General features: G+C 42.7%; 1 protein-coding gene and 1 long non-coding RNA gene across 4 annotated transcripts; one reads left to right on the top strand and one right to left on the bottom strand.

Moving 5' to 3' along the window:
* Positions 1 to 31,461: 31,461 nt before the first annotated feature.
* Positions 31,462 to 44,322, bottom strand: LOC133482669 (uncharacterized). Its single transcript, XR_009789870.1, has 2 exons — positions 44,167 to 44,322; positions 31,462 to 32,740 (listed from the first exon to the last, which is right to left on the bottom strand). It is a non-coding gene; the product is annotated as an uncharacterized LOC133482669 (long non-coding RNA).
* Positions 44,323 to 44,481: 159 nt separating this feature from the next.
* Positions 44,482 to 63,510, top strand: lhx1a (LIM homeobox 1a). Of its 3 annotated transcripts, XM_061783057.1 has the most exons (6): positions 44,484 to 45,221; positions 46,671 to 46,894; positions 47,609 to 47,892; positions 49,280 to 49,445; positions 52,917 to 53,051; positions 63,349 to 63,510. In XM_061783057.1, the coding sequence occupies exons 1-6, from the start codon at positions 45,052 to 45,054 to the stop codon at positions 63,357 to 63,359; spliced, it is 990 nt and encodes a 329-aa protein (XP_061639041.1). In that variant the 5' UTR covers positions 44,484 to 45,051; the 3' UTR covers positions 63,360 to 63,510. The 3 variants fall into 3 exon arrangements, with proteins under 3 accessions (XP_061639040.1, XP_061639041.1, XP_061639039.1); XM_061783056.1 differs by lacking the exon at positions 63,349 to 63,510 and having other exon boundaries at positions 44,482 to 45,221; positions 53,028 to 54,472; XM_061783055.1 differs by lacking the exon at positions 63,349 to 63,510 and having other exon boundaries at positions 44,488 to 45,221; positions 52,917 to 54,472.
* Positions 63,511 to 72,089: the final 8,579 nt, after the last annotated feature.

Genomic DNA, 72,089 nt, shown 5'->3' with positions numbered 1-72,089 from the left:
AAGACCAGAAGGGACAGTTTAACATGCGGGACTCATTGCACAGGCACTTTTGTTTTGAAAACAATTGTCATTGTCCCAGACGTTAGCGCAGATAGCGCCACATGTCTGATTAATTAAATGTACAAATCTGCAATGGATGTGTAAATCTACACTTGCTTTTAGCAAGTTATTTTGAATAACAGCTGTCTTGGCAGTTACACCCCTGCTAAACTGATTTGATTTTCTCGGAAGGCTGTGTGCAGATGTTGGCATGGTAGCAACTGGTTAGCACATCTGCCTAACAGTTCTGAGGACCTGGTTTCAAATCCGATCTCGCCTGTGTGGTGTTAGCGTCTTCTCCCCGTGCCTGCGTGGGTTTTCTCTGGGTACTCCGGTTTCCTCCCACATCCCAAAAACGTGTATGGTAGGTTAATTGAAGACTCTAAATTGCCCGTAGTTGTGGATGTGAGTGCAAATGGTTGTCTGTTTTTATGTGCCCTGCGATTGGCTGGCGACCAGTTCAGGGTGTACCCCGCCTCTCGCTCAGAGTCAGCTGGGATAGGCTCCAGTGCACCCGCGACCCTAGTGAAGATAAGCGGTATGAAAAATGGATGGATAGATGATCTGTGTGAAGAGACTTGAGACTGCATTCAACAGAGCTTGTCTGGAGAGAATGGACCCCTCCTACCACCTACCACCTCCACCTGGGCGGCTGTGGCTCAGTAGGTAGACCAGGTCGTCCAATGACCAAAAGGTAACTGGTTCGAATCTCGGCTATGACTATCCGCATGTCGAAGTGTCCTTAAGCAAGACACTGAACCCAATTTGCTCCCAGTGGGCCTGGCAGCGCCTTGCATGGCAGCAGTCGCACCATTGGTGTATGAATGTGTGTGTGACTGGGTGAATGTGAGGCTTTGTGAAGCGCTTTGGGTGCTGTGACGGTGTAGATAAAGTGCTATATAAGTGCAGTACATTTACCATTTACCATCATTACCAACACAACACCCAAGAAAAAGGAGAGAAAGAGAGGCAGAGAGATGTGGTGTTATCATGTGATCATAGCCACAGCCTTGACTATTTCTTGAATACAAAATGTGGCAGAGGACCAGAAAGTGAGATGTCTTTGTTGTGTCAAGTGCACCATGACAAAATGCTGGGGAGACTACCCAGCCCCTCACCCATTCTTCAATGACACTCCCCTCCCAATCACTCCCCAATCACTTTAAACACACACATCTCAAAGTAGTTGGTCCTCACGGGAACGTATCTTGCAACTTGAAGCTCTGGTGTTGCCATGGGAATGGCTCATCCTATGACCATAATGTACACGTTTGTCTGCAAAGAAAACTTGAAATGCAATTGCAAATACCCATCTTCAATCTTAAGATATACATTCTATCGTGAAATAGGTGAGTTGGAAAATATATGTTTCATACTGTATATATCACATATTACTTCTATTAGTTTTATACAACCTTCACATGTATTATTGTTCCATGGCTCTTAGTCAGCACAGTACTAATGTGTGTCTCGGCCATGTTGTGACTACTAGCTGTTTTTCTCAGTCTCTGCATGTACCTGGTCCGATAAAGATAAGTTTGAGTGCAGCTGGACAAAGATAATTGTTTTCATTCCTTTTCTTCTGACTCTCACTTCTATATAACGAAGGGGTTTCTTTGCTTGCTCTTGAGTAAGGGTTAAAAACTTGTCACGACTTGTCCCTTTTCCTCTCTTTGCAAAGATTTCTTCTTTTTTGTAATAAAAACCCACAAAGACAAGATTGCTGCCTTACTTATTCTGTCAGAAAAAGATTTGCCAAAACAGTTGGTGTCAGAAGTGGGATTCTAGGATTGCTCGCCGATCCAGGCGACCCCGGGAGTGATTGATCATCCAGGACCAAGGCACGAGTTCTGCCTCCACCCAAAGAATTAGGATGGGGGGACCTGTTGACCCGTTGTCCTCCAAACAAAGAATTACAGTTAAGAGAATTTTTATTCTTTCAAAATTGGACCATTTCATATGATGTACTGTATTTTGAAACAATCTTGCCTTTTTAATAAGTGGTATTAGTAATTGCTCTCCCCACATTCCATTGTTAAGGTCTGAGTTTTTACATTCGGGTTAAAATCAAGGCTAAGATCTGGATTAAAGTCCTTAAATTCGAGTCCGGTTAAAGTCTAGGTTACAGTTCCCCGGTTGGAGGTGGGGGGTTAGGGGTTCAGGTCAGTGTTAGGTTTGAGTCCGACGAGTCGGGCAGTTAGGGGTTTAGGTACTCCGGTTAGAGTCTGACAATCAGGGCTGAGGGTCCCCAACAATTTCAAAAATGTTCGAATATTGTAAAAAAGAGAAGTGCTTCTAATATGTACTGGAAATGGGAAGTTGGAAGAGCAAAAAAGAATTACTGGTCACTTGGATTGTTTGGGGAAGAACAAAAATATAAGTTAAGGATTTAAAAGAAATTGAGAAAAAGGCCAAATGTCTGGATATGTGTTGACTATTAGATTTAGATGCGAAGAGGGACAGAAGCTTTCTGACAAAACTATGTGTCGGGCAAATTACTGATAACTGTGTATCGCCTGTGGTCTAACCTGTCCAAGTTGGCGAAGGGGAGGATGTCAGGTTGTGGTCGCGAGCTGGGTTCCAGAGTGGCCTCACCCTATGACAAAGATCTAGGAGAATGCAATCTGAAAGAAGACCAACAACACAACCATCTCCTGCAACCCACAGCACGGCCCTCCACACGCAGCACTTTTGCCACACCCCCCTTCTCACACAGCCTGCTGCAGTGTCACAACAAAAGAAGCTGCCTCCCTCCTACACCACCAGGCCTCGCGGGATGGACTTGATGATGGCCTCATGGACAGCAAGCATCGCTGAATCAGAATTGAGGAGGTTGAGGCCGAATACTGGACGAGTGAAAATTTTAAATAAACCAAGGTTTATTCTATTTTGGTTCTTTTTGGGAAATCAAAATTCTGGTTCAACTCATGGTTAATTCCACTGATATAAAGGATTAACACAAATATGAAAATCAAAATGTTAACTACTTACTGTGAGAGTGAGAATATCAGTTTTGTGAAAATTTTCAACACTGAGTTCAAAATCACGATTTGTTTGCACTCACAGAGTTAACAGTTTTGTTTGAAACAATGTTTCTTTCTAATGCTGTCATATGATCAAAGCAAATTTATTTATATAGCACCTTCTTATACAATCCCAATTCCAATGAAGTTGGGACATGAATAAAAACAGAATACAATGATTTGCAAATCATGTTCAACCTATATTTAATTGAATACACTACAAAGACAAGATATTTAATGTTCAAACTGATAAACTTGATTGTTTCTAGCAAATTATCATTAACTTGGAATTTTATGGCTCCAAAAAAGGTGGGACAGGGTCATGTTTAGCACTGTGTTACATCACCTTTTCTTTTAACAACATTCAATAAACGTTTGGGAACTGAGGACACTAATTGTTGAAGCTTTAGAGGTGGAATTCTTTCCCATTCTTGCTTGACAGGTATGGACTGCAGGCAGGCCCGTCTAGTGCCCGCACTCTTTTACTACAAAGCCACGTTGTTGTAACACATGCAGAATGTGGTTTGGCATTGCCTTGCTGAAATAAGCAGGGGTGTCCATGAAATATATATATAGCATATGTTTCTCCAAAACCTGTATGTATCTTTCAGCATTAATGGTGCCTTCAGATGTGAAAGTTACATACCATTGGCACTAACTCAGCCCCAAACCATCACAGATGCTGGCTTTTGAACTTTGCGTCCATAACAGTCCAGATGGTTCATTTCCTCTTTGGCCCGGAGGACACGACGTCCACAATTTCCAAAAACAATTTGAAATGTAGACTCTTCGGACCACAAAACACTTTTCCACTTTGCATCAGTAGATCTTAGATGAGCTCGGGCCCAGAGAAGCCACCAGCATTTCTGGGTGTTTTTGATAAATGGCTTTTGCTTTGCATAGTAGAATTTTAAATTGCACTTACGAGTGTAGCACCAAACTGTATTTACTGACATTTGTTTTCTGAAGTATCCCTGAGCCCATGTGGTGATATCCTTTACACATTGATGTCGGTTTTTGATGCATTGCCGCCTGAGGGATTGAAGGTCACGGGCATTCAATGTTGGTTTTCAGCCTTGCCGGTTACATGCAGTGATTTCTCCAGGTTCTCTGAAACTTTTGATGATATTATGGACCGTCGATGATGAAATCCCTAAATTCCTTGCAATTGTACGTTGAGGAACATTGTCCTTAAACTGTTCGACTATTTTATCACGCACTTGTTCACAAAGAGGTGTACCTCGCCCCATCTTTGCTTGTGAATGACTGAGCAATTCAGGGAAGCTCCTTTCCTACCCAATAATGGCACCCACCTGTTCCCAATTAGCCGGTTCACCTGTGGGATGTTCCAAACAGGTGTTTGATGAGCATTTCTCAACTTTCTCAGTCTCAGCCAGAGGGCTTAGGGCGCAGGTGGAGACAGGCTTCAGCAAAGAGGCGTGGAATGTGGGATGAATTTTCAGGGACTGTGGAAGCTTCAATTGGACGGAAGTGGGATTGATGATCTTGGTAATGGGGAAGGGACCAAAGAAACGCTGAGTGAGTTTCCGGGACTTGATCTGAAGCGGGAGGTCGTGAGAAGAAAGCCAGACAGATTGGCCCACCTTGTATTCAGGCGTCGGGGAGCGATGGCGGTCCGTGAGCTGTTTATTGCGTGCGGCGGACCGGATAAACGCCGCTCGGACGTCTGCCTGGATTCTCCAGAGATGATCCTTGATGGCGGGGACTGCCACTGCCTGCTCCTGTTCTTTGAATAATGGGGGTTGGTAACCATAGCAAGCCATGAATGGGGACATACCGGTAGCGGAACTGGTGAAGGAGTTGTGGGCGTACTCAATCCACGGGAGGAATGAGCTCCAGGAGGAGGGGTTGTGTGCGGCAACACAACGGAGGGCTGATTCAAGGGATTGGTTTGCCCGCTGCATCTGGCCGTTGGTCTGCAGATGATATCCTGATGACAAGCTGGCTGCTGCGCCCACCGCTTTACAGAATTCTTTCCATACCAGGGATGAGAACTGAGGACCTCTGTTAGAGACAATATCGATGGGAATACCGTGGAGTCTAAAGACATGCTGGACAAGGAGGTTAGCAGTATCGAAGGCGGATGGTAGTTTGGGGAGGGGTACGTAATGGACGGATTTGGAAAAGCGATCGACAATATAGAATGGAATGATAGAGTTACCTTTAGAAGGAGGTAGACCAGTAACAAATTCCAGAGCGATATGGGACCAAGGGCGGCTAGGGATAGGCAATGGACGCAGCAGACCAGCTGGGGGCAGGTGTGAAAACTTCCCTCGGGCACAGACGGAGCAGGCTTGGACGAACTCCCGGGTGTCTTGAACAAGGCTGGGTCACCAGAAATGCTGCCGGATGAACTGAATGGTGTGGGTGATGCCAGGATGACAGGAGAGTTTGGAGTTATGAGTTGTGACGTCAGAGCGTGCAGAATCGGGTACGAATAGGCGGTTTGGAGGCCCGGTCTTGAGATCCGGGTGAGTCTTTTGGGCTACCTGAACCACCTGTTTGATCTGCCAAGTGGCTGCTCTAACGAAGCACGATGAAGGAAGGATGGGTTCCGGTTCGTCAGGGCTGGAGGGGGGTGAGTAAAGTCGAGACAGGGCATCTGTTTTGCTGTTTTTGGAGCCAGGACAGAAGAGAGACTGAAATTAAACCTGCTTAAAAAGAGAGCCCAGCGAGCGTGTCTAGGGTTAAGGCGTTTGGCGGAACGGAGGTAAGAGAGATTCTTGTGGTCTGTCCAAATGATGAATGGTAGTTCAATTTGAAAAAAATCCCCCCAAGCGCCGTGTCATCCCACCCACATTCACCTGCCAATATCCGGAACTCAATGGAATATTCCGCTGCTGATTTAGCGCCCTGCATGAACGTGAGGAGGCGACGGGTGGCTTCTTTGCCCTGAACTGGGTGATCAAATACTTTGCGGAGTTCGGCGGAAAAAGAATCGAATGAATGAAGTACCGGAGAGGAATTTTGCCATAATGAAGTGGACCATTTTGCTACTTTGCCGCGGAGGAGGTTCGTGACATATGCTACTTTGGAACGTTCGGTGGGATAACTGTGCGGTTGGAGATTGAATACGAGTGAGCAATTAAGAATAAACTGGCTACATGCCCCTATGTCCCCGGAGTAGGGCTCGGCGGAGAGACATGAGGTTCTTTGTAGAGGAAGCGGGGTGGCTCTGAGGCTGCGGGCTCCGGAAGAGTACTTACAGGGGGTTGAATGGATTGCATCTGCTGGGAAAGGAGGGAGACATGTTGCAAAAGGGAGTGGATCGTTTCGGTTAATTCTTGCAGGTTTTTGTCCTGTCGTCCAATGTGGGCGCCTTAGAGGGTTAGTGCGTTCTTCAGAGCCTCCAGAGTTGCTGGGTCCATAGTGGCCTAAGTATTCTGAGTTTTGTCTGATTTTCAAGCCAATTGAACAGGCTGCAAACACAGCACCAATGTTGGTATAAGAATCAGAATCAGAATAATTTTGCCAAGTATGTCCAAAAACACACCAGGAATTTGTCTCCAGTAGTTGGAGCCACTATTGTACGAAAACAGACAGTCAATTGACAGAGAATACTTTTGAGACATAAAGACATTGAGAAAAAAACACTGAGCAATAAAATGTTACTAGTAATCTAGTAATGCCGGTAAAAAAAATGTTGACAATTGTGCAAAAAGATGCATATCCTCTAGCAATTAGAGCAGTTTGAAGGACTAATATAGCAATAGTCCGGTACAATGACCATTGTGCAAAGGGCGCCGAGACTTCAAGGAATGTATGCAGTTTAAAGTCACTAGTAGTGCGATAATCTGGGACAATGTTGATTGTGCAAATGTTGCAGATACTACTCAGTCAATGTGCAAGTGCTGCAGATGCTACTCTGGCATGAGTGGCCAGTATTGGTCAACAACAACAGATATGCAAATAGTGCAGCGTGGCGAGACTACCACAGTGAGTGCACGAGTAATGTAGAATTGGCCCGACAGAAATGTGACAACAAACTCAAGACAAAGAATTGGCGGCATGTTGCAACGGAATTGTAAGTTAGCTGTTTAAGAAGTTGATGGCAAGGGGTAAGAAGCTGTTGGAATGTTTGCTAGTTTTAGTTTGCATTCTTCGGTTGCGCCTACCTGAGGGAAGGAGCTGGAAGAGCTGGTAACCAGGATGTGGAGGATCCAAGAGGATTTTGCACGCTCTTGTCTTAGTTCTGGCAGCGTGCAAGTCCTCAAGAGACCCATCTTCAAACAACAAAAGATTAACAAAGCGGCAGGCCCAGACTATGTGTCCCCATCCTGCCTCAAAGTCTGAGCGGACCAGCTCGCGCCAGTCTTCACTCAGATCTTCAATAGATCTCTGGAACTGTGCGAAGTCCCATCCTGTTTCAAACGCTCCACCATCATTCCAGTCCCCAAGAAACCTGCAATCTCGGGTCTAAATGACTACAGGCCTGTCGCCTTGACATCTGTGGTCATGAAGTCCTTTGAACTTCTCGTGCTGGACCACCTCAAGAGCGAACAGGTCTGCGGATGATGCAGTCAACATGGGGCTGCGCTTCATCCTTGAACACCTTGACAGTGCAGGGACCTACGTGACGATCCTGTTCGTGGACTTCAGCTCAGCGTTCAACACCATCATCCCTGAACTCCTTTCCTCCAAGCTTCTCCAGCTCAGCGTCTCACCTGCCATCTGCCAGTGGATTTACATCTTCCTGACGGGCAGGACACAGCAGGTGAGGCTAGGAGAGACCACCTCATCCATACGCAGCATCAGCACTGGGGCACCCCAAGGTTGTGTCCTCTCTCCGCTGCTCTTCTCTCTCTACACGAACGACTGCACCTCAGCGCACCCGGCTGTCAAACTCCTCAAGTTTGCAGATGACACCACTGTCATCGGCCTCATCAAGGACGGTGACAAGTCTGCATATCGACAGGAAGTGGAGCGGCTGGAGCTGTGGTGCGGCCGACACAACATGGAGCTGAACACGCTCAAGACTGTAGAGATGATCGTGGACTTCAGGGGCATCCTTCACCACAGCTGCCCCTCACGTTGTCCAGCTGCCTTGTGTCAACCGTCGAGACCTTCAAGTTCCTGGGAATTACAGTCTCTCAGGACCTGAAGTGGGCGACCAACATCAACTCCGTCCTCAAAAAGGCCTAGCAGAGGATGGACTTCCTGCGGCTTCTGAGAAATCACGGCCTGCCACAGGAGCTGCTGAGGCAGTTCTACACAGCGGTCATTGAATCAGTCCTGTGTTCTTCCATCACAGTCTGGTTTGGTGCTGCTACAAAAAAGGACAAACTCCGACTGCAACGGACAGGATTAGTGAAAGGATTGTGGTGGAAATTCAGCTACTGTGGGTCGAAGACGAACAAGAGGTGGAAAGCGGGTTCTTTGGCAGAAAGAGAAGAGGAAAACACAGAGCCTATAACTGAATGTGGGGACTTTGAATGTTGGGACTATGACAGGAAAATCTCGGGAGTTGGTTGACATGATGATTAGGAGAAAGGTTGATATATTGTGTGTCCAGGAGACCAGGTAGAAAGGCAGTAAGGCTAGAAGTTTAGGGACAGGGTTTAAATTATTTTATCATGGTGTAGATGGGAAGAGAAATGGAGTCGGGGTTATTTTAAAAGAAGAGTGGACTAAGAGTGTCTTGGAGGTGAAAAGAGTATCAGATCGAGTGATGAGGCTGAAACTTGAACTTGAGGGTGTTATGTATAATGTGATTAGTGGCTATGCCCCACAGGTAGGATGTGACCTAGAGGTGAAAGAGAAATTCTGGAAGAAGCTAGACGAAGTAGTTCTGAGCATCCCAGACAGAGAGAGAGTCGTGATTGGTGCAGAATGTAATGGACATGTTGGTGAAGGAAACAGGGGTGATGAAGAAGTGATGGGTAAGTTCGGCATCCAGGAAAGGAACTTGGAGGGACAGATGGTGGTAGACTTTGCAAAAAGGATGGAAATGGCTGTAGTGAACACCTTTTTCCAGAAGAGGCACGAACATAGGGTGACCTACAAGAGCAGAGGTAGAACCACGCATTTGGATTACATCTTGTGCAGACGTATTCTGAAGGAGGTTACTAACTGTAAGGTAATGGTAGGGGAGAGTGTGGCTAGACAGCATAGGATGGTGGTGTATAAGATGACTCTGGTGGTGGGAAGGAAGATTAGGAAGACAAAGGCAGAGCAGAGAACCATGTTGTGGAAGCTGAGACAGGATGAGTGTTGTACAGCTTTTTGTGAAGAGGTGAAACAGGCTCTCGGTGGACAGGAGGAGTTTCCAGAAGACTGGACCACTATAGCCAAGGTGATCAGAGAGGCAGGCAGCAGAGTACTTGGTATATCCTCTGGCAGGAAAGGAGAGAAGGAGACTTGGTGGTGGAACCTCACAGTACAGGAAATCATACAAGGAAAAATGTTAGCTAAGAAGAAGTGGCACACTGAGAGGACCAAGGAGAGGTGAAAGGAATACATTGAGATGTGACGTAGGGAAAAGGTAGAGATGGCAAAGGCCAACCAAGAGGCAATAATGACATATATGCCAGGTTGGACACTAAAGAAGGAGAAAATGATCTATACAGGTTGGCCAGACAGAGAGATAGAGATGGGAAGGATGTGCAGCAGGTTAGGGTGATTAAGGATAGAGATGGAAATATGTTGACTGGTGCCAGTAGTGTGCTAGATAGATGGCTAGAATACTATGAGGAGTTGATGAATGAGGAAAATGAGAGAGAAGGGAGAGTAGAAGCGGCAAGTGTGGTGGACCAGGAAGTGGCAAAGATTAGTCAGAGGGAAGTAAGAAAGGCATTAAAGAGGATGAAAACTGGAAAGGCAGTGGGTCCTGATGACATTCCTGTGGAGGTATGGAAGCATCTAGGAGAGGTGGCTGTGGAGTGTTTGACCAGCTTGTTCAATAGAACTCTAGCAGGTGAGAAGATGCCTGAGGAATGGAGGAAAAGTGTGGTGGTGCCCATTTTTAAGAACAAGGGTGATGTGCAGAGCTGTGGGAACTATAGAGGAATGAAGTTGATGAGCCACACAATGAAGTTATGGGAAAGAGTAGTGGAGGCTAGACCCAGGACAGAACTGAGTATTTGTGAGCAAAAGCATGGTTTCATGCCTAGAAAGAGTACCACAGATGCATTATTTGCCTTGAGGATGTTGATGGAAAAGTACAGAGAAGGTCAGAAGGTCATTTTGTCTTTGTAGATCTAGAGAAAGCCATTGACAGAGTACCCAGAGATGAACTGTGGCAGTCTGGAATGGCAGATAAGTATGTTAGAATAATACAGCACATGTACAAGGGCAGCAGAACAGTGCTGAGATGTGCTGTAGATGTGACAGACGAATTTAAGGTAGAGGTGGGACTGCATCAGGGATCAGCCCTTAGCCGCTTCCTGTTTGCAGTGGTGATGGATAGGCTGACAAATGACGTTAGACTGGAATCCCCGTGGACCATGATGTTTGCAGATGACATTGTGATCTGCAGTGAAAGCAGGGAGCAGGTGGAGGAACAGTTAGAAAGATGGAGGCATGCACTGGAAAGCAGAGGAATGAAGATTAGGCGAAGTAAGACAGAATATATGTCCATGAATGAGAGGGGTGGTGGGTGAAGAGTGAGGCTACAGGGTGAAGAGGTAGCAAGGGTGGAGGACTTTAAATACTTGGGGTCAACCATCCAGAACAATGGTGAGTGTGGTTAGGACGTGAAGAAGCAGGTCCGAGCAGGTTGGAACGGGTGGAGGAAGGTGTCAGGTGTGTTATGTGACAGAAGAGTCTCTGCTCGGATGAAGGGCAAAGTTTATAAAACAGTGGTGAGGCCAGCCATGATGTACGGATTAGAGACAGTGGCACTGAAGAGACAACAGGAAGCAGATCTGGAGGTGGTGGAAATGAAGATGTTGAGGTTCGCTCTCGGAGTGACCAGCTTGGATAAAATTAGAAATGAACTCATCAGAGGGACAACAAAGGTTCAATGTTTTGGAGACAAAGTTAGAGAGAGCAGACTTCGATGGGTTGGACACGTCCAGAGGAGAGATAGTGAGTGTATTGGTAGAAGGGTGATGAGGATGGAGCTGCCAGGCAAGAGAGCTAGAGGAAGACCAAAGAGAAGGTTGATGGATGTTGTGAGGGACATGAGGGCAGTTGGTGTTCGAGAGGAGGATCCAGGAGATAGGCTTACATGAAAAAGGATGACGCGCTGTAATCAGTAATTATACATAACTGACTGTGTCATTGCCATCCCTTGGACAAAAAATGCGGAGGCAGATTTTATCCAACGGAAGAAAGTCCTTCCATTGCCAGACTACTCAAAACCCTTCATTTTTATTTTCATGACCTCTTGATGACAGACAGTCTTTTGGGGGAAAGGAAAAGTACCTAGCTGGAGCTTTTATTCCACCCAAATTTTTGTTATGCATCTTAGAACACTTTTGATGTATTTAGATTTAGACATTTATGTAAATGTAATGGGTCGGACCATATTAACGCTGTACTGATAATGTGTATAATGAAATAATGATCGATGCGCTTACGAAACACTGTCTAGATATGGTAGACATGTTAAAGTAAGAATTTAAGTAAGTGGTGGTAGTACAATTGACCAAAATTATTTTTAGAATTTTATTACAATTCTTGGAAAGCTTTTCTCTGACAACAGCTTTCTGACAGATTACAATTTGACCTCAGAACACATGATAGCTACCACCTGCAAATAAATGCTGGAAAGTCAATTAAATTAGGTCAAGTATATATGAGGATGGGTGTGCCCCCTATCCCTTTTTGAGATTGTTTTTGCAGGCACTCCATTGGACCAGATCCATTCGGGTCTACCAAAGCCAGATCTGCCGATGGGCTTACAAATCGTTCAGGTATTGCACATTATCGATGAATCAAGTCCAATCAGCACTCCCAAGGGCGGCTGACGGACCCCTGCATGTCATCAAATCTGGCAACTTTGTGCTTATTAAGAACTTCCACTGGAAAATGTGGAGTCATCAGCGCTGGCTGCAGCCTTTCCAAGTCCTCCTTGTGACCCACACTGCAGTGGAAGTTGCTGAAAGAGCTACGTGGGTTCACATGTCACACTGTAAGACGGTCCCAGCACCTCCTATGGTCCCAGCTCCTCCCTTCACTTCTACATCAGATGGATGTAATGTTTAGCCTGATAAGGCTAAATAAATCATCTCTCAAAAGAGGATTCACTCTTAGCATTTACTTTTAGCTACAATCAGTGCTGGTAACTGATTGCATGTCAATAGGTCATAGAGAAGCAGAAGATAGGTCATCAAAGCCGAGCAACGACCAGTCATCTGATGTCTGAACTGGCTTTGGTGACATCATGTTTATACTAGACTTCCAAACTTCAGGTCTGCCGAATCTGACCAATCTTGAAGCTTCACATGTAGAAACTAATGCAATTTGTGAAGTAGCTCTCCAAAACCATTCTTAGACCTAAAATGTGAATTTCTAGATCATTCTCAGGTTGTTTTTGTAAACACGTTATACTGTTATATCGATTTGATTGCTCCATGCTATTTTAGTGAATTTTGGTTACTTAGTGATTAGTAATGTTAAGTAATTTTCCTTTTATATGTGATTAATAGTAGATTGTGTTATTATCAAAAGGGGGGAGCTGAGTTGGAAAATGTATGTTTCATACCACATATTACTTATATTCTATTATACAACCTTCACATATATTATTGATTTATATCTCTTAGTTAGCACAGTGTGTGTGTCCCGGCCATGTTGTGACTACTAGCTTTTTTTCTCAGTCTCTGCATGTACCCTTTCCGATAAAGATAAGTTCGAGTGCAGCTGGACAAAGATAGTTTTCTTTCCTTTTCTTCTCTGACTCTCTCACTTCTATATAACAAAAGTGTTTCTTTACTTGCTCTTGAGTAAGGGGTAACAACTCGTGACGACTTGTACCTTTTGTTATCTTTGCAAAGATTTCTTCTTTTTTGTAATAAAAACCCACAAAGACACGATCGCTTCCTTACTTATTCTGTCAGAAAAATGCCAAAACAAAGGCATAAAGCACCATAGCTAGCACTGTCATGGCTACTTTCTTCTTCATTTCCTTTTCTACACCCCACATCTAGTCATGCCTTTTCTGTAGTGCCCCTAGTGGTTGGACGAGACACCACAGTATGTGTGTGTGTTGTTTTTAAAGCACTTTTATTGACGTTTAAGACATCTGTTTGTGTGGTGGATGACAGATGAGGAGGAGGTGTGAGAAATTACTATTAAGGATGTGTGCGTGTGTGTGTATGAGACTCTTGGAAAAATTTCCGTGTACTTTGAAGCCTTTCAAGCTGGTTAGTGTTGTCGTATTAGTATTGTTCAAAATGAACCAATATCATCCTTAAATTGAATTGGCAATCACGCAATCATGATACGAATCGAATCATTGCTAAAGCGAACAGTATAGGGGTGTATAGTCATGGCGTCATTGAAACATCAAGTGACATCACTGACTGTTGTCGTTTTGTGTTAGCTGCATGATTAATCGTGTAAAACATATTGTGTACATATTATACATACATATATACACATACATATTTGTTTATAAAATTGAGTGGTCTTCCATACTGGAACATGCCTCTGAATATCCAACTAAAATAAGCACAAATTGTGCTGAACTCATTTTTAATGAATTGCTTTTGCCTGCCAATCAACTTCTGATACAACGTTACATTGACTACTGGATATTCAGAATCAGAATCAGATTTATTTGCCAAGTATGTCAAAAACACACAAGGAATTTGTCTCCGGTAGTTGCAGCTGCTCCCTCACCAGTCCCCTCTTCCCAAAATTCATCGTCCTTCTACCTCTCTCAGCAGTAAGCCTTCTAATCTCTCCTGTTCAATCGCCTGGAAGACACATGCCCTCTGTCTGCTGAGCCAGCATGGATGCTTCCTGTGCAGGTGCACCACAGAGTATGCACAATAGGTACAGCGAGCAAGGTGAGATGGGTAGCTTTCTTTGGATCAGCATGACCTGTCAAGTTTGCCATACTCAGTTAAATATAGCCCATGTGATGAATACGGCTGGACACTGGATATGTAAAACAACTAACTTTGAGTAAGACGAAGCTGGTTGCATGGCATCAATGGAAACAGCAGCAGGTACAATGTGTACAGACTGGGCCTGGCAGATGGTGGGCACAGTGGGAAGGTTACAAGGCAGACGTTTTGGGTACAGTGATCATGGTCAGACTGGTAGCCATGATGGGGGTCACAGTCACACACACAAGCAAACAAGTACTTACAAACTTGTGACTGCCTCTGGCTAATAGGGCCTCATGGGTCAAAAAATCCAAATTAAGATATTCATTATATATATATATATATATATATATATATATATATATATATATATATATATATATATATATATATATATATCATTCTGTTTAAAATTATATCTAGTACATGGAAGTACCTAAAATATTCAGGAAGTAACAGCAATTTTAATGTTGCCAAGTTGGAATTCCTAGTTTTGAGAAAATGGTGTTTAAAGTTTTGGTACATACATCTTTCAAAGGTCCATAGCAAACAGTACCTTATGAAAAAGATATTGACCCCAAACCTTTAGGAACTGTTTAAAGACTGCTAGAAACTAAATTCTCAATAGCACGTAAGGACATCATCAGAGATTTTAACCCTTTAACAGTTTGACCTCTCAACAATTGAAATGGGCCCAAAATGGTGATTCAGCCGCAACCAAAAAGTAACTTTGAAATGCTAAAACTACACATTATTCACCTTACTATACAGCACTACTGAGGGTCTAGAACACCAATCACTAATCACCCAAAAAATCTTTTCTATAGAGCAAGTACACGTGTTACAATTCTGGGACATTTTCTGAATTTATAGTTGACAAACCCCCCTCAAAAACTTCTTCCTCAGTAAGATAATTTTTAAAATCCACATGATAATATCATGTATTATGTGTTTTTATATGTTTCTAATAAATGTGATGTAGAGTGATCAATTGGCACAGACATTTTATGGAGCCTCTGCTTTCCAGGTCACTTATGCTGTTACTCTGACCTGCCATGATGGTTCACATTTTCCATCACTTCCAACACCAATTGCATGAATATCTTCAATTACAAGTGCCTCTTAACTATACAGTATATTTATTCCTGCCTGTGTATTTTAACAATTTATGGAATGTTTGTTCATTCTCGAGTTTTAATTTTCTTTTTTTTCTATGCATGTTTGAGTGCCAATCACACATTACTTGACTGCCATCTGCTAACTCTGTTTGGCTCTTGACCATTCTTTTATAAACATGGGCCCTTGCCTTTCTATAATTACTCAATTGTATGTTATCTGTTCCTGTATTTAGCAAGCTTTCCAACAATACTAGCCTTTTGAAAACAGGATAAAGATTAAAAAAAGTTGTGAACCTTTGAAACCTTGTTCTTTTGGCTTTCTTGCCGTCCACACATGGAATCCGCTGACGGCATTGACCTCCCTAGCTTAGCGTCACCATAGGCACACAGCTACTTATTCATAACTGTTCTGCAGCGGCAGCAGCTGATTTATTTAATTGTTTATTCATTTTCATGGGATTATTCAGTAGATGCACCCTCTCAATGAAAGCATTTTTTCAAGGCACTAAGGTAAGAAATTCAAATTAATTCAAACTTATTTATTTCTCTGTCATTGTTTACTAATCAGCCGGCACGGTGGACAACTGGTTAGAACATCTGCCTCACGGTTCTGCAGACCAGGGTTCAAATCCCGGCCCCGCCTGTGTGGAGTTTTCATGTTCTCCCCGTGCCTAGCACTCCGGTTTCCTCCCACATCCCAGAAACATGTGTGGTAGGTTGATTGAAGACTCTAAATTGCCCGTAGGTGTGAATGTGAGTGCAAATGGTTGTTTGTTTCTATGTGCGATTGGCTGGCGACTGGTTCAGAGTGCCTGAAGATAGCTGCGATAGGCTTCAGCAGCCCGCGACCTAGGGAGGATAAGCGGTAAAGAAGATTGATGGATCTTTACTAATCACTTATTTTCATACACTCAGGCTACAATTTTACATTTGGGCTGCTGGGACATGAAATTAGAGACCTTAAGGAAGGTATTTTTGGCGAAATCTCAGAATCAAAAATATTCACCATCTGCTCTAATTTTGCCAATTACGTGAAACTATACCTTGGAACATTCAGACTCTTTCGCCAGAGCGGGTCACATATCTCCAAACATTACCACACTTTCATTTTGGTAACTGAACATAGCATGTGTTAATGAATGATACTTACTTCAAAGTAAAAGTTACTTTAAAGAGTAGGTCACAGGGAGTTGCTGTTCATCTAATTAGAACCAATTAGCTGTCATTAACATAGGTAATTGAGACAGCACTGAGTCCAAAATACAAAAAGTTTTTTCAGGTGGTGCTACAGTTTCCCTTGTAAAGTGTTCATATTTTTTATGCATGCATGTTTGCAGTCATTCTCCAATCTTAATCATTTTGTGGGATTTGGGGTTTGTGTGTTATAATAAACTCAAAGCCTCCACTTTTGGGGATTGTGCCCTCAGGGTATTTTCCATTTATAGACAATGTTTGCTGAGCTAATTTTTTTTTTACAAACCTGAAGTGAAGAAAATCCTGGTTGTATATTAATTAACATTCAATCATTTACTGTGATAGTACACGTGTTTTCCCTCCAATTATTGGAGGCATGATGGCCCCTAACCGTGTGGTCGCCTCGGTTACGTGCTCTCTAATATTGTCTAGGTTTTGTGTTTTTTGTTCGTCTTCTGAGACATAACGTGACTCACTTACATAAGGGAAGACTTGATAAACATGAGGGAGTCTACCCCGGACTTTCTTTCACAAACTTTCGCAAATCTGCTCAGTTTTTTCTCTGAGTTACTCTCCGGTGGGGCGGCCGCGGTGTACGATGCATGGAGGCGAAGGCGATGAAGGGGAAGCGCGCCGGAGTGCAGGTGAAGTTCCGTAAGAGAGGATTCCGATTGCCGTTTCTGTCGATTCACCTTACAAATCTACGCTCCCTACCCAACAAAATGGATGCGCTTCATCTTCTCACAAAGACCAGTAAAGACTTTGGACGTTCCGCCGCCCTGTGCTTTACGGAGACATGACCTTTGCGAACACATACCCGATGGTGCCGTAATGCTTCCGGGCTTCCAACTTCACCGGGCAGACCACGTCACGGAATTATCAGGGAAATCAAAAGGCAGCGGGATATGCTTGTATATCAACGAAAAATGGTGGACCGACATCACGGCGCTCAGCACACACTGCACCTCGGACTTGGAGTTGCTGTTTTTGAACTGTAAATCATTCTACTCGCCGCATGAGTTTCCATCTTTCATACTTGTGGGTGTTTACATTCCTCCTCAAGCTAACACGTACGTCGTACTGCTAACGCTCGCTGAACAAGTAAACGAAATTGAAAAAAAGCAGCAAGAATCACCCCTCATTATTATTGGGGACTTTAACAAAGCTAAACTCAACCACAAACCCCCTAATTACAAGCAGCACATCCACTGTCCTACCAGGGAAAATAAAATGTTTAGACTACTGCGATACTACGCTAAATAACGTATGCTATCCCCTGTGCAGCTCTGGGCTAATCTGATCACTGCTTCATCCACTTAATAGAAACATACAGGCAAAAACTTAAATGCGCGAAGCCTACGGTGAAAACAGTGAAGAAGTGGACCAATGAAGCAAAGCTAGAACTTCAAAGCTGTTGAGACAGGACAGATTGGAGTGTCTTTGAAAATTCAACTGGCAGCCTGGATGAATATACGGACACTGTTACATCCTATATCAGTTTCTGTGAAGAGGTGTGTGTACCAACAAAGTCATTTCGCATGTTCAATAACAAGAAGCCGTGATTCACTGCCAATTTTAAGCAACTTCGCCAGGCTAAAGAGGACGCATATCTAAGTGGGGATAGAGCCCTGTATAATTGCGCTAGAAGCCAGCTGGCCAAAGAAATTAACATTGCAAAGAGAAATTATGCAGTATAGCTAGAAAAACAGTTTACTGCTAACGACTCTAAATCAGTCTGGTGAGGATTACAATCTATAAGCAATTATAAGGGACCATCCACCCAAGCTGAGAACAATAAAGGACAAGCCGACGACTTGAACACATTCTATTGTAGATTTGAAAAGGACACTTTCACACCCTAGGCCCACCCAGCCGCACCACCGGCCACCGCCACACCTCTGACTAACCCTCCTCTTCCATGAACCGGATGAGACGTATCTTCAAACAACAGAAGATAAAAAAAGCAGCCATCCTCCCACAATGTCTGCGTGGACCAGCTCACTCCAGTCTTCACACATATCTTCAATAGATCTCTGTAATTGTGCGAGGTACCATCCTGTTTCAAATGCTCCATCATCATCCCAGTCCCCAAGAAACCTGCACTCTCGGGTCTGAATGACTACAGGCCTGTCGCCCTGACATCTGTGGTCATGAAGTCCTTTGAACACCTTGTGCTGGACAATCTCAAGAGCGTCACAGGTCCCCTGCTGGACCCCCTGTAGTTTGGCGACTGAGCAAACAGGTCTGTGGACGACCCAGTCAACATGGGACTGTACTTCTTCCTAGAACACCTCGACAGTGTGGGGACCTACGCAAGGATCCTGTTCGTGGACTTCAGTTCTGCATTCAACACCATCATCCATGAACTCCTCCCCTCCAAGCTCCTCCAGCTCAGCATCTCCCCTACCATCTCATCTGCCAGTGGATTTATAGTTTCCTGACGAGCAGGACACAGCAAGTGAGTCTGGGCGGCACTTCCTCATCTACACGCACCACCAGCACTGGGGCGGCCCAAGGATGTGTCCTCTCTCCGCTGCTCTTCTAACTCTACACGAATGACTGCACCTCAACGCAACCAGCTATCAAACTCCTAAAGTTTACAGACGACACCACAGTCATTGGCCTCATCAAAGACGGCGACGAGTCTATGTATCGACAGAAAGTGAAGCCGCTGGACATCAACATCAACTCCGTCCTCAAAAACTCCCAGCAGAGGATGTACTTCCTGCGGCTTCTGAGGAAGCACGGCCTGCCACAGGAGCTGTTGAGGCAGTTCTACACAGCAGTTAATCCTGTGTTCATCCATCAGTCTGGTTTGGTGCTGCCACAAAAAAGAACATACTCCGACCGCAACGGACAATAAAAACTGCTGAAAAAATTGCCAGTTCCCCCCTGCCCACCGTTGAGGACTTGCACGCTGCCAGAACTAAGAAGAGCATGCAAATCCTCTTGGACCCTCCACATCCTGATCACCACCTCTTCCAGGTCCTTCCCTCAGGTAGGCGCTATCGACCAATGCAAACTAAAACAAGCAGAAATTCCAACAGCTTCTTCCCTTTTGCCATTAACTTCTTAAACATTTAACTTACAATTCCATTCTAACATGCTGCCAATTTTGTCTTGAGATTGTAGTCGCATCTCTGTTGGGCCAATCATACATTACTCGTGCACTCACTGTAGTAGTCTTGCCACTATTGTTGACCAATGCTGGCCACTCAAGTGCTTGAGAAGTGTCTGCACCATTTGCACAATTGACAGTTTCAGATTATCCCACTACTAGTCACTTCAAACTGCATACATTTCTTGAAGTCCCTGTGCTATTTGCACAATGGTCACTGTATCAGACTATTGTTCTATAAGTCATTTCAAACTGCTCTAAATTGCAAGAGTACTGCATCATTTTGCACAATTAAAAAAAAAAAAAAGAAATATATCGGCATTACCACATTACTGGGAACCTTGTATTCCTCAGTGACTGTGTTTTTAACTTTTTTTTGTCTCAAAAGTATTCTCTGTCAATTGACTCGTCGTACTAGAGCAGCACCAACTCCCGGAGACAAATTCCGTGTGTTTTTTACATACTTGGCAAATAAAGATGATTCTGAGTCTAATTCTGATTCTTCAATTATCACACAATTGATACATGATTATAATTTAATTATAATTGGCAAATCATAGTGAGTTACTCTGTGATTACTATTCCTAATGGTGAAGCAACATCATTTATTAGTATTTATCTGTCCCACTTTCCACCCACTTTGTGTCATGCTTATCCGCTTTAGGTTAATTAGATTTGAGTCTAACCTGACTTTTACTGGTCGCCAGTCCTACGGCATATGCATGAAATTTGTGAACACCAATTGCTTACTTTGTTTAAAGTGAACCCCTTTTTATTATAGCAGATATGTTCCAGACCTAGCCAAGATATGGAGACCAAAGTTTCTTTTTAACTTTTAGATTTTTACCGCACATACTTTAAACAGGCGGCACGGTGGCCGACTGGTTAGAGCGTCAGCCTCACAGTTCTGAGGACCCGGGTTCAATCCCCGGCCCCGCCTGTGTGGAGTTTGCATGTTCTACCCGTGCCTGCGTGGGTTTTCTCTGGGCACTCCGGTTTCCTCCCACATCCCAAAAACATGCGTTAATTGGAGACTCTAAATTGCCCGTAGGTGTGACTGTGAGTGTGAATGGTTGTTCGTTTGTATGTGCCCTGCTATTGGCTGGCAACCAGTTCAGGGTGTACCCCGCCTCCTGCCCGATGATAGCTGGGATAGGCTCCAGCACGCCCGCGACCCTAGTGAGGAGAAGTGGCTCAGAAAATGGATGGATGGATACTTTAAACACATTTAAATTTATTAAAAGACACTTGCAAATTTTTTGCCAATCCCAGTAGAAGCTTACTGTAAAATTGACACATAAAACAGGTGAATTAACCGTTGCATTGTATATTTAAACACAAACATTTTCAAGGCGGCACGGTGATCAACTGGTTAGCATGTTGATCAACTGGTTAGCACGTCTGCCTCACAGTTCTGAGGACCCGGGTTCCAATCCGGCCTCAGCTGTGTGGAGTTTGCATTCTCTCCCTGTGCCTGCGTTGGAGACGACAACAGCCGCCTCACATTGAAGACAGGGCCCCCATCCACGAACCGGGGGAGGCGGGGGCCTGGAAGGCGGGACCAGAGGGGACGCCCGGGCTGGCTTGAACAGGCTGAGGTGAAAAGCAGGGTGGACCCGCATTGACCTTGGGAGCCTAAGCTTCATGGTGACCGGGTTGATGATCTTTGTGATGGGGAAGGGCCCCACAAACCTGGGAGCGAGCTTCCTGGACTCCTGGAGTGGAATATGTTTGGTAGAGAGCGAAACTCGCTGACCCACTTTGTAGCTCGGGGCCGGTGTCCTCCTACGGTCAGCTACGGTTTTGTAGGACCGTCCCTGGCGCAGCAGCATCTGGCGGGCTCGCTCCCAGGTCCTCCTGCAGCGTCTCACCAAGGTAAATGCAGCTGGAACCGTGGACTCTGGGGCTATGACAGGAAACAGAGATGGTTGGTAACCATGCACAACATGAAAAGGCGATAGACCAGTGGATGCAGAGGGGAGGAATTGTGAGAAAACTCGACCCAAACCAGTTTCTGAGACCAGGATTGTGGCTCCTGTGCAGCAAGACATCGGAGCCCAGTCTTCAGGTCCTGGTTCAGCCTATCGGTTTGTCCGTTGGTTTCAGTGTGAAACCCAGATGACAGACTGATGGTAGCAACTATGAGACTGCAAAACTCCTTCCAAAATCGGGAAATGAATTAGGGACCCCTATCAGATTCCAAATTTTTGGGGAAACCATGAAATTTGAATACCTGGTGTATCATTAACTCAGAAGTGTCTTTAGCTTAGGGGAGTTGCGGAAGTGCAATGAAGTGTGCCATCTTAGAGAACCTGTCCATGACTGTGAGAATGGTGGTACTCCCTTTAGAGGATCCCATCACAATGTCAACGGAGATGTCTGACCAAGGACGTTGTGGTATTGGCAGGGGTCGCAACTCCCCAGAAGTACGTTTACGAGAGGGCTTGTTACCAGCACAGACCTGGCAAGCATTGACATAGTTGGAAATAAATGTCTTTAATGTCCTGGTAACAAATGGGCACTTGAGATAAATCAGGATCCCCTGATGGGGTCTGTGGATTTTCATTTGAAACATATCCCTGAACATCACATGGAGGCTTGAAACAGTTCTGTGCGCAATTGCTGCCCCATGACATAACATGCCCAGAGGACCAGTCAATGTTGGGGTTATGTAATTTCAACCATGGGTTCCCTAGAATAAGGTCATGATTCATGGCGTCAAAAACATTAAAACTAATGCGTTCCGAGTGAGAATCAGGAAATGTCAATGTGAGTGTTTGGGTGCGGTGAGTGATCTTGCCCATAAAACCGCCGTCTGCAGCATAGGTGTTGTGGTGGCGTTTTATTTGAAAGGTTCTAAGGTGCATCCGTCTAACGAGGAGGGAGTTGAGTAAGTTTGCATCAGAACCAGAGTCAATTAATACAGGTGTTTTCTTGATCAGGAGAGCATAGTGTCACTTTAGGAAGAACCCAGCCAGGGTCTTCCTTAATGAAATTCAGACTCACCTCTCCCATACCCTTGCTTCTGGCACCAGCAACCTTGACGTGACAGCTGCTCACGGAATGACCCAACTGCCCGAAGTAGAAGCACCGCCTTTCCCTCCGCTGGCGTTGACGTTCCTCAGGGGAGAGATGGAACTTGCCCACTTGCATGGGTTCTTCCATGGTGACGCTAGCCAGTGGGTTGAGAACAGGGGATCAGGGGATCTGCCTTGGCTTGGCTGGTCACCGAGGCTCGTCCTCCAAGTGCGCGGTGACGCAGCCCTCTGCCGAACTCCATCCAGCTCGTGATCCAAAAGCCTTTTGTCGATTTTTACGGCGAGAGCGATGAGAGTGACCAAACGGTCCTTGATGGCGGGGGATAGTCCTTGAAAAAATGCAGGTCAATTGACGACTCTACATTTCCCGTAGGTGTGAATGTGAGTGTGAATCGTTGTTTGTTTGTATGTGCCCTGCGATTGGCTGGCGATCAGTTCAGGGTGTACCCCACCTCTCGCCCGATGATAGCTGGGATAGGCTCCAGCACGCCCGCGACCCTAGTGAGGAAAAGCGGTACAGAAATGGATGGATGGTTGGATGGATGTTTTTGTTGTTTATATCTGTGCGTACCAGTACCACATGCCCCACAGCCCGGTACCGGTCCACAGCTCAGTGGTTGGGACCACTGCTGCAACAAACAGAGGGAGGATGAATGTCACATCACATGCGAACAGCACTGGTGGCATGGGGAATGCCTGATGACGGAGGAATTATCGACTGTTAGAAAACTGCAGTTGTTTGTTGATATTGAAACTCAATTTGATGCAAACGTGAGTCACGTCATGCATGCTGTGTTTGTGAGACTACAATTTCAGTCTCCCAGCCATACACTGGTACATCTACAATATGACCCCGGTGCCCTCATACTGGTCATTGGAGACTTCAATGTTGTTCCTCAGTCTCACCGACTAATCGCTTCACAAAACATGTGCAATAAGATGGAACAAAACTCTATACCTCCTTTATGCTAAATACAAATCTAAATTGAGCTTTTGTATATTTTAACTAGAAAAATTATTAGCAGAACGGAAGATGAATGAATGGATGAAGTAGTTATTTATTATTGTATAGCTATTATTCTAATTATTGGCTGATGTTTTATATACTGGACTTTACAGCTGTGGTTGTTGTTAAAGTGTGTTAAAATTGAGGTGTGTTGACAAATCATTTTAAACATTAAACAGCTGCTAAACTAGATTTGTTCATATTTTCTTTTTTAGGTACTCCTCTTGATAACTTTATTTTGTCATGTTCTATGTCTTCATACAATTTCCAATTTTCTTTTCATTGTTATAATCATCCAAAAAGATTGCAAACTGTGAGATCCAACCCCAATCCTGAATCCCCACCACAAACTAACCATCCCTATTATCCTCACACACAGTGGCAAGCAACTGAGGCGTTCACTGCCTGATGACTCCAATAATCCCAGTTCAAATACATTTCCATTATCACAGGATTTAAATTACACTATGCGGAAATAATATTCTAGGAACGAAACTTCCCCCAGATTTAAACCTTATCATGTGAGCTTTTCTCATCGCTTGTGAGCCCCCAAATCAAAATCTGCATTACACCTTATTCTGCTTCCCGTTTTGTTCATTCGACCTGAATACAGTCTAAGGTCTTCGTCAACAACACAATATATAAACTACAATGCACAGTAACCTTAACATGCTACGTATTCCCAGTGATTACTCCCAGGTGAAATGGTACTGTTTCTGATTCATAGCTATTCATTCCACTGTGTAACATAAATTCACAGGAGGAGCGTATCCTTCTTCTGAATGTATTGTGCTTATTTGTATGAGGTGGAAATTATCAGGTGAAATCACATAAAATCTGATGGCACTATTCCCATCTATTTTTGCTGTTTGATTTTTGTTTTTCAGTTCCCTTTGTTCTTGAGTAGCATCCTGCTATTTATTTATTTCATTTATTTTTACCAGGTTGTTTCTTTCAGGCTTTACAGTAAATGCTAAATGAACTGTACTTATATAGCGCTTTATCTGCACCATAACAGTACCCAAAGCGCTTTACAAAGCTTCTCAATCACCCATTCACGCACCAATGGGTGACTGCTGCCATGCAAGGACAACCCGCTCTACCTACTGAGCCACAGCCACCCCAGTATGTTCAGCTGTTGGTTCCGGTCAGATGTTTTTTACAACCTGTGTTGGACTTGTAATGAGACTTTTACTAGTCCCTTACTTGAAAGAGAAAACTGCAAAAGCCACCAATTCTTCTTTATGCTTTGATGAGCCATTTTCACAGCAGTCATAAAACAATAAACCCAGAAGAAAGGGCTGAACAGAATCAATTAATGTTGGTTGATCTTCGACTTGTTTATATTTTATAATTTTTCCCATAGGAATAGGCATAATGCATGGGGTCCACAGGGGGGACATTTCTATCTTGGTCTCATCAGACCAGAGAATCTTATTTCTCACCATCTTGGAGTCCTTCAGAAGTGTTTTTTTTTAGCAAAATCCATGCAGGCTTTCATGTGTCTTGCACTGAGGAGAGGCTTCCGTCGAGCTACTCTGCCATAAAGCCCCGACTGGTGGAGGGCTGCAGTGATGGTTGACTTTCTAGAACTTTCTCCCATCTCCCGACTGCATCTCTCAGCCACAGCCTCTTTGGTTTCTTCTTTAATTCTCTCACCAAGGCTCTTCTCCCCCAATTACTCAGTTTGGCCAGACAGCCAGCTCTAGTAAGGGTTCCAGTCGTCCCAAACGGCTTCCATTTAAGGATTATGGAGGCCACTGTGCTCTTAGGAACCTTAAGTGCAGCAGATTTATTTTTGTAACCTTGGCCAGATCTGTGCCTTGCCACAATTCTGTCTCTGAGCTCTTCAGGGAGTTCCTTTGACCTCATGATTCACATGCACTGTGAGCTGTAAGATCTTATATAGACAGGGTTGTTGCTTTCCTAATCAAGTCCAATCAGTACAATCAAACACAGCTGGACTCCAATGAAGGTGTAGAACCATCTCAAGGATGATCAGAAGAAATGGACAGCACCTGAGTTAAATATATGAGTGTCACAGCAAAGGCTCTGAATACTTATGGCTGTATGATATTACAGTTTTGTTGCCTGTATGTACCTTTCAGCATTAATGGTGCCTTCACAGATGTGTAAGTTACCCATGCCATTGGCACTAACACAGCCCCATACCATCACAGATGCTGGCTTTTGAACTTTGCATTCATAACAGTCCAGATGGTTCTTTTCCTCTATGGCCCGGAGGACACGATCTCCACAATTTTCACAAACAATTTGAAATGTGGACTCGTCGGACCACAGAACACTTTTCAACTTTGTATCAGTCCATCTTAGATGAGCTCGGGCCCAGAGAAGCCGGCGGCGTTTCTGGGTGTTGTTGATAAATGGCTTTTGCTTTGCATAGTTGAGTTTCAAGTTGCACTTACGAATGTAGCGTCGAACTGTATTTACTGACATTGGTTTTCTGAAGTGTTCCTGAGCCCATGTGGTGATATCCTTTACACATTGATGTCGGTTTTTGATGCAGTGCCACCTGAGGGATCGAAGGTCACGGGCATTCAATATTGGTTTTCGGTCTTGCAGTGATTTCTCCAGATTCTGTGAACCTTTTGATGATATTATGGACCGTAGATGATGAAATCCCTAAATTCCTTGGTATCGTATGTTGAGGAACATTGTCCTTAAACTGTTCGACTATTTCCTCACGCACTTGTTCACGAAGAGGTGAACCTCGCCCCATCTTTGCTTGTGATTGACTGAGCAATTCAGGGAAGCTCCTCTTATCCCCAATCATGGCACCCACCTGTTCCCAAGTAACCTGTTCATCTGTGGGACATTCCAAACAGGTGTTTGATGAGCATTTCTCAACTTTCTCAGTCTTTTTTGCCACCTGTCCCAGCTTTTTTTGGAACGTGTTGCAGCCATAAAATTCTAAGTTAATGATTATTTGTTAAAAACAATAAAGTTTATCAGTTTGAACATTAAATATCTTGTCTATGTATTGTATTCAATTAAATATAGGTTGAACATGATTTGCAAATCATTGTATTCTATTTTTATTTATGTTTAACACAATCTCCCAACTTCATCGGAATTGGGGTTGTAATAAACCGGCAAAAATTGCAACACTTCAGTTTTTTCTGTCAATATGGGGTGCGGTGTGTACATTGAGGAAAACAAAGAACTTAAATGATTTTAACAAATGGCTGCAATATAACAAAGAGTGAAAAATTTAAGGGGGCCTGAAAACGTTCCGTACCCACTGTATATTTAATTACATCTACAAGGGATCTAAAGGGAAACACACAAAGGGGTCTAACTAAAGAAAGAAAATAACAATAATAATGCTTAAAAAAGAAGGAAAATAGGCATACGAAACAATAAATAAAACATTGTGTGTTGGACTAAAGTGGAAAACGAGAGCATTTAACGCGTCCATTCCGGATGAGACAGAGAGAGAGGACAAAGTTGAGATTTTGTCTGAAGCTAGTAATTTCCCCAAATTTATTAGGCACTAATATTGTACAGTCTGGTAAACACTTGCAGTTGTCTACTCACGAATGTAACTGAACTGGCCTCTGGGAGTGGTCTCTCTCAGAAACACTGAGATAGGGTTGGTTGCAGAAGAAAAAGATGCACAAAAATGAAACAAAACAAAAGAGGCGGAAGAAGAAAAATCAGAATCAGAATCAGAATCATCTTTATTTGCCAAGTATGTCCAAAAACACACAAGGAATTTGTCTCCGGTAGTTGGAGCCGCTCTAGTACGACAACAGACAGTCAATTTACAGAACACTTTGGAGACAGAAAGACATTGACAAAAAAAACAGTCACTGAGCAGTAAAGGGTTGCTAGTTATCTGGTAATGCCGGTACATTTTGCGGTTTAAAGTGCGATAATCTGGGATAATGTTGGTTGTGCAAATGTTACAGATACTCCTCAATCAGTGTGCAAATTGAGCAGATGCTACTCTGGCATGAGTGGGCAGTATATGCAAATAGTGCAGCATGGCGAGACAACTACAGTGAGTGCACGAGTAATACATAATTGGCCCCACAGAAATGTGACAACAAACTCAAGTCAAAAAATTGCCAGCATGTTGTAATGGAATTGTAGTTTAGGTGTTTAAGAAGTTGATCGCAAGAGGGAGGAAGCTTTTGGAATGTCTGCTAGTTCTAGTTTGCATTGATCGGTAGCGCCTAACTGAGGGAAGGAGCTGGAAGAGCTTGTTACCGGAGTGCGGAGGGTCCTAGAGGATTTTGCACACCCTTGTCTTAGTTCTGGCAGCGTGCAAGTCCTCAATGGTGGGTAGGGGGGTACCGACAATCCTTTCAGCAGTTTTGATTGACCGTTGCAGTCGGAGTTTGTCCTTTATTGTAGCAGCACCAAACCAGACTGTGAAGGAAGAACACAGGACTGATTCGATGACCGCTGTGTAGAACTGTCTCAGCAGTTCTGGTGGCAGGCCGTGCTTTCTCAGAAAGTGTCCTTTTCAAATCTGCAGTAGAAGGTATTCAAGTCGTTGGCTAGTGTGCTATTGTTCTCAGCTTGGGGGGATCGTCGCTTGTAATTTTTCAGTGATTAGAATGCATGCCAGACTGATTTAGAGTCGTTAGCGCTAAAATGTTTTTCCAACTTTGCTGCATAGTTCCTCTTTGCAATGTTAATTTCTTTAGTCAGCTGGTTTCTAGCGCGATTATACAGGGCCCTGTCCCCGCTCTGATATGCATCCTCCTTAGCTTGGCAAAGCTGCTTAAGTTTAGCAGTGAACCACGGCTTGTTGTTGTTGAATGTGCATCTTCACAGAAACTGATATAGGATGTGACAATGTCCGTATATTCATCCAGGTTGCCAGCTGAATTTTCAAAGACACTCCAGTCTGTGCAGTCTAAACAGCTCTGAAGTTCCATCTTTGCTTCATTGGTCCACTTTTTCACTGTTTTCACTGTAGGCTCTGGACATTTAAGTTATTGCCTGTACGTCGGTATTAAGTGAATTAAGCAGTGATCAGACGAGCCCAGGGCTGCACGAGGTATAGCACGGTATGCGTTTTTTAGCGTAGTGTAGCAGTGGTCCAAAATGTTATTTTCCCTGGTAGGACAGTCGATGTGCTGCTTGTATTTAGGGAGTTCGTGGTTGAGTTTAGCTTTGTTAAAGTCCACGAGAATAATGAGGGGTGAGTCCGGGTGGTTTTTTTTCAATTTTGTTGACTTGTTCGGCGAGCGTTAGCAATGCGGTGTTCGTGTTAGCTTGAGGCGGAATGTAGACTCCAGCCAGAATGAATGATGCGAACTCACGTGGCGAGTAGAATGGCTTACAGTTCAAAAACAGCGACTCCAAATGCGGGCTGCAGTGTGTGCTGAGCTCCGTGACATCCGTACACCATTTTTCATTGATATAGAGGCATATCCTGCCGCCCTTTGTTTTCACCGATGATTCCATGTCGCGGTCCGCTCGATGAATGTGGAAGCCGGGAAGCATGACGGCGCCATCGGGTACAGCGTCGCAAACCCAGGTCTCCATGAAAGCACATGCCCGCGGAGAGTCCGAAGTCTTTACTGGTCTTTAACAGAAGATGAAGCTCGTCCATTTTGTTGGGTAGGGAGCGTATATTCACGAGGTGGATCGACGGGAACGGCAATCTGTGTCCTCGCTTGCGGAGTTTCACCTGAATGCCGTCACGCTTCCCTCCGTGGCGCCGTTTCCGTCTCCATGCGCCGAAAACCGCAGACGCCGCTCCGGTGAGTAACTCGGGCAAAAAACTGAGCGGATTTGCGAAAGTTGGTGACAGAAAGTCCAGAGGTGCCTCATTGATGGTTAGCAGGTCTCCCCTTGTGTAAGTGAGTCGTGTAAGGTCTCCAAAGACGGACGAAAAACACAAAAACAAAAACAATACTAGAGAGCGCGTTACCGAGGCGACCACACTGGTAGGCGCCATCTTGGTCTTGTTGCTTGTCACGCCTTGTTGGGAAAGTATAACTGTTTCTCTTCCTGCCTTTTTTGGGGGCTCGCTGGCAATTTCAGAGCGATCACGCTTGGCTGGAAGCGTTCCTGGTACTTTAGTAGCAGCTGTCCTGATTGCCTAGCGGTGGCCAAAGGATAGGCTGGGAAGCCGAGTCTGTTCTCATCCTGGCCTTCGCGGTTACTGAGCCGTGTGCCAGAACAAAGAAAGGGCAGTAGGGAGGGTGGCCGAGGCCAGCCCGTGGCTGGCTAGATGCCACCAAGCCAAGAAGCGATAGGAGAGAGAAAAAACAGAGCCAGGGAGAGGGCGGGAGTCAGGGTTAAGTAGCCCAGGGGCGTGTCGAAGAGGGACGGAGAAGACCACACCCATCAACTTGAATCTTGTCTACAAATTTTATAAAATGGGTTTAAAATCATATATTAATATAAAATAACCTCAACTTGGGACTCTCTTTACTCAGAGGTCAAGCATGTTGGACTGACTGTTTATACTTTAGTTTTGGCAAATCACCTGCTTATGTCATGGGTGTGTGTTATGGTTGTTGCCTTACCCCTGTCTCATACACACCTGCTCCTGAGAGCCTCTTCCCCACCTGTGCCTCGTTTACCCTAATTACCCCATGCATTTAACCTCATGTCTCATTCTTTCTGGTCGCCAGTTCGTTGTACCTTGTTGTCACGTTCCAGCATTCCTTGTTTCCACGTCACCAACTCAGAGTAAGGCTTGACCCTGTTCTGAGGCGGCTGTTGTCATCTCATCGGAGGGGGTTTCAATATCTGGTGGACTGGGAGGGCTATGGGCCTGAGGAACATTCATGGGTGCCGTCTGAGTTTATCGTTAATGACTCACTCATTCGGGAATTCCATGTTGCGCATCTTGGGGCTCGGGGGCCGGCCGTTAAGGGGGGGGGGTACTGTCATGGGTGTGTGTTATGGTTTTTGTCTTCCCCCTGTCTCGTACACACCTACTCCTGAGAGCATCTTCCCCACCTGTGCCTCATTTACCCTAATTACCCCATGCATTTAACCTTGTGTCTCATTCTTTCTGGTCGCCAGTTCACTGTACCTTGTTGTCACGTTCCAGGATTCCTTGTTTCTACGTCACCAACTCATACTAAGCCTAGAACCTGTTCTGATAATTGACCTTGCCTTTTTGCCTCATGTTTTTTGGATACTGTTGCCTTTGGGGATTTCCTGCCTGTTTCCTGCCTGACCTCTGCCTGTTTATTAAACCTTTCTTTTTTTAAACTGTCCATTTGAATTGGAGTTGTGCATTTTGGGTCCTGTCCTTTGTTCCGTTCATGACAAAAACAGCCATTGCAATTCATCTCAAGTTTGAAAAATCACATTGGAATATATTCTCCTATGTGCTTAAAGAAAAGAAATCTGGCTGTCCATGCATACCCCCGTCAATTTATGTGCTCCAGAGCCTGTAGAAAGTCCAGACCCCTTGGAAGGTGAAACATTATATTGCACTTGAATTTGGTGGCCCTGGGCATTCAACTCCGGGGGGCACCCAAACGAGTTTAGAGGACCATCGAAACCGTCTCCTCCCCATTGACATTTTTTTTCGTCAGCTGTACCCCCACCTTCTTATTAAAACATACTTTTTCAACAGAATGTAAATGTATTTCAATGAAAAAAAACAAAAATAAAGTACAAGCATAAAATGTATAGAATAGACTGTATGTGTTATAGGCTCTGTGAAAATGCTATTGTTTGAAGATGCACAGCCTGATGGGATAGCATGTGAGCTTCCAGCCTGGGTGACATCCTGCAGCAAGTTGCTGGAGCAGCCTGAGTGTGCTCAGCAGACTTTCCTGGAGTTCAATAAAAGGCTGGAAAATGTATCACAACAAATGTAAACTTATCAAAACACACTTTTTAAAGTATTCCTTTGCGCCTGTCTTCTTGTTCGATCACACATTTCTCCAAAAGAAAGGCAGTTTGTTTGCTTCAAGCTGTTTATTTGTCACTTAGTTTAAGTGTAACATTGAAACATGAAACAGAAGAGCATTAGACATTGTAAGCACAAAAATTTTCAACCAAACCATGTAATTTCATGTAACGAAAGTCTGCTAGCGTAATGCTATTATATAATGTGTAACACCATCGACGGGCACACAGTACAATAATACTCACAGGTATAAATTCTCTCTGCTTTGTGGGAACAACCATTACTGGATCTTACAGTAGTTGGGAACCTTCTCTGCCTGTTCTTGCTCTAAATATGCTGTATTTCTTCCAGTAAAACACAGAGCATGTTGCAGCACAACGTGGTCCTACACTGAAGGTGTGCAACTCGATTCGGACCCATAGAAAACGATCACTTTAAAATCTGAGCTATAACTGTGATATAGTGGGGTTCACTTCATATAATTTTAAGTTACAAAATTACAACATGTCCATCCAAAAATGTAAATATTTTGTATAACAACTGACTTATTATTATTATTATTATTAACTTTAAATGAATCAGCCACATCAAGGAAACAAGACTCCAGGTCCAGAGGCCAATACTGCAAAGCTGTACAAGCATAGTGTAGTTTTGTTTCAATGTAATGCAATATTATATGAGTGCGTTCTTCACTGCTGATATATAGGGTTGATTTAAAAAGTAATTGTCAATAACCAGTACAAGAAATTATAGCGTAACAGGACTAAAGCAAATATTTGTTGAACCTCCGTTTAAACATTTTGGAATAATTTCAGTGTGAAATTCATCAATTATATGCACTGTTTTGTATATTTTGTTATATGAGTACTTTGATAAATATATTGTGAAATTGAATAAAGAATACAGAAAAATATGCACATGAGACAAAGGTGGTCTTCTCAATGTCTACTACATACTGTATTTACCACCACACCACAGTAAAGACCTCCTCCCATTCTTGGCTCAGCTGGATGTCCTAAACTGAGGTCAAGGTGGGTGCTGGGTTTTTTTAACTGCCACTGACCATCAGTCTGCCAAACTGGCTAATTTACAGCTTGCCCTCCTCCACACATCCCTCCAAGAAAACCCCCACCTCTCTCGCACTCTCTCTCTGCATGTAGATGATGCCAGCAGCACGCTCCAGTGAAGACAAATCAGTCGTTCTCAACCGTGTCATCGTAAAACATCTCCCAGGAAGGTTGCGACCTCTTCACCCTTTCAACTAATCTGCAGGCATTGGACGTCAAAGGAGGAGGAGGGTTCTCCATGGAGTGGCATAACTAGCTTGTCTGTATTATCAGAGGAGAAGAAGAGAATCATATGAATTCAGTGGAGAACACAAGTAGGGTATGATTGTCAATATTCCTGAATGGCGATAAAATTAGTGTTTTGTCCTGTTTTAAGGATCACACAGCATCACTGCATTGAGTCAGAATTCTCAGACCAAATTTTATGAGGAAAAGTATTGAAACAGAAAAAAAATGAAGAATTGTGTGTTTTGGGTCATTGTCTTTCTGCATGATCCAAGATCTTGCAATCACTTTGGTTGCATCGTTCTTTTATTTGGCAGACAAAATGTTTCTGTAGACTTCTGAGTGCTTTTCGCTGCCACCATCATGTTGTTTTTTCATGAAGATTACTGAGTCTGTCCCAGAAGATACTCTGCAAGCCTAAACCGTGATGACATTACCGCCGTTGAGTTTCACAGATGAGTTTATATGTTTGTGATCATGAGCACCTCATTTCTTTTTTTAAAGCTTTATCCTTTCAATCACTTTCATAAAGGTGCATCTTATTCTCATCAGTCCATAAAACTTTCTCACAGAATTGTTAACTCCCATTGCATTACTTTTTAGCAAATTCTAGCCAGGTATTCAGACTCTTCTTGCTTTTTCTGCTGTAGCCTCTGTACTTCATGTCCTAAAGTCTTGTGCAAACAGTAGATTGTTATACCTTCACTTCTGCCCTCTGAAGGTTGTTTGTAAGGTAACTAATAGTTGTGGTTGGACCTCCTTCTGTTTCTTCTTTTGGTGATTCCAAAGGGTAGCACTGGCCATGGCCAATGTTTGCACATATTTGATTTTCAATTTTCTCTCAGATTCACAATTGCCATTTTATTAACCCCATATACATCTCTCTTGTTTTCATGTGGATTACACCACGCGCTAGTATAAATTAAGTTTTCACAGGTATAACCCAAATCTGAAACTGATAGTACATTTGGTCCTATATATTGTTTGAATAATCAATGTAATAGAACATAACTGGGAGTCACATGTTCCAATACTTTTGCTAACATGGGAAAATGGGTGGGTGGAAACACATGATGCTATTTTCTAAGTTGTCCATCCAATCCAGATGTACATAGAAGTGAGTGCTGATAGTTTTCATCTTTTGATGACATGTTCATGAAAAATGTTGTTAATCATTTACATATAGTTACGTGACTTCCTGTTGAAGTACCATATACTGTACAGGCATCTGATGGTAATGCAAAGTTTTATGTGAACTGACTACTTTTAAACTTAGCCAAATATTTGGCGTCTCCACAGCGATATGCAAAAATTCTCCACTCTGGGAAATATGTTTTCAGATCCCTGACCCACAATACTCAATAAACTGAAAGGCCCGATGGGTTTAGCTGGCGTTTGCAGGATGTGAACCAAAAATGGACAAGCGACTAGAAGGACACCATTGCAAATAGAAAAATGCCCACATGTCGCCTCAACTGTGTGCACCCACCATGGCAAACATATTTCGTAAGGCTTAATATTGTATGTGTGCGTGTGCGTGTGTGTGTGCGCGCGCCCCCATAGGTGTTTCTAGTCCATTTTGGGGGTGCTTATTTTAAGTACCCCTTAAATAAATTCCAGGACCCCTCAACCTCTGATCTTAAAATCGCCCTTGTGCTTAGCCTAATTAGGGTTGTGTGTGAGCTGGAGCCTATCCCAGTTTACCTTGGGCAAGAGGCAGGGTATACCCTGGACTGGTAGACAGCCAATCACAGAGCACATCAGACATTTAAGTCTTCACACTCAGATTAATACACATGGACAATTCAGTCTTCAATGAGCCAATGCAAATGAGTGTGTAAGGAAGCCGGAGTGCCCGGAGAAAACCCACGCAACCAAAGGGAAAACATGCGAACTCCACACAGGAAGACTGGAGCCAAGATTTGAACGCTGAACCGAAGAACTGTGAGGCAGACAGGCTAACCGTAAATCCATCATGATTCCCAATTGTAAATATTAATATAATTAAATGTTTAAATTATAAGTTTGTGGAATATGACTTACTGGAGTTGACACTTGCGCTGTGTATCTGTGATAGTAAACAGTCTGTATGGTGACAAAAAAAAATAAAAAATACAATTTGTAGTTATTGAAGCCAAACATCATGACTATTGTCGAGGTGCCATTGATTTTTATTTTATTTTTATTTTTTTGTCCTGTTCGGCTGTTAGGTCAAGGAGAATGCAAAATCTGTATCCCTTTTATGCCGGAACAGTTTTACTGTGTCACAGTGGAGTTTTTAAGCTTCCGCTGTGGTTTCTTAGCATTATAATTGAGGTTTATTGAGAATCAGACTTGATCAGTCAAACAGAACAAAGTTTCTTGAAGGGAGAGAGAAACAAAGACAAAAGACAAAGCACAGATTGTAAACAGGATGAGAGAAGTAAATTAGATTATCTACAACAATGAAACCTTAAATATGAGTGTTGCATGGGGCTGTTGTGCTACACCCTGTGAGGGAAGGACAGGACAAGATAGAACAGGACAAGGACAGGAGAAGAAGCATGCAGGACAAGGGTCGTGAACCCGGCTGTACAACTACAGAACAACAGTATAAGTGAGGGGATACACAAGCGATTTGCATATTCATGAGTTATTTGTCGCAGTAAGTGTGTGACCCCACACCTAGTGAAAGAGTCCTAGGGGTGTGTGCCTGCGGATACATGCAAGTGAATTAACACCGTTTTACATGCACAAAGACTGACAGAAGTGTCCTGTAATTGCTGTGGCTGCACCGCGGAGGCTGAGGACCCCACCCAATCAATCAACAGGATCAGGCCCAGGGGTCCATCCGAGAGCAGCCTGGTGGATGGGACACGTCCCACATCGAGGGACCCAGGGCAATCCGCCGGCCCCACCGTGGCGCCCCGACAACTGGCCACCCAGTGGGGGCCACAGGGTCCCAATGCCAACCTCCCACATGCCCTTCCACCCCCGCAGGCAGGGCGGAGGGGCAGGGCGCACAGACCGGGAAACAGCACAGATGTGCTGAAACCCGATCCGACACCCTACTGATCCCATACCAGTACCCCAAGAACCCTTTGATATTTGTATGTGCCCAGATGCAATTAGTGACTGAGGTGCCATTGAGGTAGGCACTGATACCCCCAACTTTATCTGAGTTGCAGAGCACCGTTTGGAGACTGACATTTTTCCTTGCATGCCTGCACATTTCTGTGGTCATGTTCTCTGTGTGCTGATGCAACAAAAATATACAGCAGATTGTAAATGTAATTTCACCTCAAGGATTTAAAATTAGTAGGCTATAATCATCCATCCATCCATTTTCTGTACTCCACACTAGGGTCGTGGGCGTGCTGCAGCCTATCCCAGCTATCTTTGGGCGAGAGGAGGGGTAAACCCTTAACTGGTCGCCACCCAATCCCAGGGCACATATAAAAAAACAACCCTTCACACTCACACTTACACCTATGGGCAATTTAGAGTCATCGATTAACCTACCATGCATGTTTTTGGATGTGGGTGGAAACCAGAGTACCCGGAGAAAACCCATGCCAACACGCCAAGCACATGGGTCTGTCCAAGGCCGCTCAGGAAAATGGCCATGATGCCGGGCCCCAAAGAGTTCCAGTTGCCAGGCATGAGGTTTTGGCGGACCAGGGTAGATGAATGGCAGTCTCAAGCTCTGCACTGCTGGAGCTGGGCCTGAAAGCGGGTGCAGGATGTGAAGCGTCGGAGTGATAAATGACTGGTGTGGCGGTCTGGGCCAGCAATCTTGAAGTCGTCGGTCACTTGGTGCGGTGGTCCTGGCTGCTCAGTCTTGAAGTAAACAGGAATTTGATTCTCCAGCAGTTGCTGAACCAGGTACGAGGTCAAGTAGCTTTGCAAATTTGGCATGGTCGCCATTTTGTACACACCTGTAGACACATCACGTTACCTGCTCTCGACAAAAAAAAAATAATAATCTATTCCAATTTGTTATGATTTTATGTTAATGTGCCAAAAAAAGCAACATGGTAGTATTATCTGGAAAGCTTCCCCAACTCATCCAAGCCATTTGTACTCACAGTATACAGTATGCATGTATACAGCACCTGACTCCTTGTGGCTCTAATGGATGGAGCCATCAGCCATACGCAAGGTAGTCTCATCCCCTCTACATAGCCCTGACAGAGGGAGAGAAACAATTTGGCCTCCTGCCCACAGTCACAGGACTGAATGGCAGCAGGGAAAGTCAAGGGAATAGGTGCACTTGTGAGAGTGAAAACTGGAGGGAGAGAGAGATTGAGACAGACAAGTCACTTGTGCTGTATATAATTTGTGTCTGTGAAAAATAAAAAAGGGTTGTATTTGTGAGAACAAGTATTTGTCAAATGACAAATATATATACATATTTGGTTCTATTTGCAGCCAAATGGTTTGCTTCATGGATGTTCAGGGGCTTTGCTTTCAATTATAATATATATTGGCATTGTATTCTTTGCATATAGACAGCCTCTCTTTTGTCACTTGCAAAAAAGAGGTTGCACACATGCAGTCAGATGACATGATTTGACTATTTGAATATTACCACAAGCAGGGTGATACTTTGATGCTTTTGACATAGGGGTAAGAAGTCTAGTGGTACAATGCTAAATGTGAATCTTAATAGAGACAGTAATGTCATTATATCCAAATCTGCTGAGTCCTCTCGACGATGGGGTCGTGGCATTGACGGTCACTTTACATCCTGAGCATGTCGGGCCAAGAGACCAGGGACATGACTACCAATCCCATCTGGAGGATTTGTATCCTACTTCACCAAATTCAGTAAGCAGATGCAGACTCATAAAGGTATTGAGATTTGAGGAATTTGTCTGGAAGACACGGACAAAGTCAACAAACTGGGTTTGCCTTTCAGCCACAGAAGGAGACGAGGGGTCAAGGTCCTAATCCTATTGCTCTCTGGTGAAACAATCCTGAGCAAAGACAGGCAGCCTAGCTAAAATTAGAGTAATGCTGCTAGATTTACACACTGCCATAGTTTCACCCATCCCCAGTAATCCCTTTGTAGAAATAATTAGTCCTGTTAAAATGAAATCTTACTTATATAGGTTAATAGATTGAAACCGCTTGTTTATCTGCTTTATTCAAATTTTTTGACAGAATTGCAAGCATGTCGTAAAGGTTCCAGCAAAATGTGATTATTTTCTGTGTATTTGAAAAAAATATGCACACATTGTAAGCAACATATATACTCTCAGTGAAACCCCTGATGAAAAGGGGACTTATTTATACGCTGGTGGAAATATGACAGGGATCGCTGTGTTTTGAGCAACATTGTAAATCACGTCCTCCCTTTGCTGTATATGGTATACGGGTGTGTTCATTATGTTGGAAGGGCGTGAGCAAGATGTTTAGGTACAAATATTAGGAAGTTGAGCTACAGTTCAGAAACAGTACATTTGGATGACAATGAGGATATTTTTCAATTATGAAGTTTTTGGGGGGTTTTTTTTGCGTGTTACTGCAAGCCATATTACGAGTTACACAACGCTCAAGGCACGGATACTGCTTGGTCTCAATGATGGGCCAGTGGTGGATTTTAAATTCCTTCTCCGCAACCCCCCCCCCCCCCCACACACACACACACACACACACAGAAACACACACACGACCCATCCACACCCTGTCTGACGTACAGCGATCCGCGCTTTGCCTATGCATTAGCGATCTATTTCCCCTGGGTGACACCTCTCCAACATAAAACCGTAAGACAGAGGTAAAATATCTCCCTCCTGACGAATATAAAGCTTTGCCTGCCTGCTGATCTATTGCATATAGACCTAAAGCCGTGGCTTTTATTCGAGCTTTACCTTATGCGCGCCTTTGCTTTTTACCCACACAAAAGCCCAATGAAGATGGATAGAGCTGAATAGGAAATGCCACATCCAGCACAGCGGCTTCACTCATTTCATTACTTCTTCCTCCTGATCCTTTTGGTTCTTTTCTAATCCAGACATTGTTAGGGACTGCACTGTTTTTTATTGATCAGCGAAGGTCAATAATTATTCAGAGATTTCCAGACTAATTGGATTGTGCACATTTGTAGTGGACAGAATAGAATCATTATTGTTTGCCGAGTGTTTTTTCCCCCCACCATAGTAATGTGTGCTATTTTTCAGTATACTGTATGTACATCGGTTGCAGAATTCTCCAATTAAACACTCAATGGTCAGAACATTACCCGAATATATATATTCAGATAACAATACAGTATGGCGAGACGGTGAAAGACTGATTAGCACATCTGCCTCACAGTTCTGAGGGACCGGGGTTCAAATCCCGGCTTTGCGTGTGTGGAGTTTGCATGTTCTCCCCATGCCTGCGTGGGTTTTCCCTAGGTATTCCGGTTTCCTCCCACATCCCAAAAACATGCGTGGTAGGTTGATTGACGACTCTAAATTGCCCGTAGGTGTGAATGTGAGTGTGAATGGTTGTTCGTTTCTATGTGCCCTGCGATTGGCTGGCGACCAGTTCAGGGTGTACCCCGCCTCTCGCCCGAAGATAGCTGGGATAGGCTCTAGCACGCCCGTGACCCTAGTGAGGATACGCGGTACAGAAAATGGATGGATGGATGTTTAATGCTAAAATATATTTTTGTTAGACATCAATTTCCAAATGTGCAGTTTTACAGCAACAACAACAAAACTGTAAAGCACATTATGATTTCTTATGTGTCAAATAGTAGTTCATTTACTTGCATTACCGAACAGATTTTTTCTTATGTTTGAATGTAATGCTTTAATAATTTATGGCTTCATTCAGTTGGAAATGACTCATTCCTTGTAAAAATTCTTCACAGAAATTGAAAGGAGCTGCATCAAGGGACTTTGTGGTGCTGGATGGACTCTGAGGGAAGAAATGTGGTCTAATACATTTGTTATAAGCACTTCATCTTTCATGCTACTGTACTATATGTTGGCTTGTTAATTTTAGTATTTCATTTTTTTAATAAATATCACCCCTTGATTTACTTTAATATCCAATAATTTAGACATGTGACAGGTTTCACGCAAATCTCCCTCATCTTAATTTGATCCATATCCAAACAAATACAAGAGGTAAAATAATAATCATTCTTATTCGTTATTTTGTCGAAGGAAAACCTGCCTCACTTGTCTGTTGTATGATTTAATTTCATTCATTTAATGTAGGTATCAGCAGCGGCCAGCTCTCAGTCTCTCCATGCCTGATGCTTGCAGGCTTTCATGTCAGAGCGCAGAAATCTGCAGCAGTCGCCGCAGTAAGCAGCGGCAGCTATCTGCAGCTCTACAGACATGCAAGCTCGTCCCCTGAGCATTGGCCAGCGGGAGATAATATCTCAAAGGGATTGGTTATCGCCACACATTATATTATAATCATTAGTGATCCCAGCCCTTTAACCCTGGACTGCAGAATAAGCTCACATATGTCATTAATCTAAACTAAGGGCACTGCTTTAGTGCTTGCTTTCCAATGCCATTGTGTAGATTTCGTTCCTGCTTGATTTTGGTTCATTTCATGTGGCAAAAATACATGGCCTGTTTCAACAGTTTTGCAATACAGTAAACATACGAACATGCACCATGTGCTCCATAATATGAGCACATGGTGCTAATAACTTCCATCCATTCATAATGCATTTGGGAAATAGGTGGGTCTTATATGCACCGACTGTGGGTGCTTTGGAAGGGCTTAAAATAGATTATGATAATGAGTACGTACACTCAGAAAAATAAAATAAAGATTCTACAGATACAGTACCCGGATGCGGCTCTTGGGCTTATGCATAGGGAAACCGCGTTTGGGTACTACTGTATTTAGCACCCATTCTTAGTGGTTCTATATAGAACCATCTATTATCTATTACACTAAATGGGAACCAAATGGTTTGATTAGGTTAACCCAGGAACTCCATGGCGCTATATAGAATAACAGAACCATCACCTTACAACAAGAAATTGTCACTGTGTTGCCTTGTTTTTATTAAGTAGACAATGGTCAAACTTTTCTGAGTGTATCTGTGATCAATTATTTCATAAGATTGTAGTCAATATAACTCAGTTTATGTTCGTACATATCATTTCATCACTTTAAAACCTTGGTCTGAGTATTCTCTCCGAGTCCACAGTCAGCTACAAAAACCCTACTACAATGTTGGGTTATTTTAAATGGGTTTCTCATTGAACCCATGTTGGGTCAAAAAGCGACTGACTGCCACTTGGGTCAATTTGACCAAATAGTTGGGTTATAGGTGAAACCCAAATGTTAGGTCAAATGAATAGCACATTTTGGGGTGTAATTGGCCCAAGTGGCATTAGGTCCTTTTTTTGACCCAGCAATTGGTTTAAAAATGAACCCAAATTGGGTTGTTTTTGACCCAACGGTGTGAGTGCTGTGGTGTACAATGGTGCTATAAGGAACCGGGGACGCTATAGATTCAGGAGTGCAATATAGAACCTCTGAAGCACTTTTATTTTCTGGAGTATAGTTTTGAATTTCAGAACTACACGTTTCCGCTTATGTACTGTGTCACACACCCTATCTTGCTTGGCTGGTGTATTCGCCCTCTAGAGGAGACAGGGAGACCGTGCAGGTATTTGAAATGACTAGGACCAGAGCCTCGAATTCAGATAGTAACGCGACGGCCTTTGAATATGGGTTCAAGTGTGTGTGACTGTGCCTGCGTAAGGGGGTGGGGTGGAGCGGGGGAGGGGGCCTGACTGACTATGGCCTCAGATAGGACAGATGTTGGCAGATATGGTCTATAAATCCCATTGGATTTCTCTCAGTGCAGGCCGGGACCGGACTTGGCGAGTCTACAAAATGTTTGCTTAGAGTTACTGTCAGCTCAATATATCCACGATGAGTTCACATTGGCATATGTTCGACTGATGATTCACAGGAGATTGGGCAAACGGAAGGCGTGCGTGTGTGTGTGGTTGCGTACATGTATGCGTGTGTGTTGGGGGGAGTTGTCACGCAAGCAATTGTGGGACTATGCATAATTTGCTGTCGCCCCTCTAGTCTTGTGGCTTGCTCTTTTACAGAGACTGCCTCCCAAACGAGTCAGCTGATGTGGTCTTTCTTCTGCGTGAGCACCAAGGACCGTGATGGATGAGGGAGAGGAAGAATAGAGGAGGAGAATGGGTTGGATAGAGGTCCTGCGGTTTTGCGATAATACACCGAAATACTCTTCAGGGCATAAAAATTATATAATTTGTCAATAATTTTCGTCAGGTGCAATAAAGCCAGAAATTGATGTTTCTACACTTATTAATATCTACACTTCATGCTTAATAATTAAAAAAAGATAACCGCATGTTCGAATGTGTTTTAAAATACTTAACAAAGATACATTTTTAAGATTGCTCACCTTTCTTATGGAAAGACAATTAAGTACTGATTTGTTATATGCGTTTATGTTGCTTTGACAATTAATATTGAGTGTAGAAGAATTGTTTTTTGGGCAAAAAGGAGTTTCACTTCTTCACCTGCAACCCACCACACTCTTCATTGTTTGGTGACCATGTTTCAATTGTGGGTGTTTTCCTAACAAGCTACGGTCACAAAGTACGATTTTATGGTCGCGGAGAAATAGTATTTCTCAATCTGCAAATCAGCAAAAAATACAAAATGAATTCAATTGCAGTTGCCACATATTGGCCACACCAAACCCGCTCGTTTACGCGTCACTTACATTGTGGTAGGGATCTTGAATCTCGAAAGTGATCCCGGGGAGACGGGAGACAAATAAACGTGTCATAAGAATTAATGATTGCATGCATCTTCACCGTCTCATTCATTATCTCGGATTAATTATCTCGCGGTGTGCCAGTTCACTTGTCTGCACTTCATAAACCGTAAATCTCGCGGGCTGCTTTACAGCGGTCTGGTCCGGAAGGAAACAAATAATAATATCGCATTCCAAATTTAACAGTAGCAAAATTAGAAACCAAAGGAATTTAGAATTTTAAAAAAAAACATAACTAACAGACCGGAAGGATCTGCTGGGTCGCACAGCCTCGTCATTTTTTTGATGATTACTTTTTTTTCTTTCTTCCGCACAACCTCAACACTCTAATCCCTCTAAATTTGTGTCGGGCGAGAAAAAAAAATACAAAATTAACATTTCATGTGGTGGGGATTATTATTATTATTATTATTATTACTAGTAGTAGTCGTCGTCGTTTGTTTCATTTAAAAGTGAAATTGCCTTTGGGCGATCAGGATATTTTAAATTTGTGGATTAATATGCATCATCGCCATGGTTTTGGCTCTGGTATTCTAAATCAGTCAGAGATTATCTCCATTGACAGCCTATCGAGGCGTGTAGAAATAAACCTACGGTTTTTGGTTGTTTACATGCTTACAAGTTGATGAAGTTGGTCGGGGTCTTATAAACATACACGAGATAATAATAGTTCACCCTGCTTGGTCGTCATTGAGCAGCGACAAGTATAATGAATGTTTTAAGCCTTATCGGCCTTCTTTTTCCATCAGTCCTTTAACACATGTCTTGTAAAAGGGGTGCTCCCAAAGGGGGGGGGGGGGGGGGGGCAGCTGGACTGGGACGGGAGGGAGGTCTGCATGAGAAGTAGCCCATATGTAAGGGATGCTGCAGGGCTGGAGATAATAAATGCGGCGTCAATGTCGCCTTTTCAGCGTTGGGCGTGCTAATTTATTTATAAATCAATATACAATTTCAAATGCAACATTTTCAACTTTCGTGTGTCACGGCTATAAAAACGAAAGAAAAAAAATTGGTCTACAGTATATAATTTCCATCTCATGATATATTACATCATGATTTTTTTTGCACTTGTGAAATAGTTTTGAAAAAAAAAATCCTAAAAACAGTAAGTGTATAAAACTCCAAACGTGTGATTTAGGATATGAAATGAATCATTGAAAAATATTGACGCTTCTGACTTCAAATGACGTCATTCCCCCCTCTTTCCTCGGAAATAATTATCACGTGCAACCAATGTACGTGTCCGAATTAAGTCAATTCAAAGGAACTTTTTTTTTTTTTTTTTTTTCCATTGTAATGAATCGTCAGCGGTATCTGGGCCGCAAACCACTGAGCATATATGTGCATTTGAAAGCATGTCTCGCTTTCTCGTTATTAAACTACAGTTTCATCAAAAAGAAAAAAAGTAATAATAATAACATCTGCCTCGACAAGAAACAGCATCATCAAACAGACAATAATTTAGATCTGGAAACAAATCTTTTGCAGCTTCTAGAGCATGCAGTATTGTTACTCAAGTATTTGCCTCAAAGCATCATTCTTTTTATAACAGTCTTACAACAAATATCCAGGTCAGATAAACACTTATATAAGTGCAATTTAGAATTTTACATTTGTATGTCGAAATATAAACAAATGCACGCATCAGCCATGCAACATGCATCTCCTGCTCGCCAATCCTGAATACCTGCTCACGTGCCTCCTTCACGTCCCCTCCCGCCCATGAGGACAATATGTCCACCGGCCGAATGGAGGCACCTCTCCTGCCATGGCAGCTCGTCCTCCGCCGCCGCTGTTCCCCTCATACACTTTCACTAACATATGATGAGTTCGTGCCGGGGATACTTCGTGATGGGAGGCTTGCATACCAGCCACAGCTCGGGCTGCTTGACGCTTACTGGTATGCCGCAGCGCTGATTGGTCCAGTCGATGAATGACGTCGGAAGGTCTGGGAATGCGGTAGGGTCGGAGTTTCCGGAGGTAGGCATTGTACTTGAGATCTATCGCGTCGCAACATATACGCACGGACACGGAGCGAGCATGCATCCCAGCTTACACTGACTGCAACTGGAGTCGCCAGCGCATCTTGGCGAGCTCAACACCAGGATCGCAGACTGTGGATACGCTACCATGCCAGTGTACACTGAATTCTTTTCAGCTGCTCGTTTTCTTGGGTGACATATCTGCATTTCGAGGCAGTTTCCTCAACCGGTTTCACATAAACCCAACCAGGTCGAAGTGTAACCCGGCCATGTGCTGAAATCTACAGTTTTTAGACCACTTTTTTTTTCTTTTTTTTTTAGTCCGGATCCAATGAGAGAGTGTTTCTTTCTTCACCAATGAGAAAAAGCGCAGACACCCTCCGTTGTCTGTAGTTTGGACGGTAAACCTTTATTACGCATGCAGGAAGAAATCTGTTGTGACATCGGATCGACCTGCGTCTCCATGCGCATTGACCGCGGGGAGCCCCAGGCGAATGAGAGAGCTAATAACCCGGCCACAGCTTAGCCTGTGTTGCTGAATTGTCGCGTGTGTGAGCACCATTATTGGAGTTGTAACCCAGCCAAAAGCCATGGTGCACTGCGCCGGGTGCGAGAGGCCTATCCTGGACCGCTTTCTGCTCAATGTGCTGGACCGAGCCTGGCACGTCAAGTGCGTCCAGTGCTGCGAGTGCAAATGCAATTTGACAGAGAAATGTTTTTCTCGAGAGGGGAGACTATACTGCAAAAATGACTTCTTTAGGTAAGCTGCACACAATGATTACGACAATCTACCGTTCTGAAATTGCATTACAGTCAATTGCAAGGACGCCGGGTACAATTTTAGCAAAGCCTTTCAAATGCCTAAAGTTGAACAAAAGGAAGCTGAAATGCTCTGATGAATATCATGACGTCATTAAAATACGTGCAAATATATTATTATTTTCATTGCGTCGTACTTTGAAGTGGAAAGACTTCAATTCGATCTACCATTAATGACAAATCTACTATGAATATATTTGATACAGTTTTTGAATATCCCACATTTTAAAATCCAAACAGGAATTGAGGAGTCAGGCAATGCAAAATAAAGCAGCCATTCAGCACCCATTCATTCTAAACATTAATACAAACATATATATATATTTCCCCAGTCATTCATTTATCATGTTTACTTTACTTTTCCATGCACTTAACGCGCAGTGGGATTTAACGCACAGTGGGTGGGTGGTTGAAGGCCAAGGTGAAGTCTGCAAGACAATAAGCTTTGAGTGGAGTAATTAAAAGCTTCCTAATTTAATTCTTATGCAAAACATCAGCACACACAAAAATAAAAAAATAAAAAGAAATCAATAACAAAGAAAAACAACGGTCACAAACATGAAACGCGTGTGCGTTTGACTCAGCGGGGGAGGCTTGTTGGCAAATTGTGGAAATGACACTTAAAGCAAACAAGCTGCGTGTCGCGCCTAGGTACAAGACCCACGCAGCCCCGGTGTGTTTGCTCAGTTTGGCTGCGACGTGATAAGTGGATTTGAAGAGCAAACTGAAAAAGATCACGGCCACAAACAACGCAAACGCAGACGGCAGTCAACAAGCACTGCCACTCAATACACATTGTTTAACGCTTATGTTAAGGAAATACCACGGCTTGATTTTTATTTTTTTTTTCCTTCGAGATTTTTTTCGGATTTGAATGTCTGTATAATTATGTTTTTTCACAATCGAAAGCATTTGACAGGGATACAAAAACGTTTTTTGTTTTTTTTGGTTCTAAAAACGCAGCGCAATTAACTTTTAAAAACAACAACAAGTCTGTCAACATATTTTAGACAACGTTTGTTTGTTCACGCGTTAAGATGATGCTTAGGTCTATTTCAAATAACCTTCAGGAGAACAAACATTCTTCCTGGGAAATCAGACTAGCCTCCACTATATTTGGTATAATCCGGACGCTAAAATATCTTTAGTAGATAATTCACTATTTAATTGAAAAATAAGTCCTTTGGATTTACTGAATGTGAAAATGTGTTCAACTGAAAATAACATTACAATCATGTGGAACTGATGTACCTGTTTGAATGAAGTCATTTCAAAGGACTTTTTTTTCAGCAGTTTATTGTTCCGGGTCCGGGCTGAATGTTGACATAATTCCGAATCCCATGAATGATGATGCATCAGCAATTAATGCAAGTTTGTTCTCCTCGTGCAGGCGGTTTGGCACCAAGTGTGGCGGGTGTTCGCAGGGCATCTCTCCGAACGACTTAGTCCGCAGGGCTCGGAGCAAAGTGTTCCATCTCAACTGCTTCACGTGCATGATGTGCAATAAGCAGCTCTCCACCGGCGAAGAGCTCTACATCATAAACGAAAACAAATTCGTTTGCAAAGACGATTTCATGAGCAACGGCAGTGTTAAAGACACAAACCTCCTTTCAGGTAAGGAGCTCCGAGTTAGTGATGAATGGGGATAAATGTGATGTGCCAAAGCTTGACAAAGAGGTTTTGGGGAAATAGTGTGAAGCAAATGACACATGAATAGAAATTTAGAATTGTGCATGACATAATCTGGCACTTTTGCAATTAAGATGATTTTGTTTCCAAGATATGATGAGTAGGCCTAACAGCCAAATGCATTCTAAAACAATTGGGTCAAAAATAGCCCAATTTTGGTTCATTTTCCAATTCAATTTCAAATTACTGGGCCAAAAAGGGACCCACAGCCACAAAATAATTCGGCTTTTCATTTGACCCGACTTTATTGGGTTAAATGAATAACGCAACTATTTTGGTCAAATTGACCCACGTGCCAGTATTTTTTCCTTCCGTCTTGGGTTGAACGAGAAACCTAATTAAACTAACCCAACATTGTATCTGTTATTAAGAAACACACAGTGCTGAAATGACATACACTCCAGAATGTTGCATGATATTGACTACAATGTTTCAGGTTACTGCAAAAAAAAAATGAAATCATTCAACAGATGCACAGAAAGGTTTGACAATTGTCTACTTAAAAATATGAGGCTACAAATACCATAGTTGTATTCAACTATTGTATTGAATTTGAGTAATTAACGCATTTAAAACGCCTGGAAAAAAACCAACACTTTTTTTGTGGCATTTCAATCTCATTTTGATTTTATATTTCAGTAACGGCCTGCAGCGAACCGAGTTTATCCCCGGATTCACAAGACCCCCTCCAGGACGACGTGGTCCTTAAGGAAACGGAGATTGCTGCCCTCTCGGATAAGGAAACTGTAAATAACGAGAACGACGACCAGAATCTGGGCGGCAAGCGGCGAGGCCCGCGGACGACTATTAAGGCCAAACAGTTGGAGACGCTGAAGGCGGCGTTTGCTGCGACCCCCAAACCCACCAGACACATCAGGGAGCAACTGGCACAGGAGACCGGCCTCAACATGAGGGTTATCCAGGTAAAAGAACATATTCATTACGATGACAAAATCAACGCTATGCTGGCCATTTTTTTTTTTCATGTTGCGAATGTGACCGTAAATAATGACGTGGTACCGTTTGGGGTTGATATGTTATGCGCTCATTAATAGGTGTGATGCAACATCTTATAGTATGGAAAGGTGTCAAGCCAAACTGCCAGACTGGCGTGACCCCCCCCCCCCCCTCTCAACTCATCTTTACCCTGTTTACACGCAGCCTATTCCATTGACCTGTAGTCACGTGAAATTCATTAAAGAAGAGATTGGCCTTTCGGTGAGGTTCATTACAAGATGGGCTATTCACGTTTTGCTCCTTTTGATTTTTTATTTTATTATTATTATTATTATTTTTAAATTCCTGGCGCACATCGCAGGGTAAAGTCGCCAATTGGCGCAGGGGCTGCTGCGATCGCTGGGAGTTTTGGCACAGCTGCTCTGACGTTTTGCAATCATATTTAGCCATGCTGTGAGTTTTTTTTTTTTTTTTCCCTTTCCCTAATACGAACCTATAGGCTATACTCGCACAATTATGAAACCAATACAAACTAAAGCAAAATAACTTTTGAATGCCACAATTCTTTTATTGTCGTGTCTATATTAATTTAACAAAACCTTTTTATGACGATTTTATTTAATAGTTTAATGGTGACGTGTTCCTCATAACATGCCAAATATAGAAACAGATCTCACTGGGATGCACTTCATTTTGTCTAATTATTACCACTGTGATACTGTAAATCAAGACGAAACGAACAAATGTTTTAAAATTAATTTTGGATTTTATTTTGTTCAACATAGCACTACCCAATGCCGTGACCGGGTCAGTATTTTTATGAATAGAACGACTGCGCAAATATTAGCTGAGATTGATTTAAAACATTTGATTGATTTGATTACTGGTGATAATAAGCAGTAAACAAGCAACGGCATTGCAGTTTACATAATCACACTAGAAAATTGTGAAGGGGCAATTTGAATAGTAACTTCACAAACCGTTTAAAATATGATCGTTTCAGAGAACGGTGACACGTATGAATAGGTGATTTGAGCAACTTCTGTCAAAGTAAATTGAGGGTTCAAGATCAGAGAGGTCAGATGTGGATTTAACGCGTCAACTCGCCATGCTTACCGTGATGAACACACATGTAGGCCAATATGACTCTGAAGGTTGAATATGATTTTTTTCATATAAGAATGACATACGACAACAATGCTTGTCAAACACTTTGCTTATGACCAATTACAAATGAACGTGAAAATCTGAAGCAGCATATAGGGTTTTCTCCGTCTCTCCACTCACATCGGCTGCACAGAACATTGCCTTTCAATCGGCACATTTGCTGATTGTGTGTAAATGCACGCGCAGGTTTGGTTCCAGAACCGCCGTTCCAAAGAGAGGCGTATGAAGCAGCTGAGCGCACTGGGAGCCCGCAGGCATGCTTTTTTCAGGAGCCCAAGGCGGATGAGGACGCTAGTAGACCGCCTGGAACCCGGGGAGCTCATTCCCAACGGACCTTTCTCTTATTACGGAGGTGTGTTTGACTTTCATCCATCCATCCATCCATCCATCCATCCATCCATTTTCTGTACCGCTTCTCCTCACTGGGTGTGTTGGAGCCTATCCCGGCTATCTTCGGGCCAGAGGCGGGGTACACCCTGAACTGGTCGCCAGCCAATCGCACTGTTTGACTTTCATTCTACATGGAATTCCCTCCCAGTTTTGCAAGTCCCCGACATTTTTAATATTTTCATGTTCGCGAGCTCCCGCCCAGTTAATCGCCTTTTGTTACATGTCATACATACGAAGAAACTTCACTATGTTTGATTTCCTTCCAGTAAACCTTATAAAGGAATTAGTTAAAACACTCATGGTGCTTATATGTAACATTTGACGAATAACAATGAGGCCCTTTTAGGTTTCAATTCAATTTAACACTTATCAGCTTTGCTGAATAAGGTTACCAAAATATTAGAAACACACCGTGCACACGCACGCACGAATGAATGTCAGTACATTTGAGGGTGTTATGTACTGGAGCTTTTTTGAGGTTCATGACAATATTTGTAGATGGAATTATTAAGTTATGTTGTCAGTAGTTAATAGAATCAGATACAAATTTAAATTCTACGCAAACATATAGGATTGGAAATATAGGAAACTGATAATTTTGCAGTCGTCACTTTTTTTTTTTTTCAGCGCTTCCTCCCTTCTCTCTCTTTCTGTCTCCCTCCCTCCCTCTCTGTCTCTCTCTCTCTCTCTCTCTCTCTCACTCACACACACACACGCACACACACACAGTCCTACATTTGAATGTGATTAGTTAATTTTGAAGACAGCCACCCCCCACACAGTTATAAGAGGGTGTGCACACTTGTGCAACTACATTATCTCAGTCGTTAGTTTTGACATACCCACTCAAGAAGATTTGTTTTTTGTTAGGGTTGGGAACGATAACCCGATGCGACCGGATATCCATTTGTAAAGGCAAGAGATACAACTGTATCGGTAGTAGACTAGAATATCGAAACAAAATCCGCCAGGAATCCTTAGAGACATTTGTTTTCTCGGGCCGTGGAACAGATATCGCGAGTCTAGGAATCAGTTGGCTGAGGCTTTATGGTTTTTATCTTGTAAAACAAGGTAACGTTATGTTTACAACCAAACACAGCAGTGATGAACACTAACGACACTACTAGTTTAATTACATTTCTCTGTAGCGTCACGATTTCAACATCAAATAGCTTTTCAGTAGTTTGGCTACTTTCATGGTCACTGCGATGACAAAGTAGCGTTGTAAACATTGAATGCAACGTCACGCTACATACCTTATCTCAAGGTGCCGGCTATGTTACGTGAAATGTGTGCTGCAGATTGTAAACATGCAGACAGTATGGCAAATTTCCTTGGGCTGTAACTCAGCACACTAATGCTTCTTATTGAGTCCTCCTCGGTCCACTTATACAGTTCGTTCCACTGTTGGTACGGTGCAACCCTAAAAAGAAACTACCAAGAGAACACCCAGCCAGGTGTATCCCGAAGGTGACACAACAATCGCCAGTTGAACGAACCAGTCATCACGACTTAAAAGTTCAAAAAGTCAGTCAGCACTCAGCAAGCAGCAAAAGAAAAAAGGAATGCTCAGGGTTAAAAAGGGGTCTTTTACTGTAGATGTTTGAAAATAATGTTAGCAAAATGTCATTTTATAGGATTGGGTTAAGTCAAGTCAAGGTTCTTTATGATTAGCACATGTGCAAATGTTAACTAGCAATTTTTTTCTGCATTGAATTGAATCGAGAATTGTATCGCTCCCATACTGAATCAAAATGGTATCGAGTCGTTCCGCCCGTAAAGATATGGTTTTGGAATCGAATCGCTACCTGTGTATCTAGATATGTATCGAATCGGCCTCATGCCAGAGATTCCCAACCTTATATATATATATATATATATATATATATATATATATATATATATATATATATATATATATATATATATATATATATATATATATATATATATATATATATAAATATAATATATATATTATTATTATTATTATCAATAATATGGCCGGCACAGCTATCGGGGAGTACACGAATGATCAGGGCTGGGGATAGATACATGAGGTCTGTAACATATTTAAGTTGCCTGCAGTTATCACTAGCTCATTCTGTATTTAATAATAATAATAATAATAATAATAATAATAATAACAATAATAATAATAATAATAATAATAATAATAATAATAATAATAATGCGGCACGGTGGCTGACTGGTTATGCGTCACCCTCACAGTTCTGAGGACCCGGGTTCAATCCCCGGCCCCGCCTGTGTGGAGTTTGCATGTTCTACCCGTGCCTGCGTGGGTTTTCTCTGGGCACTCCGGTTTCCTCCCACATCCCAAAAACATGCATTAATTGGAGACTCTAAATTGCCCGTAGGTGTGACTGTGAGTGCAAATGGTTGTTTGCTTGTATGTGCCCTGCGATTGGCTGGCAACCAGTTCAGGGTGTACCCCGCCTCCTGCCCGATGATAGCTGGGATAGGCTCCAGCACGCCCGCGACCCTAGTGAGGAGAAGAAAATGGATGGATGGATAATAATAATAATAATAATAATAATAATAAGAGCAGTGCCAATGCACGGATCGCTGCGATTACGCATCGTCCTCTTCCATCACGCCATGCGAGAAGGTCATTGTGACCTATTTAAAGAGAATGAGAGGAGCTGCTAGATTGGAAATGATTGAAATCGGCTGTGTTGAGACCCTCAGCGGCGCAGACCTCCCGCTTCAATATGACGGTTTGCTTTTGTCTGTGAAATTAATTAATTAATTAATCCCCACAACCTCCCGACTGTTCGTGTATTTCATTTCTGACAAGGAAGGACTCACACACCCCAAGGGGGGCACATCCCCAGGTTGAGAACCCCTGATACAGTCTAAAGCAAAAAAATACCTGTACATTTAAACAAAAATGTAAAGCCAACATGGCCATAATTCAAAAAGTTCTGGAAAAGTTCTGTTTGCCTGTGCCCCAGTCAAATTCACCCAACTCATATTACACCATGGGTCTACTTCCTGCGCCGGATTTAGACGTGGTCTAAGCAGGCGTAATTTTAGACCAAATTTCAGGTACTAAATTGTCTCTGTGCCTGGTGCATGTCAAAGGACAGACCTTCGTTGTGCCGGAACACCCGGTCTGCCAAATTGGCGAGCCTCACGCTTGAACAAAAATCAGGATACACCATTTTTTTTGCGCTCCACCACATATGCACTATGTACCAAAATAGAGCTGTCAGAGTTAGAGGTGCGCAAAGAGTGCTACCTGTCACTACGTTGTGATTTAAACGTAACATGCATTGTGACTAATGTAGCATGGCATAAGCCTTTCCTTCCTAATCTCAATCAAGGATGTCTATTCAATGAATATTCCAATGTCTGATGTATTATTCCTGCACCAATTCATCTTCAACCAAATGTATTTTTCTTTCTGCAGATTATCAAAGTGAATATTATGGTCCAGGAGGGAACTATGACTTCTTTCCTCAGGGGCCACCTTCATCGCAGGCCCAGACCCCAGTTGATCTCCCCTTTGTGCCCTCTTCAGGCCCCACGGGCACACCCCTTGGAGGTATGGACCACCCCCTACCAGGACACCATCCATCCAGTGAAGTGCAGCGTTTCTCTGATATTATGTCTCACCACCCTGGAGACTCTCCAAGCCCAGAGCCTGGCATCCCAGGGACTCTGCACAATATCTCCTCTGAGGTGTTTGGCCCGAGCCCACCCTTTACCTCACTTTCTCTGAACGGCAGCGGATATAACAACCATTTGTCACATCCACCCACGGAAATGAACGAAGCCACTGTGTGGTAGCTCTTTGGGAGACTGGACTCTTTAGGCTGGAAAATTAGTAACTGGGGTTTATTATGATGTGGGTTGAATTGAGGCATGGATACCAACAGAGTTAGGGCAATGCCACAAAACATTTTTATATAATTTCCTATTTATTATTTATTAATACTAACCCAAAACTGGACATTTTTGAACTGACAGCCTTCATCTTCTGTGTGCATATGAGGCAGGTACTATCCCGCCTCTTGTCAGTAGCTTGGCATGAGGAAACATTCATTACTGTTATGAGGAAATTAAGTTTCAAGATCTCTTATATGTCTAGACCACGAAAAATATCATTAGCAGTTGTCAAAGACATCAATAGCTTTACAAACAGATCATAATCTGGTCAAAGGTAGCCTGTGCAATAACGGCACATAGGATGGCTGAGCAATATCCAAGTTTAAGGCATTAGACATGCTCCTTGTATTTATTCATAAGTTTCACAAACCCCTTTGCCTCTCTAGAGCCCACCATAGTGACTCTTCAGACTATGTTTCTTAAGGCCAGAGAAAATGATGTACTCCTCCATGTTAAGACTTTCTTTTGGTATCAGAATTTCCACCAAATCTTGGAAAGCTGCTTTCAAAAGTCTAACACTACAAAATTTCCTTGACAAAATTCAAACCCTTTATCTCAAATGGAACTGAACTTGAATTGTTAAAATGAAGTCTACCTTCTAAAAATCCTCTACTGGGGTTCTAAATGGGACTTAAAACAGTCAACTGTTTACGTAATCAATTTAAGGTTCAGGAGTCCAGAAAACCGCGTTTTAGAACTTTGTCCATGTAAAATGTACCAAGCAACCAACCAAACTTTTGTATTGAGTTCCTTTATATTGTATGAAGAAAATAAATTTTCTTCAGGTTGTGGTTCAATGTGCTAGTTTGTACAAGACGTTGTTTACAGAAAAAGGTTAAAAAAAAATGAACCAAACATAAGTAGTTGCCAAATAAGAAAATAGCACAACTCCTGTTAAATCACCACTGCAAAATGTCAGAATGTGTTAATACAAATTGTTTTAAGAGGCATACTTTCATTATGAATTTTCTAAACTGCTCACAATACATTCATAAAATTGTTAATATGACAGTCATTTCCTGGTTTTATATTCATGTATTCAAAGGAGAAAAGATTCATACTATTAAAGGATTGCTGGTCAAATATGAAGCTGGAAGTTGCAACATTTCTCTGAATGTCAAACCCCCATGGTGCATAACGCTGACTCTTTCAATTTCAGTCAGCTCTCAACGTTTTGCCATTTTGAACAGGAATGTTGAAACCGATTTCACTTTTAACGCTTTTAGCACCAATTTCACAGCTTTCAGGAGCAGTTTGAATGATTAAAATTGGACGAAGTAGTGAGGAGTTATAGTAATTTGAAATACACATGCGCCGCGGTGTCACCGGTGATCCCTGTCGTTTTAAAAGGATTAATAACCAAATTTGGGCAGGCTCACTGGGCTTCTCGGAGAAGTCATAAAAATAATAAAGCATAGCATTCAGCCACTTAAGCATTTTTTTCCCCCTGAAGCAATATTTTTTTGTACAACAGTAGAAAAAAATTCAAAACAATTATAATTATATGCAGCACTTACATTTCATTGCAGTTGAAGGGCTTCTACATACTAGTTTATTAACCATTATAGACATATACATAAAACAAATGCTGTTTATTTATCACGAGACCACCACCCAATGTAATATTTATGCCACAGCTACCCTAAATGACTGTATACATACTTTCAATGATGCAACAATTTGTGTTTTTAATCATAATTAAGTTAAATGTCAAACTAAACAGATTTTTAAACATCTAGAACACTTTTCCTTTTCTCCCTGCTGTGGAAGAATTCAGCAGACCGACTTCCAATGACACAAGGGGGAGTGAGCTCCCAATTTATACTGATGACATTTTTTTTTTCTCCTACCACTTTGGCTGGCTTCAGATTCCTCTGAATTTATTGGAGGTTGTTGCCAATTCATAAGGTGTTAGTTTTGCAAATGTGAATGAAATTGCTGTGACCATGGCTCTCCTGCTTTTTATGGTTTTATTATCTTGCTTGTTATATTCCCTACATTTTAAGATTCCTGTTGTGTGGTCTGATTGCTTAGGGGAGGGGGACTTCTATTAATTCAATACGGTGAATGTAGCCATAATAATAATCATGAAAGAAAAAAAACACATGCGCAATCTCTTGCAGGAGGATTAAAATACATTCAATATTGCAGCAAAATTATTTGAGGCAGCAGTGGAAAGGGAGACTAAACCCAGAGGAAATGTTATCTCACCAATCCTGCATGTGCAGTTCGGACAGACTGGAATCTCAGTTTTCTTGTGTTCCTCCAGACTGTAATCCAGTATGAATAAATCATGGTTTGGTGAGATAACGAAGTAGGATGGAGAATCTGTGAAAGGATATCAGTTTCTGCTGAGCTCCTGCCCTTACAGGTACTCCCCTTTGATAGCACTGAGAACCATGCAGGCTCACTGCTCCCAGGACCATGGCTCTTTAAATTAAAATCTTCTATTTATTGCTCATTAACACTTGGTAAACAATGACCATACGATGCTTTAAAACTATAACTACCTTAACATCCTTGAATTGAGTTTTAATTACATTTAAGAAAACCTTTAACTCACAATGCTTGCATCTTGAAAAAATCTAGTTGACCTGTGTTTTATTACAGAGGTCACAAGGGATATCAATGGAATTGGTTGAGCACCGAGTCACGTTCCCTGGCCAAAAACTCAGCATGTGGGTGGCAGGTACGCAGTCACATTGCTATTTGTTGAGCTGGCCTACACTTAAAGCGGTGGCGCTTCTGGTTGTTAGCTACTGTGTAATTAACATGTGGGATCTATTGTTCTCCAGCTGCACTTGTTGCTGACGGCGGAAGTGGAGGAGCAGAAAATGTTGCTGTAAAAGCCAAATTATGCTCAGGAGCTTCTGCAACACGAACGCAACACCATTGTTGTTGTTGTTATGGGCGTTAGTGCATGGTCAGGCAAGAACTGGGAATACTTCGTAATCATCTCAGGAAAGATGTGTCTTCTTCTTTTCCTTTCGGCCTGTCCCACTTGGGGTCGCCACAGTCATTTTCCTTGTGAGCCTATCTCCTGCAGCCTATCTCCTCTAGCTCTCTTGCCTGGCAGCTCCATCCTCAACACCTTTCTACCAATATACTCACTCTCTCTCCTCTGGATGTGTCCAAACCATGAAAGTCTGCTCTCTCTAACTTTGTCTCCAAAACATCTAACCTTGGCCGTCCCTCTGTTGAGCTCATTTCTAATTTTATCCAACCTGGTCACTCCTAGATAGAACCTCAGCATCTTCATTTCCGCCACCTCGAGCACCGCTTCCTGTTTTCTCTTCAGTGCTACTGTCTCTAATCCGTACATCATGGCTGGTGTCACCACTGTCTTATAAACTTTGCCCTTCATCCGAGCAGAGACTCTTTTGTCACATAACACACCTGACACCTTCCACCACCTGTTCCAACCTGCTTGGACTCGTTTCTTCACTTCCTGACGACACTCACCATTGGTCTGGACTGTTGACCCAAAGTATTTAAAGTCCTCCACCCTCGCTATCTCTTCTCCCTGTAGCCTCACTCTACCCCCTCAACCCCTCTCATTCATGCCCATGTATTCTGTCTTACTTCTTCATTCCTCTCCTTTCCAGTGCATGCCTCCACCTTTCTGCCTGTTCCTCCACCTGCTCCCTGCTTTCACTGCAGATCACAATGACATCTGCGAACATCACGGTCCAACGGGGACTCCAGTCTCACCTCATCTGTCAGTCTATCCATCACCCCTGATCCCTGATGCAGTCCCACCTCCACCTTAAACTCCTCTGTCACACCTACAGCACACCTCACCACTCTTCTGCTGCCCTCATACATGTCCTGTACTATTCGAACATACTTCTCGTCCACTCCAGACTAGTGTTGTTACGTTCGCGAACATTTCGTTCAGAAGAACGAATCTTTTTTAGTGAATGAACTGAACCGAATGAGGTCATGAAATTATTAGTTTTTTTTAGCTTGGCCGCCGCCCGCCGCCGTGAGTCGAGCGAGTCGGCTGGGAGCGGAAATGGAACTGCTGAAGCGTTCTGTCACTCACTTCTGAATCTTCAGTGAATGACCAATGAGAAGCCAGCGTCAGGCAGTGCCGTGCAGGTGGGGGAGGGACGTAAGTGAACTAAGTGATTCATTCAGTGAACTGGTGTACTGAAGAAGTGAAGACTGATTCATTAAGTGAACTGGTGTGCTGGTGTACTGAGGAATTGAAGAGTGATTCGTTCAGTGGAGGGACATAAGTGAACTGAGTGATTCGTTCAGTGAACTGGTGTACTGAGAAACTAAAGAACTGAAGAGTGATTCGTTCGTTGAACTTATCGTTCGCGATCCGTTAGACAAGAGTGATTCGTTCATTGAACTTCGTTTGTGACCCGCCAAGGAGCAATGTACTAGTACGATGAGTGATTTGTTTGCTCAACGATGTACTACGCAGTGAACGTACTCATGAGTGATTTTAACCGCAAGTCCTGACGTCCTCACGGGGATAGCTTTCAGTAGCAGCTTCAAGCTAACGGCTAATTTTTGAGTCAGTCAAGCACATGAAAACAAGCACACATATTTAAAATAAATGTTAATTAATAATACATGTATATATGTGCACATACATATCATTTCCTCTGTGTCTCTAAGGTGATTATTAAAGCTTTTTATTTCATAATAATAATACAATAAACTTATATAGCGCTTCTCAAGACACTCAAAGACGCTTTCCACTAATTAGATGACAATAACAGTAAGGTGAGTGAGCAGAAAGCCCGGCTGGCGCAGGCTGGTGTCGGCGACGCTGACCGCCGCGGTGGAATGCAGAAAAGTCACGCTGGCTGGCGAGAGCCTCGCTGCACGTCAGGGGACGTGGAAGGATGGTCGGTAGCTGAGCTCGCTGCACGCATGTTCACGACTCACAACCGAAGCCGGGTGTTCGAGAGCATGCTGAGAGAGAGATAGGTTGGTGATTTTAACTCCTCAATTGTAAAATATATATTTTACAATTGAAAAATCTCCATGAAGGTTGGAAATCACTGCTCAATAGTTCCCACAGCTCTGCACATCACCGTTGTTCTTAAAAATGAGACCTAGCACACTTTTCCTCCATTCCTCAGGCATCTTCTCACCCGCTAGAATTCTCTTGAACAAGCTGGTCAACAACTCCACAGCCACCTCTCCTAGATGCTTTCATACCTCCACAGGAATGTCATTAGGAACAACTGCCTTTCCATTTTTCAACCTCTTTGTGTCTTTCTAGCTTCCCCCTTACAAATAATTGCTATTTCCTGGTCCACCACACTTGCCTCTTCTACTCTTCTTTCTCTCTGATTTCCCTCATTCATCAACTCCTCAAAGTATTCTCTCCATCGATCCAGCACACTGCTGGCACCAGTCAACACATTTCCATCTCTATCCTTAATCACCCTAATCTGCTCAACATCCTTCCCATCTCTATCCTTCTGTCTGGCCAACCTGTATAGATCTTTTGCTCCTTTAGTGTCCAACCTGGCTTACATGTCATCATATGCCTCTTGATTGGCCTTTGCAACCTCTACCTTCACCCTATGTCGCATCTCCATGTCGTTCTTTCTCCTCAGTCCTCTCAGTGTCCCACTTCTTCTTGCTAACCTTCCTTGTATGATTTCCTGTACTTTGAGGTTCCACCACCAAGTCTCCTTCTCCATTTTCTACCAGAAGATACACCAAGTACTCTCCTGCCTGTTTCTTTGATCACCTTGGCTGTAGTGGTCCAGTCTTCTGGAAGCTCCTCCTGTCCACCAAGAGCCAGTCTCACCTCTTCCGAAAAGCCGCACAACACTCTTCCTTTCTTAGCTTCCACCAATGGTTCACTGCTCTGCTTTTGTCTTCTTAATCTTCCTCCCCAACACCGGAGTCATCTTACACACCACCATCCTATGCTGTCTAGCCACACTCTTCCCTACCACCACCTTACAGTCAGTAAGCTCCTTCATATTTCATCGTTTGCACAAGATGAAGTCCACCTGCGTGCTTCTACCTCCACTCTTGTAGGTCACCCTATGCTCCAGCCTCTTCTGGAAGAAAGTGTTCACTCCAGCCATTTCCATCCTTTTTGCAAAGTCTACCACCATCTGTCCCTCGAGGTTCATTTCCTGGATGCCGAACTTACCCATCACTTCTTCATCACCCCTGTTTCCTTCACCAACATGTCCATTAAAATCTGCACCAATCACAACTCTCTCTCTGTCTGGGATGCTAAGAACTACTTCCTCCAGCTCCTTCCAGAAATTCTCTTATACCTCTAAGTTACATCCTACCTGTGGGGCATAGCCACTAATCACATTATACATAACACCCTCAATTTCACCCTCATCACTCGATCTGATACTCTTTTCACCTCCAAGACATTCTTAGCTCACTCTTCCTTTAACATCACCCTACTCCATTTCTCTTCCCATCTACACCTTAGTAAAATAATTAGAACCCTGCCCCTAAACTTCTCACCTTACTGCCTTTCCACCTGCTCTCCTAGACACACAGTAAATAAACCTTTCTCCTAATCATCATGTCAATTAACTCACGAGCTTTTCCTGTCATAGTCCAAACATTCAAAGTCCCCACATTCAGTTCTAGGCTCTGTGCTTTCCTCTTCTCTTTCTACCGAAGAACCCGCTTTCCACCTCTCCTTCGTCTTCGACCCACAGTAGCTGAATCTCGACCGGCGCCCTGTAGGTTAATGGTGCTGGTGCCGGACGTTGTTAACCCGGGCCACGACTGATCTGGTATGGAATTCTTTAGATGAATGCTCATATTTGTTTGGCAAAGTTTAAAGCCGGATGCCCTTCCTGACGCAACCCTCTGTATATATCCGGGGTTGGGAATGGCCGACAGTTTCCACTGGCTTGTGCCTCCCATAGGGCTGCATTTATCTCAGGAAAGATGTGTATGCTTTGTAAAACATGGAAAGGCAAGACCAGTATTTTCAGATGTATTCACTTTCGGACCTTGTTTTGAAAAAATGCTCATATTCGGGCTCTCAAAACACTGGTTCCATGTGGATGAAACGTAAAAATGACCAGTCCAGGGTGTGTCCTGCCTCTTGAAAGGCTCAAGCTAAATGGATGGATGGATTGATGGATTGCGTACTTGTGTATGTGATTAAAAGAGAACTTTCTTGAAACCCCTGTTGAAAGCACTCCATATTTGTCAGATTGCAAAATTGTCGGTTTATGGTGATTATTGAAGTAACGTATCAAACATAATTTGTCACAAGATAAAAACAAACAAAAAAAAACAGAACAACATAAAAAATATCAACTGAGTGCAAGGATCTTTATGAGTTTATGTAAAAGTGTATAACCGGTCAGTGAGGAAGATCCTTCACATGAGTGTGTTAACTGTGATTCCATTCATTTGTACTAAAATCCTGAATGAGTAAGACTATCAAAAATCTTAAACAAAGAAGCTAAATATCGGGCACAATTGATACCCGTCACTTTATGCTTTGACCTTTAAAAGTCAAATAGAATTGGACTGTTTATTTCGAACGTGAAAAAAGTGACAGGAACATAACAAAGCAAACAAGATTTGAACAAAAAAAAAAGGAAAAGCAGTTGGAAAAAGTAAAAGGTATTTATTTATATCCCTATAATCCTCTATCAGTAACAGCAGTATCTTGGATATATATAATAAGAAAAGAAAAAAAGATATACTACAACAAATAAAACAAAAGCAAGCATAAAAAACATATAACTACGTTATTATTTTGGAATGAACCACATATTTGTTCTTTACAACAAATAATAAAATTATAACAAAACATGGTGAAATGTAACTGCATAATATCCATCCATCCATCCATTTTCTGAGCTGCTTCTCCTCACTAGGGTCGCGGGCGTGCCGGAGCCCATCCCAGCTATCATCGGGCAGGCGGCGAGGTACACCCTGAACCATACAAACAACCCTGCTCACTCACACCGATGCCACTGGATAATAATTTTATATATATATGGCGGCACGTGGCCGACTGGTTAGAGCGTCTGCCTCACAGTTCTGAGGAGCGGGTTTCAATCCCCGGCCCCGCCTGTGTGGAGTTTGCATGTTCTCCCTGTGCCTGCGTGGGTTTTCTCCGGGCACTCCGGTTTCCTCCAGCATCCCAAAAACATGCGTGGTAGGTTAATTGACAACTATAAATTGCCCGTAGGTGTGAATGTGAGTGCGAATGGTTGTTTGTTTGTATGTGCCCTGCGATTGGCAGGCTCACCGCGACCCAAGAGCGTCACCAAGCGTTGGATTGTTCACCCACTAATAGGGAACGTGAGCTGGGACCCACGTTACCCTTTCGGGCTGTGCCCGGCCGGGACCCATGGGTGCAGGCGCGGCCACCAGGCGCTCGCCTTCGAACCCCACCTCCGGGCCTGGCTCCAGAGGGGGCCCCCAGTGACCAGGGAAACCTGAATCCATTTATTGTACTCGTCATAGGGTTTTTGGAGCCATGCTTTGTATGGTCCCTCACCTAGGACCTGTTTGCCATGGGTGACCCTACCAGACAACTTAGCTCCTAGGATCATTGGGACACACAAACCCCTCCACCACGATAAGGTGATGGCTCAAGGAGGAGTGTCTTCGGCCCCACAGAAAAACAAATATTTGTTGGACGAAGGATTGCCACTCAAGACGGTGTTATTCATGGGCAATGCACCTGCCCATCCCCGCAACGTACATGAGACTTTGCTAAATGAATTCGCCTTCATTACAATAAACATCCTGCCACCTAACACCTCTCCTTTCATTTAACCAATGGACCAGCTTGTTATTGCCAACTTTAAAAAAATCTGTATATAAAGGCATTAATCCAGCCATATTTTGACATTACATCAAACATGCAGCTCACCTTACAAGACTTTAGGAAGGATCATTTTAACATCCTGACCTGAATTGGACTCATTGACAAGGCGTGGACTGGTTTGACATAAAGGACTCTGAACTTTGTGTGGAGGAAGCTGTGGACTGCATCCATGGTTGAAAGGGACATCATGGGATTCATACACACATCTGAATCAGTTGTCAAAAAGATTGTGACCCTTTGGCAACACAATGGGGTTGGCCAAGGACGACGTTGAGGAGCTATTGGAGAAGCACAACAGCAATTTGATAGAGGAGCTTCTGTCTTTTCATGAGGAACAACAGAAAGAAGCTGTGGAGGGGCTATCGGAGGAGAAGCCAGCCGTGGGTGTTCCTTCAGCTGAAATTAGGGAAATGTGTGGTTATTGGGAGAAAACTTGGTTTGTGCTGAGCACCTTCCCAGACAAAACAATAGGTCCCTCAATCTTTTTAATGACAACATAATTGGTCACCACAGACACATTTTAAAGCATTTTAGATTGTTGATGCAGCTGGATCAAGTGAGGCCCAGTCTGGTCCAAATCCAAAGAGTAGGAAAAGAGAGGGAACCCTGCAAGTTGTCTTGTCAGAAGGTGACTTTCCTTGTGAACAGTAGCCCATCCTTCCAGGTCAAGTGGATTTTATTTATTATTTTTCATAGTTGTAGCAAGCTGGTTGTTACCCATCCATCCATCCATCCATTTTCTGAGCCGCTTATCCTCGCAAGGGTCGTGGGAGTGATAGAGCCTATCCCAGCTATCATTGGGCAGGATGAAACAGGAAACTTAATTTACATTTGTTAATTTACTTAATTGGTTGCCAGCCAATCGCAGGGCACACATAAACAAACAACCATTCACACTCACACCTAGGGGCAATTTAGAGACTTCAATTAACCTACCATGCATGTTTTTGGGATGTGGGAGGAAACCGGAGTGCCCGGAGAAAACCCACATAGGCACGGAGAGAACATGCAAACTCCACACAGGCGGGGCCGGCGATTGAACCCCGCTCCTCAGAACTGTGAGGCAGACGCTCTAACCAGTCAACCACCGTGCCGCCATATATATATATAAATAAAAATAAAATATATGTGATTTCAGACTGGCTGTGAAGTGGGAATGCACCACAGGGACTCATGACACTGCTTCGGTGGGCGTTGGCAGGCAGGGCAGCTGCATTTGAATGAAGAGGACGGTTCCGCAGCTGTTGTTACTGTAGTGTACAGAATGTTAACTTGGTTATTAAAGACATTTTTCATCAATCACCCCTTGTCATGTTTGATGTACAGAACTGTGTTGCTTTATATTTTGTCCAATGTATACAAACCTTTACGAAAAAATGGACTTTTGTTGAAGCTGGAACCAATTATTCAGAGTTCATAAATCGAGGTACCACTGTATCTTTTCTCCCTAACCGTGGAGAAAAGATGGAAGCTCTACACAGAACAGCCTGACTTGAGACCTCTGACTGTGAAGCTGCCCACATGTACAGTACACACAAATATTAAAATACATCCGTGTAAATCTACATTTCAGCCAGCCTACAGCACAAGAAATTGTGTAATACACTTATATTATGGTTCCCTGTATTCTGCATTTGTGTCTTGGATACAAGCTTTATAATATTTGTATAATTGAAGAATTATTTCACTTTTTAGCTTATTATTATGTCCAAGCGCCCACAAAACATTCACATAACTTAAAGATTTCATCTTTCAAACCGGGTATACATTGCAATTGATGTACAATCATGGGAAAATTCCATCACACCTAAGTTCAATCATACATTCCATAACACTGTGTCAACGTTCAATAAATGAATGCTCTAATTCATGATGTGTAGAGTGGCTCAAATTAAATTTTATAAACTGGGAAAGGTGTTACAGTGTCGAACAGAACCTTTTTGAATTAATTTATACTACGTGAATCTATCATTACCTTAAATTCTCACTATTAAAATAAATTAAGTCTCCTGTATAACAAAACTGGCCAGCAAAATCACACAAAAATAACATTTATTTTTCAGTAGTTTGCTATTTTATACAGGTTTACCTGCATGCGTGAAAATAAAATTATTTGTTACTGTCATATTTTATGAACATACTGTACCAATACAATTGAGGCATAGGCTCAGAGAAATAGGTACTGTTTCTCTTCATAGTTCTGTCTTTCAATAAAATTAACATTCCAAATAAAGCAGGCAAGGAATTCCGATGCAGAACCAGCCAAACAAATCCAAATTACAGCAACAACATGGGGAGAAGTCTCTAAAATTAGAGTGTATTTGTTTTAGGACTCACTATTTAGCCTGCTTTTCATTTTGCAGAAACTGAAATTGTGTATTCTCCAAACATATATACTTAAATTTTAAATCAAAGTTTAACATTTTTTAGGTCTCATTATTTTCCTGTGATATGGCTGCAGAATAACTGTTAATATTTGCCAGCTATAGTTATTGCATGATGTATGACTCTTTTCTTGATTCATGCATGACGGTTGGCATCATTAGTCATTGTTAGAAGACAGGACATGTTTTTCCTGACGTGTTCATGCCCATGGTAAATTTCATTAACATTTTGCATGGTTTTCCGTTATGTCTACATTGTTGTAGAAATTATGATATTCACAATATAGTAATATTAAATATTAGTTTTGCAGAGTTTTAAGTTAGGGTAACTTAACCTTTCAAGCAAACAACAACAGCATAACATTAATTTTTTTTCCCCTCATTTTGTGGTGAGTTCATTTAGCAAGCACTTGAGACGAGCAGCAGGTTCTCTTGGGATGATTGAGCCATTTTTATATGTAAGGCCACTTTATTAGGGAATTTTATGCGAGGAGAACCGCAGCCTTGCTTGTCATCTCTATGTTGAAAATTTTGCTCACAAAACATCTCGACAACTCATATCCTGTATTTAAAAGAAAGATTTGTGCTTAAAGTAGTGCTCACGGTTTTCTCCATGGAAAACGTGCAAAATGCAGTTTGAAGTAGTGGAATTGGAAGTGTTAGTGGAAGAGGCAAACAAACATATTACTGAGTTAGAGAAAATAATATTATCACTCCAAAATTTTTGGGGAAGCCAACATCCGCATATAAGCAATATTTTGTTTGATTTAACTCACTCCGAGTGTGAGGCAATTGGATGTACAGGTATGTGACCATCCTGATTATCATTGCATCTAAGGCTTGGGACAGTACTCCCGGGAAACTGTCCTGTGAGAGGGGAGCACCAATTGTCACAGTGCACTTAAATGACCCAGACACACGGAAATGCAGAGTAGTAAAGTAGATTTGTCACTGGGTATGGCATGACTTCTTCCCTGTGACTGGCTCAAAATTAGCTCTGAGATCATTCAGAAGCTCTAAAATTGTATTGTTGAACAGATTATGTCGTGATAATTTTTGTTGCCGTTTTAAAATTATTTACATGAGCAGAAACGTTTTTGTTGCCACCTCACATTTTGCTTGCGATACGCTAGCAGCACTTTGCATGCTCGTTTGCACCTGCCTTTCAGGTGTGCTATTTAAAGGTGCAAAAACTGCCAACTCAATTCGTCTCATGTTTGATGAATCACATTGCGGATGCAAAATTGATCTATTTTCATATACTCCTCACACGATGTGCAAAATGAACTGCACTGCAATTTAGCTTGTTTGGCAGATGTAATCTTGGCTTTATTATCTTCCACATCTGTTTGCGTGTGGAATTAAGTTTGCGCCTGTTTTTGCACATGCAAACCTTTATTAAATCAAGCCCTTACTTTGCTCCAAATTTAATTGAGAGCATATTTTCCTTGTAGATTTTTGGCTGTGACAGATTGTTGCTAACTTGACTTGACTGACATTCATCCATCTATCCATTTTCTGTACCGCTTATCCTCACTAGGGTCTCGTGCGTGCTGGAGCTTATCCCATCTATCTTCAGGCGAGAGGCTGGGTACACCCTGAACTGGTCGCCAGCCAATCGCAGGGCACATATAAACAAACAGCCATTCGGACTCACATTCATACTTACGGGCAATTTAGAGTCTTCAATCAACCTACCACACATGTTTTTGGAATGTGGGAGGAAACCGGAGTACCCGGTGAAAACCCACGCAGGCAGTGCCGGGATTTATACCCCATTCCTCAGACTGTGAGGCAGACGTGCTAACCAGTCGTCCACCGTGCCCCCTGACTGACATCCATTATTGTAAATTAAAAACTATGCTTCGTTTGCAACAAGGTCAGGTAAAAAAAATTACAAAGAAAACCGTGGAAATCAAATCACTGTGTAGTATTGAACACATTTGTACTAATCCGCCACTGTCATCTTGACCCTTTTTAGCTCAAATATCTGTCCTTAGTGCTGAAATGGCACCAGTCATTTCAATGTCAGTTATACCAGTGTAATTGGGTGGGTGACAGAAACATTTAATAATCATTGTGGAGCATTTATTCATGTTGGGTTTAAACATTAACAGTATTTTTTTTTCTGGAGTAAACCAGCCCCTTTTGTGAGTACCAAAAATGGACCTTGGACTTATTTAGGGACTTTTTTTTGTTTTTAAATGCAATGAACAACATTCATTGAAATTGTGTTTTATAAATACTTCAAATACTAATATGTGAGCTTCTCTCATTGTTCCTCTTTCTCTCTTCCTGTCCTAAAAGGAGTAATAATATTATTTGGCTTGTTATTTTTCCAATGTCATGTCTGGGGCTCCATAAACAACAACTATCAACTTCTCTCATTCAAACAAAGGACAGTGGTACTGTTTGACTACCTGACTTGTTTCCGAGCTAAAAAAAAAAAAAAAAAAAAAAAGGTCAGCTCGCTCCAACAACAATAAACAGTGACCTACAATTAAAGCAGCAAAAATGAAGACGGTTAATAATAATAGTGTGTTGTTATTGAGCGGTTAAAGTTAAGAAGACCACATATGCTGGTTTAAGCCCCATACTTTTGCCATGTCACTGGAAAGCAGTATTTCTGTGTTTAGGTAGCGTCTCACAGCCCAGTCATGGAGAGGTAGGAGGGATTGGATGGAACAGTTTATTTTAGAGAAAATAGGGGGGTGCTATATTTTTTTTGTTAAAATATTATGTTTTAACCAAGTATTGTGTGGTATTACACTTTTCTAGGTCATTTAAAAATGACAAAAAAAATCTTTTAATGCTGGGATTCATTCTAGCCCCAAAAATGGACTACAAATGCTGATGCGTGTAAGACTGAAGCGTCCGTGCTCCATGAGAAAGTTTTATAGCTTGGGTTGAGTGTAGAAACACTGCTGCTTCCTCAACATCTTTTTTTGGACAGTTCATGAAGAATGACAAGTACTTTAAGGTGTCATTTTAAGACATCACAATGCAGTTCCCGGGACATTAATCCCATTCCAAGCTTCTCCTTTGAAATTCAAGTTTTGCATACCATCCAGTTTTATCAGTTGAGGACTACCTGTATTTCTAAAATTAATTATTTGCTATTATACATGTCGACATTGATTCATTCATTCATTTTCTGTACCACTTATCCTCAATAGGGTCGCAGGCGTGCTGGAGCCTATCCCAGTTGACTCTGGGCGAGACGCGGGGTACACCCTGAACTGGTCGCCAGCCAATCGGAGTGCACATATAAACAAACAACCATTCACACTCACATTCACACCTACGGGCAATTTAGAGTCTTCAATTAACCTACCATGCATGTTTTTGGGTTGTGGGAGGAAAACAGAGTACCAGGAGAAAACCCACGCAGGCATGGGGAGAACATGCAAACTCCACACAGGCGAGGCCGGATTTGAACCCTGTTACTCAGAATTGTGAGGCAGATGTGCTAACCAGTCGTTCGCCGTGCTGCCCTTACACTTGGACAGTCAGTTTATTTTTGTTTCTCAACTTTCTCTACTCTGGGACCGTCACCAGATGATGCAGAACATTCTGTTGGCAATGGGGTAAGTGCCATAGGTCGAGAGTGGGGCTGTCACTATCTAATCTTTTTAGAATCAATTATCCTATAGCTACTGTATTTTATTGACGAACCGAATAACCGCACCCCCACAAAAAAAGATTTTTTTTTAAAACTAATAATCGGGTAATCTGAAAAGTAAAAACCTGGGGCCTCATGTACAAAAGGTGCGTATTCACAAAAACGTGGTGTCCGTTCTTTTTCACAGCAAAATTCAGATGTATCAAGAGTGACATGACCGCGGAAATGTGCGGTGCTTCACGCCAACTACATGGCTGGCGTACGCACATTTCTGCAGGTTTTGGTGCTTTGGTGACACTTAGAGGTGATGCTGCGAAACTGTTCTCATAAATCTGCACATCAGAGCGACATGAACAATTAGCACTGATGAACAATTCAACATTTGATTTCAACAATGCAATTGAGGCAAGGACTCAGGTATCATTTGTTAACCAGTGTATTTAATGAACCACTGATATTTGTTAATACACCTATTAATTGATCAAGGCGCTTATTTATGCCGCCTATTGCCCTCACAATCACGTCTTGACTCAAGCACATGCACTGAAAAAAAGAGTCCTTTGAATTTACTTCATTTGAACATGTACATTGGTTGCAAATGATTAAAATGTGTTAAAATTGACATAATTTACCCCTCTTCTCCTAAAAAAAAACATGATTTTTTTCCAGCTTGCGTGTCCACTCCTGTGTATTAGAATAATAAATTGAGTAATCAAAAAGGAGTCAAAGGTTTTGATATCCTCTTTGATATGCTGAGGTGCTTCTATTTGAATTCAAAAGATTTATTACAAATACCACACATTTACGCATGAACCTTTATCTCACAGGGCTGAGTGTAGGTTACTGTATGAACACATTTGTTAGGAGTTCTAAAAATACATGGTATTAACCTTGTGGGGTGATCATAGTCAGCCACGTGGCCTCCCATCACCCCTGAGAACGCAGCGTCACCCACGATCTCAGCGATTCTCTCCTCGAATGGGGTGAGGCCCTCCACGGTGGTTCTTCCGCCTTTTTTTGGCCACAATTTGGCGGTGGGCAGCTGTCCTCCGCTTCACATCCACCTTAATGTTTGACCACTTCTTTTTTAGTTCAGCGTGTGCGCGCTGTTCTGTCTCCACAGCATTGACAGCCCCACACGAGCTGTCCCATTCACTCCTCTTCCGCGTGTTGTTAACGCCGTCGGACAGCGTGCCAACAAGGATTTTCTTGCGTGCCTTCACTTCATTGAGCAACATCACATTCAGAAAAATTATTTTTCTTCATTACCATGCTCATTTTCCTTTGTTTCTGATCATGCAGAGATTGGCATCTCAGGTGCAGGGTTCATTGATTGGCATATTTAAATATGGGCGTGGACAGGGAGGAGTCAGCTCTCCAACATGTGCGCTCATTTCCATGTTGATTGGAATGTACGAAGGAAATGTGCTTGGATTCATGAGTACGCAGAGTTTCATACATCTGGATATTTTTGTGCGTAGGACGTTTTCTGGATTTGAGCATACGCCATGTTTTAGTAGGAAATCCACACAAGTCTTTGTACATGAGGCTCCAGGAGAGTCAAGGCTTGACACTATAACCCTATTCCAACTCAATATGTATGGCTGACTACCTTACTGAATTAAGGTTCGTGCCTGCAGTACCAACGTTTCACCAATACGTGAACGGAGTTTGACTACAGTAGAATGGAGGTGGATATGTCTGTATGGAAGGTGGCTTGTCTGGCGCCAGGAGAGATATCCTTGTCAACCTATTTTTGAAGTCGACTTATTCGAGTAAGTCAATTTATTTTCCCAGCCATAGTCTAGAGTCATTCAGGGTTTTGATGTTAATTTGCCTAGGCACAGGGACAATGGTGGCTGTTTCGAAGCAGGATGGTACTGTGTCTTTGGACAGAGACGTTACAATGTCTGAAAAGACATCTGTAAGCTGGAAAGATGTCACGGATCACCTTCCCTGGAATCACAGAATCAGTCAGGTCTCTCTGCGTTCCTAGGGTTAACAGACTGAAAGGTGCCTCTCACTTTATGTGTAGAAATAGTTCATGTGTGGTCTGGACATGGAGCCACTCCATTCTCTGTTTCTGTTGTTTTTAAGACCCCTATCTCATGCCACACTGTCTCACCTGATGACGACTCGAGTTTCTGCCAATTGTGGAAACATCTCCATGACGTCTCCTGAAGTCTCCCGGAGACTAAACCCAACACACAACCCTAAACCCAATAAAAGGTATTTCGTTTTTTGTTCATTTGTTTTCTGAAATGTAAAAATGTTTCATTTTTTGTTATTTGTTTTCTGAAATGTAAATGTATTTTGTGTTTTGTTCTTTTTTTTTTCCTGAAATGTAAATTTGTTTCGTGTTTTGTTCATTTGTTTTCTGAAATGTATCAATGTTTCATTCATTCAATCATTTATCTTCCGTTCCACTCATCCTCACAAGGACATGCAAACTCCACACAGGAGGGGCCGGGATTTGAACCCCAGTCCTCTGAGGTGGATCTGCTAACCAGTCATCACCGTGCTGCCATCAGTGTTTCAGTTTTTGTTAATTTGTTTTCTAAAATGTAAATTTATTTCATGTTTTGTTAATTTCCTTTCTGAAATGCAAATTTGTTTCAGCTTTTGTTCATTTGATTTTTTAACTGTAAATTAGTTTTGACTTGTGTTGACATTTGCTTTCTGAAACGCAAAAGTGTTTCACAATTTGTTATATTGTTTTTCACTTCCCAGCCACTGTATAGAAATGCTAAATTGTGAATGTGAAATCACTGAGCCCACCTTACTTTTTTTTTAAATATATATTTCACCTCATGATAATAATCATGCAGCATGAGGACTGTTCAAACTTTAAAAAGCCACTCGCCCCAAAGTTGTAATCAATGCGCAAAGAAAATGGGATTTGTCTGGCCGCTGGCAATTAATACGTGTCCTTTTTTTACACTAGTGATTCAAGCTTGAAATTACCAATGACTTGCTGCGGCTCATTTGCATATTTATTGCAGTTGAGAACGAAGTGGTGGAGCTGACGATGATGTTGGGGGTGGGGATAAAAACTGGGGAGAATGATTGATGTGTAGCTCTCCTCCTGCATTACAAATAGTCCATTATTCGGCAGAGGGAGGAAAGACAGAGAGATGGACAGAAATATAAACAGACAGACAATGAGATGGCATGAAAGAGAGGATGAAAGGCTTTCTTGCACACAGCGGATTAAAGTTGAAGACAGTTGGATCAGTCTACGTAAGAGATCTGTGTCATCTACCCTTCCTTTCCCCAGTTTAAGTTCCTTCTGCATCACTTCACTGTATTCTCCTCCACACATCTCAAATTTTGGAGAGAACATGGCTCCAGCAGAAAGATCAAACATGTTTTAATGCATTTTGACAAGCTATAGACTAACAAAATCCTGAGCCAGGGAGTTTGCTTGAGATTAAATCATAAATGTTTTCACTGTGTTTAATTTGCAGCGTCAAATAGGAAAGATGACGAGGTAATTAATGGAGGTGTGAATGTGTAGGATTCCAAGGAGCACGCCATCATATTTTTGTTGATACATCTTTATGCTTTTGCATGTCATTTTGAAGGATTTTCAAGAAATATTCATTGAATGATGTTGAGAGAAACGCCTACAGCCTCTCCTATAACTTCCATTCCTTTCCTCTTGCGAATTAGAAGACATATGGGGTGTGATGAGCCCGGATAGTTGTGGTCCCAGCAAAGCACACAACACTACACTAATTTGAATCTGTGCTAAAGCATTGTTCCCCAACCACCGGTACTGGGCCGCGGGCCATTTGGTACTGGGTTGCACCAATAGACTTATTTTTTTTTTTGTTTTTTTTTTTGAGCTGGACACGGGGCACCCGCCACCTC

Source organism: Phyllopteryx taeniolatus, chromosome 8 (assembly GCF_024500385.1).
Source record: "Phyllopteryx taeniolatus isolate TA_2022b chromosome 8, UOR_Ptae_1.2, whole genome shotgun sequence".
Classification (NCBI taxonomy): domain Eukaryota; kingdom Metazoa; phylum Chordata; class Actinopteri; order Syngnathiformes; family Syngnathidae; genus Phyllopteryx; species Phyllopteryx taeniolatus.
The sequence above is the reverse complement of the archived record's forward strand: the minus strand, read 5'-3'. Positions and strand labels throughout refer to the sequence as shown.

Excerpts from the sequence above, each read along its gene's own strand:
- lhx1a (XM_061783055.1), top strand. The coding sequence starts at position 45,052 with ATGGTGCACTGCGCCGGGTGCGAGAGGCCTATCCTGGACCGCTTTCTG. Across the intron at positions 45,222-46,670 it reads TGCAAAAATGACTTCTTTAG|GCGGTTTGGCACCAAGTGTG; the intron begins GTAAGCTGCACA and ends CTCCTCGTGCAG. Across the intron at positions 46,895-47,608 it reads AGACACAAACCTCCTTTCAG|TAACGGCCTGCAGCGAACCG; the intron begins GTAAGGAGCTCC and ends TTTATATTTCAG.